Here is a 72,089-nt window from a genome sequence, read left to right on the forward strand (position 1 = left end):
TACTTTTATATTTAGTCACATTTTTCCAATAAATTATGCAACAATGATTTTTAAACATGTAATCCAAATGCAAAGCAATGAAATGTTTATTTGTCTGTGCACTGTGTCACCCCCAGGCAAAGAAACGCAAGTCAACCCTCCCAAGCAATACTGGAGTTTTGGAGCCTGTGGAATTTTACTTGATATTATTTTGCCTGACAAATTTGACAAGCTCATATTAACTCCATCAGTCTCAATACAGTCATAATATTTAAGATTATATTGTATTTTAGATCACAATCTCACATTTGCAGAGAGCCACCATACTTTGATTTGTGCTTATGAATTACTAATTTATAAAAACTAGGTGTATATGACTTAAAGCATCAAGAACTATCATTGATTTTTTTTTTGTTAATTTCCAATGTAAAGCAAATCAAAAGCAGTGGATGAACCTAGAAATTTGTAATCTGCTGATAGCTAGATCTGTGGCATTCAAACCAGTGATCCAGAACTGTATAAAAAATCCGGTATGGCCTACTGAAGGTTATCTTAAGGGGGAAGAAACAATTCCAATTGAGGTTAGAGATGGATTCAGATATACATCAGATCTGGCAGAGCTTGCAAGCTATTAACCTCTTACAAAGAGAAACCTATTATCATGAATGGTTGTGATGCCTCACTTCCTGTTGAACTCAAATGCCTTTTTTACACACTTTGAGAGGGAGAATCAAACTATGTACACTTGTGCAAATCCCTGCAGCATCTCGTGACCCTGTCAGCTTTCTCTCAGAAGCCAATGTCAGAACATTTTTCTAGAGGGTGAACCTTTGTAGGGCATCAGCCCTGATGGTCTACCTGGTGAGGCCTCTGTCAGTTGTGGTTGACCATGGGTACTGCGCCTCTGGTTTGTCGAGGAGCGTCGACTGTGGCTATTGAGGCCGATCCTGGAACGAAAGACTCTGCCACAGTTACTGCATGTGTAGGGCGTCGTGGAATTCTTGTCCACTGTGCTCTCCATTTAGCTCTTCGCTCCTCAAACTGATTCAGGATCACTCTTTTGCCTTGCTCTAGGTGTTGCTGAAGAATACCTCACCATTTCTTTCATTGTGCCTGGTAGGGCTCTGATATCCTGTGCCAACCAAATGGCAGGAGTGCTCTAGGCCACCTTCAATGTCTCACTGCTGCAGTCCCACCTGCCTCAAAAGGGCAACAATCATATAAGTGCCCAAGGAGATCAGGGTGAGCTACATCAACAGCTATCACACAGTAGTACTCACATCTATTGTGATGAAGTCCTTTCAGAGGTTGGTCATGTCTAGAATCAACTCTGGACTAAGCAAAGACCTGGATCTGTTGCAATTTACCTATTGCCACAATAGGTCTACAGCAGATGCAATCTCACTGACTCTCCATTTGACCTTGGGTCACCTGAACAGTAGTAGTACAAGCATCAGGCTGCTGTGAATTCACTTATAGCTCTGTGTTCAACACAGTCATACCCTCAGTTTTAATCAACAAGCTCCAAAACCTGGGCTCTGTAACTCTCTCTACAACTGGATTCTTGACTTGCTCTTCAGGAGACCACAGTTTGTGTGGATTGGAGATAACTCCTCCTCATGCTGACAATCAATACTGGTGCACTTTAAGGATGCAAGCTTAGCCTATAACTCTACTGACTGTAAGCCCACAATTTTGTAGCTAGGCACAGCCCAAATGCCATCTATAAATTTGCCGACAATACAACTATTGCGGGCAGAATTTCATATGGTGAAAAGGAGGGTACAGGAGTGAGTTTCATCAGCTGGTTGAATGGTGTTTCAGCATAAATCTTTGCTCAAAACATCAGTAAGATCAAGGAATTAATTGTGGACTTCAGGAGGGGGAAGTGAAGGGAACACATACCAGCCCTCATTAAAGGATCAGAAGTGGAAAGTGTGAGCAGTTTCAAGTTCCTTGGTGTCAACATCTCTGAGGATTTCTCCTGGGGCCAACATATTGGTGCAGTTACAAAGAAGGCACAGCAGCAGCTATATTTGATTAGGTGTTTGATGAGAATTGGTACATCACCAAAAGCACTTGCAAATTTCTACAGATGTATCATGGAGAACACTCTAACTGGTTGCATCACTATCTGGTATGGAGTGACCACTAAACAGGATCATAAAAAGCTGCAGAAAGTTGTAAGCTCTGCCAGCCCAACCATAGGCTTTAGCCACCTCAGCATCCAGTACACTTTCAAAAGGTGATGCCTTCAAAACGTGGCATCCATCATTAAAGATTTCCATCACCTAGGACATGTCTTTTCTCATTGCTACCAGTAACGAGGAGGTACAGGAGCCCGAAGCCACACACTGAACATTTCAGGATTAGCTTCTTAGAAAACATAAAAAACATAGAAATATAGAAAACATAGAAAAGGAAAAATGCAGGCCCTTCAGCCCACAATACTGTGCTGAACATGTACTTACTTTAGAAATTACCTAGAGTTACCCATAGCCCTCTATTTTTCTAAGCTCCATGTACCTATCCAAGCGTCTCTTAAAAGACCCTATTGTATCTGCCTCCACCACCATTGCTGGCAGCCTATTCCATGTACTCACCACTCTGCATAAAAAAACTCATTCCTGACATCTCCTCTGTACCTACTTCCAAGCACCTTGAAACTCTACCATCTTGTGTTAGCCATTTCAGCCCTAGGAAAAAGCCTCTGACTATCCACATGATCAATGCCTCTCATCATATATACCTCTATCAGGTCACCTTTCATCCTCTGTCTCTCCAAGGAGAAAAGGCCAAGTTCACTCAACCTATTCTCATAAGGCATGCTTCACAATCCAGACAACAGCCTTGTAAATTTCCTCTGTACCCTTTCTACGGCTTCAACGTCCTTCCTGTAGGGGGGTGACCAGAACTGAGCACAGTACTCCAAGTGGACTTGGACCCCAAGATCCCTCTGATCCTTCACACTGCAGAGAGTCTTACCATTAATACTATATTCTGCCATCACAGTTGACCTACCAAATGAACCACCTCACACTTATCTGGGTTGAACTCTATCTGTCACTTCTCAGCCCAGACATCCTATCGATGTCCTGCTGTAATCTCTGACAGCCCTACACACTATCCACAACACCCTCAGCCTTTGTGTCATCAGCAAATTTACTAATCCATTCCTCCACTTCTTTATCCAGGTCATTTATAAAAATCACAAAGAGAAGGGTCCCAGAACAGATCCCTGAGGCACACCACTGGTGACCGACCTCCATGCAAAATATGACCTGTCTACAGCCACTCTTTGCCTTCTGTGGGCAAGCCAACTCTGGATCCACAAAGCAATGTGCCCTTGGATCCCATGCCTCCTTACTTTCTCAATAAGCCTTGCATGGGGGAACTTATCAAATGTCTTGCCGAAATCTGTATACACTACATCTACTGCTCTTCCTTCATCAATGTGTTTAGTCACATCCTCAAACAATTATTCACTAAAACTAGAATTAAAAACATCAGAAATACCAAAATTAACATGTTAAATAAGGCATACAGAATCCTGTACTAAATGTAAAACTGATGAAAGAATTTTCTTCATCATTAAAATACTTGTTTTTCATTCTTAGGATGTAATTTATCATCAAAGTCTAAAGAATTCTATAAACTGTAATGAGGCCATTGACAATCAAGGTGAATTGAAATAGTTACTTATTTCTCTGTAGAGATGCACTTTATACAATTTCACACACACACACACACACACACACACACACACACAGTTAATGTCCTTCATTCTACATTTTACTAGGCATAAATAGCACAAAAATGAAGGAGTCCAAATTGAAGCCAAAATTGCTTAATAGTTTCAGATATACAAACAAATGACCGATTAATCCACCTTGTACGTACTTGGACTGCGGGAGGATAACAGAGCCCCTGGGGAAAACCCAGGCATTCCACAGGGAGAACATACAGAGAAACTCCTTATATAATAGTGCTGGCATTGAGCTTCAAATTTTGGAAATCCCTAAGCTGTAATATCAGCACACTGATCGCTCATGACCATAGCACCTACGTAATATACAGATAATGTGTAAAAGAAATGAGGTTTTTGACTTTTGGAGAACATAACATGATATTTATTCATATTGTATGCCCAGCCCTATTTAATGACTTGGTACCTTGTACAGATAGTTATCTGAGTAGATATCAATACTCTGAAGAACTACTTCCATGTTGTGCAATTTATTATGTGAGAGTACAAACTGACCTGTAATAAAAAGTTCATAATTACAATAAGTGATTGTTGTAATGTGAACAATGTCACCAGGCAGAAATTGAGGCTAGTAAGTATAAAAGTGTTTTATTTAACAAAAACGAGCAGCAGGCATCATATTGAGGCACTTTTGGAGAAAGGAGGCCTGTTCAACCCAATATTACATGACATTTGATATGCTAAAGATCAATGGACAATTCTATATTTACAATGTATCTACAATGCTTCCTTTGAATTACATACACTTTTTCACCACCTCTTTCTTTGCACCCATACTCCAGATAACCAAAATTAATGTTAAACAGCATTTTTATGGTTTTTCAATTATCTGCTGTTCACAGCTCCAGAAATCAGGGCAGCATTTTAAATTTAATCTACAATCCATGTTCAGGGCTAAACTTAGGTTGCTGAAGTTATTGTTTTCTTTATACCCCAATTCCAGAATATTGCCTAACAGTGATTAAGTGAAAAAGGGAGCACCTTATAGGAATTATGCTTCTAAAAATGGTTTAACAACCATAGGGTATCAGTTTATAATAAACATTTAGATTCACATGAAGTATTTGGCACATTAAATTATGAGGCAAGTTTTTGGAGGAAATAAATTAAAACCATTATTAACTTGAACAAAAGACAAGCTGCTGAAGGAACTGAGTGGGCCCTGCAGAGTTTGTGAAAGGAAAAAGCCAGTAAATATTTTAGGTCTGGATTGATAGAGTAGAGGGGCAATAACCAGTATAAAGAGGTGTGGGGGGGGGGGGAAGTTGTATCGAGAGCTGGCAAGCGATATGTGGATCCAGAGAAGGAGAGGTTGAATAGAACAGAGAACATCCAGCATTGCAGCACAGGATAGGACCTTTGGCCGAGTATGTTGTGCCAACCTATTAACCTGATCAAAGATCAATTTAACCCTTCCCTCATATATAGCTTTCCATTTTTCTATCATCAGTGTGCCTATCTAAGAGTTTCTTAAATGTCCCTCATTCATTTCCTCTACCACCACCCCGGCAGGACATTCCAAGCTCGCACTATTCTCTTTTCTCTAACATCCCCCATACTCACCTTCAATCATCTTAAAATTATGTCCCTTCATATTAACCATTTATACCTTGGGAAAATGTTTCTAGCTATATAATCTATCTGTGCCTTTTACTATTTTGAGCACCTCTATCAAATCACCTCTCATCCTCCTTCACTCTAAAGAGAAAAGCCATAGCTTGCTCAACCTATGCTCATAAGACATGCTTTCTAGTCCAGGCAACATCTTGGTAAATATCCTCTGCACCCTCTCTAAAGTTTCTACATCCTTCCTCAAATAAGGTGACCAGAACGGAACATAATATTCCAAGTGTGGTCTAACCAGGGTTTTTTTAGAACTGCAATATTATCTTGTGACTCTTGAACTAAATCCCTCATCTAATAAAGTCCAACATGCCTTCCTAATAACTTTGTCAACTTGCTCTGCAACTTTAAGGGATGTGAACTCTAAGATCCCTTTGTTTCACCATAGTGTTAAGACTCCTGCCATTAACCCTGTATTCTGCTTTCTAATTCAACCATCCAAAGTGAATCACTTCACACTTCTCTGGGTTGAACTCCATCTGCCACTTCTCAGCCCAGCTCTGCTTCCTATTGATGACATTTTGAGAACCACAATGCACTATTCACAACTCGACCAACCTTCATGTCATCTGCAAATGGCTGGTGGATTCTGCCCCTCCCTTCCCATGTGCCCCATATTTCTAGTTCACTGAGAGCTTTCAGAATCTTGTTTTTGCTCCAGATTGTGGCATATCTTCTGTCACCACTATTGACTTTATTGCCATCCTCTTGACACAGGCTAATGAATGGTGGCTCTAAAACTACTAATTCTAGTGAAAGTTTTACAAAAACAGGATTAACATTTTGAACTGCAAATCAGAAAACAAATGTATCCCATCATGCAGCTAAGTAAGATCAATGAGCAGCTATTAATCTTTGAACTAAAAATACAGGGAGTTAAAATGTGCACAATAGTTTCTGATGAACACATCAAAGCACATGCCAGCAATTAAGTGATGGATATGTCATAGTTAGCAAGAAGGTGGAAAGCCAGATAATGTTGAGGTTGCAGATAAGGAACACCAAGAGAATTTGCTCACTGGGAAATATTTCAGGCAAGTAAATTCAGCTACACTGAGTGAACTGACTATATCATCAAGTCCAAAGGGAAATATTATCCATCTTAACAATACTATTATCAGCAGAGATGGTCAATTCCACCCTCCATTTATATACCACAAATCTCTCAGGCAGGACATTGGAGAACTGGGCTATGTAAATATGTCTTTTTCCATTACAGAGCTGATTAATAGCTTGTAATGTCCCACATCCTAAGTTTTATTTCTCAGTAGGAGCAGCATGGATAGCAACTTTACGTACTCTGGAACTCTGAGGGAATTGCTTCATTTATTCATACGTTGCAAAATAAAAAGTGGTACCAAATGTACCATGAAGAATAACATGAATTCACCACTGAAATATTGAAATGTGACTCCTGCCACATCACAATGTATACAAGAATGCAGTCCTTGCAAATATCCTGTATGTACGTAAGTGGCTGATGAGCATAAAAATACCCTAAAATCTGTAAAATCAATCTTTTATCAGTTTTTACTTAATTACTTCTCAATGGGTTCCACAGTATTACATAAATTAAAACAGGTCAGAGAAAATGTAACTTAATGAACCTTTTCCTCCACAGTTATTCCATTTCATTCAAATGAAAGAAGCTTGTTCCTGCACAGTTATAAGCAGGAGTGGTTGGCTGGGGAACAACATCAGCTTTGCCTCCTGCTGATGGGCACCAAGAAGAACCCTTATTAATATGACAGAGATTTTTGATGAAATGACAAGGATGATTGATGTAGGTAGAGTTGTGGATGTTGTCTATGTAGATTTTAGTAAGGTGTTTGATAAGGTCACTCTGTTGTGTTAAATAAGGTTTGCAGGTTGGCTGAATGGAGACAGAAGAAACACACTACCAGTAACTAGTTTAACTATTTATTTATTTACAAGACAAGTCAGACACTGAGCATTCAGCAAACCCTTCAATCTAAGCTCAGTTACAAGTATTTATCTAAACTGAGTGGATGAAGTGGCAGGACAAAACAGTCACTAAACATACACACAGAGGCAATTCCCTATCTAAAGTGTGATTTTGGGCTCTCTACACTGCAGTGCACCTCCACCGTTTACTGTTCATACGACAATGCCGATAAGCCCCTGATGAACTGAAATGTGAAGAGAGACCACATGATTACCACACACTAGATTTAAACTCTACTGGTGCATGACATCATCAACTAAATGGAAGTTAGTAGAAGGGGCTATAATGCTCCTTACATGGGACAATCCCCAGCTCCCATGGGGAGTAACTTTCGATGAGTGGGTAAGTTAAGACATTTACTGCAACATTTCACCCCTCGAAAGACACTGTAATGTTTTGCAACTCCAAAACATGAAACTAATTGGAAGAAAATCAAGGGAGCACACAATGTGAGTCTAACTTCATTGTTATGTTAAGAGAGGTGCATATAACGTGTTGGCTTAATGATGTATACTATTCATATTCTTTACATATAACTTGTAATGAATTATTTAAACAAAGAATACCTAATGAAGCAAAATGTTTACCAGCTTATTGAAATATTACTGAAATATTAAATGCACTATATTAATATACACACTCCTCCCTGCTTACCTATCAACTCAATATAGAATATATTGCAACTATTGTGTGTGTGTATATATATATATATATATTATACTATATAATACAACTACTATATAGTCATCCACAGTGTAGTAAATTTTAAATTGTCCCATGCAGATTTAATCACAGTGGAGGTGTTCTTACTCTTGTGGAAAGCTTTTCCTAACAAAGGGGATCACTCTGCTTTGCAGGTGAGACTTGTGGCTGTGAAACAATCTCGTGTTCTGGGGTGTCCTCCGTGGTGATTGCAGGAGTTGACTCTGGGACTGCAGGAGGTGCTCACAGCATGAGCCTTCTTTCTTCTCTGCTGTCCTCAACTGCTCCTCAACTCTGTTGTCTCCAGATGATATCAGACACAATCTCCACTGTGTGGGAAAATGATCCAGTTCTGTCCTTAATCATTCTGAATACCCACTTTGGATCATCTCTGTAGCCCCTCACCAGGACTGCTTGTCCAGGAGTGAAACGCTGAACCTCTTTGTTTGAGGAGCCTTCAATTTGTCTCTGCTGTTTGCCTTGCATGCTCCTTCTGAGATTGGGTTTGAGCAGATCCAAGTGTGAGTGGAAGGGACAACCCAGGAACAGTGTAGGTTATGAGTTGTTGGTTGTGGAGTGTGCTTCATTATGATTATGCAAGGAGGAAATTGGCAAGCTTCTGATTCAGTGTCAGTGTAGTGTACTCTGCTGACATTGCTCACTGTGTGTTCTTTAGACTCTGAAGAAACCTTCCCACCAAGCCCTTTGTAGCTGGGTGGTATGGTGCAGGTGTGATATGTCTTATACCACCATTCATTTTCAGAAATGATTGAAACTGTGATACTTGACCCACAGGCTAATATAACTCCCACATACACCCCACAATACTACACACAAAATGTGACACAGTAATACCCAGAATTATTAGCCCACCTGTTACTTCCCAGTGTACTACAGTAGCTCATTAGCCTCCCAATGATCCAAAAAGCAACAAATATTCCCCCCCCCCCCAGAGTATAGTAGCTACGGAGTTGCCCCCCTACTTTCCTGATCTTATTTACTGACTGCTGGGTATGATCAGATAGGTGAGTAATGTTCCCAGACTCATTGGGGATGTAGTTGCAGCACACATGACCAATCTGAGCTAAAGGTGCCCTCTTTCTCTGTGAGCTGGTGGTCCAAGGACATCCAATTTTGCAAACCCACCATCTGAATAGCCATCATCTCAATTGACACTTCGATCAGAGCTTCCTCTGTATACTTGAGCGTTTTGGCCATCAAGTTGATCAGCATCTCCATCACAGAGTCCATGCAAGATGGCGCCATGTACGGCAGCCATGTTGTGAGCTCCGTACCAGCTTTACAGTGTACTGCTCAAATCTGCAATTTCTTTCACATTTCTTGTTCAAGAAGCTGATAGACACATCAGATATGATTGAATGACACTCTGAAGATTGTGAAGAGAACATTTACACACAACATGCTGCCTTTTCTACACTGGGAACATCTGCTGACCCGATTCATGGGAGTCTCACCTATTTCACTGCCGCTACCTTGGAGTTGAGGGAGCAGGACTGGTGCCTTGAAGAGGTTGAAACGGCATGCCAATCGGACACTGCTCCATAGCATACTCCTGACTAACATTCAGTCCCGAGGCAATAAGCTGAGCCAGAATTTCCCATCAGCAGAAAACAAAGGAATGTAATATTTTGTGTTTTGTAGAGACCTGGTTGATGGAGGAGATAGTGGATCATGTCATTGAGCCCTTTGGGTGCTCCCTGTTCCAGGTGGACTGGTATAAAATCCTTTCTGGCTGTCTCGGGAGATCACTGCTATTATAATAACAGGTGTGTATATTCCACCACAGGCTGATACTGATCTGGCTCTCAAGGAAATGTACAAGACCTTCAGCACCCTGGAGACGATACCCCCGGAGGCTGCTGTCATTGTCGGTGGAGACTTTAAGCAAGCGATGCTGACTAAAGTCTCTCCGAAGATTCGTCAACACATCCAGGTGAGCACACGGGGAGGTAGCATACTTGAGAATTGCAGCTCTCCCTTCTGCAACGCTTACAAAGCACTCCTCCATCCACACCTGGGAAGTCTAATCACTCCACCATCCACACCTGGGAAGTCTGATCACTCCTCCATCCACACCAGGGAAGACAGATCACTCCTCCATCCACATCTGGGAAGACAGATCACTCCTCCATCCACATCTGGGAAGTCTGATCACTCCTCCATCCACATCTGGGAAGTCTGATCACTCCTCCATCCACAACTGGGAAGTCTGATCACTCCTACATCCACACATGGGAAGTCTGATCACGCCTCCATCCACACCTGGGAAGTCTGATCACTCCTCCATGTCCCACCTGAGAAGTCTGATCACTCCACCATCCACACCTGGGCAGTCTGATCACTCATCCATGTCCCACATGGGAAGTCTGATCACTCCTCCCTCCAAACCTTGGAAGTCTGAACACTCCTCCATCCACACCTGGGAAGTCTGATCACTCCTCCATCCACACCGGGGAAGTCTGATCACTCCTCCATCCAGCACTTGGGAAGTATTATCACACCTCCATCCACCTGGGAAGTCTGATCACTCCTCCATCCACACCTGGGAAGTCTGATCACTCCTCCATCCACACCTGGGAAGACTGATCTCTCCCCCATCCACCAATTGGGAAGTCTGATCACTCCTCCATCCACACCTGGGAAGTCTGATCACTTCTCCATCCATCACCTGGGAAGTCTGATCACCCCTCCATTCACAACTTTGAGTCTGATCTCTCCTCCAACCACACTTGGGAAGTCTGATCACTCCTCCCTCCAAACATGGGACGTCTGATTACTCCTCCATCCACACCTGGGAAGACTGATCACTCCTCCATGTCCCACCTGGGAAGTCTGATCACCCCTCCATTCACAACGTTGAGTCTGAACACTCCTCCATTCACACCTGGGAAGTCTGATCACTCCTCCATCCACACCTGGGAAGTCTGATCACTTCTCCATCCATCACCTGGGAAGTCTGATCACCCCTCCATTCACAACTTTGAGTCTGATCTCTCCTCCATCCACACTTGGGAAGTCTGATCACTCCTCCCTCCAAACATGGGACGTCTGATTACTCCTCCATCCACACCTGGGAAGACTGATCACTCCTCCATGTCCCACCTGGGAAGTCTGATCACCCCTCCATTCACAACGTTGAGTCTGAACACTCCTCCATTCACACCTGGGAAGTCTGATCACTCCTCCATCCACACCTGGGAAGACTGATCTCTCCTCCATCCACCAATAGGGAAGTCTGATCACTCCTCCATCCACCTGGGAAGTCTGATCACTCCTGAATCCACACCTGGGAAGTCTGATCACTCCTCCATCCACACCTGGGAAGACTGATCACTCCTCCATCCACCAATTGGGAAGTCTGATCACTCCTCCATCCATCTGGGAAGTCTGATCACTCCTCCATACACACCTGGGAAGACTGATCACTCCTCCATCCACACCTCGGAAGGCTGATCACTCCTCCATCCACCCCTGGGAAGTCTGATCATTCCTCCATCCACACCTGGGAAGTCTGATCACTCCTCCATCCACACCTGGGAAGTCTGATCATTCCTCCATCCACACCTGGGAAGTCTGATCATTCCTCCATCCACACCTGGGAAGTCTGATCACTCCTCCATCCACACCTGGGAAGTCTGATCATTCCTCCATCCACACCTGGGAAGTCTGATCACTCCTCCATCCACACATGGGAAGTCAGATCACTCCTCCATCCACACTTAAGAAGACTGATCACTCCTCCATCCACACCTGGGAAGTCTGATCATTCCTCCATCCACACCTGGGAAGTCTGATCACTCCTCCATGTACTACTTGGGAAGTCTGATCACTCCTCCCTCCAAACCTGGGAAGTCTGATCAGTCCTCCATCCACACCTGGGAAGTCTGATCATTCCTCCATTCACACCTGGGAAGTCGGTTCACTCCTCCATCCACAACTGGGAAGTCTGATCACCCCTCCATTCACAACTTTGAGTCTGATCACTCCTCCATTAACATTTGGGAAGTCTGATCCCTCCTCCATCCAAACCTAGGAAGTCTGATAACTCCTCCATCCACACCTGGGAAGTCTGATCCCTCCTCCTTCCAAACCTGGGACGTCTGATTACTCCTCCATCCACACCTGTGAAGACCGATCACTCCTCCATCCACTACCGAGAAGTCTGATCACTCCTCCATCCACCACCTTGTATGTCTGATCACTCCTCCATTCACACCTGGGAAGTCTGTTCACTGCTCCATCCACAACTGGGAAGTCTGAACACTCCTCCATCCACAACCTGGGAAGTCTGAACACTCCTCCATCCACAACCTGGTTAGTCTGATCACTCCTCCATCCACACATGGGAAGTCGGTTGACACCTCCATCTACACTTGGGAAGACTGATCTCTCCTCCATCCACACCTGGGAAGTCTGATCATTCCTCCATCCACACCTGGGAAGTCTGATCACTCCTCCATCCACACCTGGGAAGTCTGATCAGTCCTCCATCCACACCTGGGAAGTCTGATCACCCCTCCATTCACAACTTTGAGTCTGATCACTCCTCCATTAACATTTGGGAAGTCTGATCCCTCCTCCATCCACACTTGGGAAGTCTGATCACTCCTCCCTCCAAACATGGGACGTCTGATTACTCCACCATCCACACCTGGGAAGAATGATCACTCCTCCATGTCTCACCTGGGAAGTCTGATCACCCCTCCATTCACAACTTTGAGTCTGATCACTCCTCCATTCACACCTGGGAAGTCTGATCACTCCTCCATCCACCTGGGAAGTCTGATCACTCCTCCATCCAACTGGGAAGTCTGATCACTCCTCCATCAACACCTGGGAAGTCTGATCACTCCTCCCTCCAAACCTGGGACGTCTGATTACTCCTCCATCCACACCTGGGAAGACTGATCACTCCTCCATGTCCCACCTGGGAAGTCTGTACACTCCTCCATCCACACTTGGGAAGTCTGATCACTCCTGCATGTCCCACCTGAGAAGTCTGATCACTCCACCATCCACACCTGGGCAGTCTGATCACTCATCCATGTCCCACCTGGCAAGTCTGATCAATCCTCCCTCCAAACCTTGGAAGTCTGAACACTCCTCCAACCACACCTGGGAAGTCTGATCACTCCTCCATCCACACCGGGGAAGTCTGATCAGTCCTCCATTCACACCTGGGAAGTCTGATCAGTCCTCCTTCCACCACCTGGGAAGTCTGATCACTCCTCCATCAACACCTGTGAAGTCTGATCACTCCTCCATTCACACCTGGGAAGTCTGATCACCCCTCCATTCACAACTTTGAGTCTGATCACTCCTCCATTCACACCTGGGAAGTCTGTACACTCCTCCATCCACAACTGGGAAGTCTGAACACTCCTCCATCCACAACTTGGGAAGACAGATCACTCCTCCATCCACACTTGGGAAGACAGATCACTCCTCCATCCACAACCTGGGAAGTCTGATCCCTCCTCCATCCACTCCTTGGAAGTCTGATCACTCCTCCATCCACACTTGGGAAGACTGATCACTCCTCCATGTCCCACCTGGGAAGTCTGATCACCCCTCCATTCACAACTTAGAGTCTGAGCACTCCTCCATCCACACCTGGGAAGTCTGATCAATCCTCCATTCACACCTGGGAAGTCTGTACACTCCTCCATCCCCAACTGGGAAGTCTGAACACTCCTCCATCCACAACCTGGGAAGTCTGATCACTCCTCCAACCACATCTGGGAAGACTGATCACTCCTCTATCCACATCTGGGAAGTCTGATCACTCCTGCATGTCCCACCTGAGAAGTCTGATCACTCCACCATCCACACCTGGGCAGTCTGATCACTCATCCATCCACACCTGGGAAGACTGATCACTCCACCATCCACACCTGGGCAGTCTGATCACTCATCTATCCACACCTGGGAAGACTGATCACTCCTCCATCCACACCTGGGAAGACTGATCACTCCTCCATGTCCCACCTGGGAAGTCTGATCACCCCTCCATTCACAACTTTGAGTCTGATCACTCCTCCATTCACACCTGGGAAGTCTGATTACTCCTCCATCCACACCTGGGAAGTCTGATCACTCCTCCATCCACACCTGGGAAGACTGATCTCTCCTCCATCCACCAATTGGGAAGTCTGAACATTCCTCCATCCACACCTGGGACGTCTGATCACTCCTCCATCCACACCTGGGAAGACTGATCACTCCTCCATCCACACCTGGGAAGTCTGATCACTCCTCCATCCACACCTGGGAAGACTGATCACTGCTCCATCCACACCTGGGAAGTCTGATCACTCCTCCATCCGCCTGGGAAGTCTGATCACTCCTCCATCCACACCTGGGAAGTCTGATCACTCCTCCATCCACACCTGGGAAGTCTGATCACTCCTCCATCCACCTGGGAAGTCTGATCACTCCTCCATCCACACCTGGGAAGTCTGATCTCTCCTCCATCCACCAATTGGGAAGTCTGATCACTCCTCCATCCACCTGGGAAGTCTGATCACTGCTCCATCCACACCTGGGAAGTCTGATCACTCCGCCATCCACACCTGGGAAGACTGATCAGTCCTCCATCCACACCTGGGAAGACTGATCTCTCCTCCATACACCAATTGGGAAGTCTGATCACTCCTCCATCCACCTGGGATGTCTGATCACTCCTCCATCCACACCTGGGAAGTCTGATCACTCCTCCATCCACACCTGGGAAGTCTGATCACTCCTCCATCCACACCTGGGAAGTCTGATCACTCCTCCATCCACACCTGGGAAGTCTGATCACTCCTGCATCCACACCTGGGAAGACTGATCTCTCCTCCATCCACCAATTGGGAAGTCTGCTCACTCCTCCATCCACCTGGGAAGTCTGATCACTCCTCCATCCACACCTGGGAAGTCTGATCACTCCTCCATCCACACCTGGGAAGACTGATCTCTCCTCCATCCGCCAGTTGGGAAGTCTGATCACTCCTCCATCCACCTGGGAAGTCTAATCACTCCTCCATCCACACCTGGGAAGTCTGATCACTCCTCCATCCACACCTGGGAAGACTGATCACTCCTCCATCCACACCTGGGAAGTCTGATCACTCCTCCATCCACCTGGGAAGTCTGATCACTCCTCCATCCACACCTGGGAAGTCTGATCACTCCTCCATCCAAACCTGGGAAGTCTGATCACTCCTCGATCCACACCTGGGAAGTCTGATCACTCCTCCATCCACACCTGGGAAGTCTGATCACTCCTCCATCCACACCTAGGAAGACTGATCTCTCCTCCATCCACCAATTGGGAAGTCTGATCACTCCTCCATCCACCTGGGAAGTCTGATCACTGCTCCATCCACACCTGGGAAGTCTGATCGCTCCGCCATCCACACCTGGGAAGACTGATCACTCCTCCATCCACACCTGGGAAGTCTGATCACTCCTCCATCCACACCTGGGAAGTCTGATCACTCCTGCATCCACACCTGGGAAGACTGATCTCTCCTCCAACCACCAATTGGGAAGTCTGATCACTCCTCCATCCACCTGGGAAGTCTGATCACTCCTCCATCCACACTTGGGAAGTCTGATCAATCCTCCCTCCAAACCTGGGACGTCTGATTACTCCTCCATCCACACCTGGGAGGACTGATCACTCCTCCATGTCCCACCTGGGAAGTCTGATCACCCCTCCATTCACAACTTTGAGTCTGATCACTCCTCCATTCACACCTGGGAAGTCTGTTCAGTCCTCCTTCCACCACCTGGGAAGTCTGATCACTCCTCCATCAACACCTGGGAAGTCGATCACTCCTCCCTCCAAACCTGGGACGTCTGATTACACCTCCATCCACACCTAGGAAGTGATCACTCCTCCATGTCCCAGCTGGGAAGTCTGATCACCCCTCCATTCACAACTTTGAGTCTGATCACTCCTCCATTCACACCTGGGAAGTCTGTACACTCCTCCATCCACAACTGGGAAGTCTGAACACTCCTCCATCCACAACCTGGGAAGTCTGATCCCTCCTCCATCCACTCCTTGGAAGTCTGATCACTCCTCCATCCACACTTGGGAAGACAGATCACTCCTCCATCCACTACTTGGGAAGTCTGATCACTCCTCCATGTCGCACCTGGGAAGTCTGATCACTCCTCCATCCACAACCTGGGAAGTCTGATCACTCCTCCATCCACTCCTTGGAAGTCTGATCACTCCTCCATCCACGACCTGGGAAGTCTGATCACTCCTCCATCCACCACCTGGGAAGTCTGATCACTCCTCCATCCATCACCTGGGAAGTCTGATCACTCCTCCATCCACACATTGGAAGTCTGATCACTCCTCCATCCACAACAGGGAAGTCTGATCACTCCTCCATCCACACCTGGGACGTCTGATCCCTCCTCCCCCCAAACCCAGGAAGTCTGATCACTCCTCCATCCGCAACCTGGGAAGTCTGATCACTCCTCCATCCAAACCTGGGAAGTCTGATCACTCCTCGATCCACACCTGGGAAGTCTGATCACTCCTCCATCCACACCTGGGAAGTCTGATCACTCCTCCATCCACACCTGGGAAGACTGATCTCTCCTCCATCCACCAATTGGGAAGTCATATCACTCCTCCATCTACCTGGGAAGTCTGATCACTGCTCCATCCACACCTGGGAAGTCTGATCACTCCGCCATCCACACCTGGGAAGACTGATCAGTCCTCCATCCACACCTGGGAAGACTGATCTCTCCTCCATACACCAATTGGGAAGTCTGATCACTCCTCCATCCACCTGGGAAGTCTGATCACTCCTCCATCCACACCTGGGAAGTCTGATCACTCCTCCATCCACACCTGGGAAGTCTGATCACTCCTCCATCCACACCTGGGAAGTCTGATCACTCCTGCATCCACACCTGGGAAGACTGATCTCTCCTCCATCCATCAATTGGGAAGTCTGCTCACTCCTCCATCCACCTGGGAAGTCTGATCACTCCTCCATCCACACCTGGGACGTCTGATCACTCCTCCATCCACACCTGGGAAGACTGATCTCTCCTCCATCCACCAATTGGGAAGTCTGATCACTCCTCCATCCACCTGGGAAGTCTGATCACTCCTCCATCCACACCTGGGAAGTCTGATCACTCCTCCATCCACACCTGGGAAGACAGATCACTCCTCCATCCACACCTGGGAAGTCTGATCACTCCTCCATCCACACCTGGGAAGTCTGATCACTCCTCCATCCAAACCTGGGAAGTCTGATCACTCCTCGATCCACACCTGGGAAGTCTGATCACTCCTCCATCCACACCTGGGAAGTCTGATCACTCCTCCATCCACACCTGGGAAGACTGATCTCTCCTCCATCCACCAATTGGGAAGTCTGATCACTCCTCCATCCACCTGGGAAGTCTGATCACTGCTCCATCCACACCTGGGAAGTCTGATCACTCCGCCATCCACACCTGGGAAGACTGATCTCTCCTCCATACACCAATTGGGAAGTCTGATCACTCCTCCATCCACCTGGGATGTCTGATCACTCCTCCATCCACACCTGGGAAGTCTGATCACTCCTCCATCCACACCTGGGAAGTCTGATCACTCCTCCATCCACACCTGGGAAGTCTGATCACTCCTCCATCCACACCTGGGAAGTCTGATCACTCCTGCATCCACACCTGGGAAGACTGATCTCTCCTCCATCCACCAATTGGGAAGTCTGATCTCTCCTCCATCCACCTGGGAAGTCTGATCACTCCTCCATCCACACTTGGGAAGTCTGATCAATCCTCCCTCCAAACCTGGGACGTCTGATTACTCCTCCATCCACACCTGGGAGGACTGATCACTCCTCCATGTCCCACCTGGGAAGTCTGATCACCCCTCCATTCACAACTTTGAGTCTGATCACTGCTCCATTCACACCTGGGAAGTCTGTTCAGTCCTCCTTCCACCACCTGGGAAGTCTGATCACTCCTCCATCAACACCTGGGAAGTCGATCACTCCTCCCTCCAAACCTGGGACGTCTGATTACACCTCCATCCACACCTAGGAAGTGATCACTCCTCCATGTCCCAGCTGGGAAGTCTGATCACCCCTCCATTCACAACTTTGAGTCTGATCACTCCTCCATTCACACCTGGGAAGTCTGTACACTCCTCCATCCACAACTGGGAAGTCTGAACACTCCTCCATCCACAACCTGGGAAGTCTGATCCCTCCTCCATCCACTCCTTGGAAGTCTGATCACTCCTCCATCCACACTTGGGAAGACAGATCACTCCTCCATCCACTACTTGGGAAGTCTGATCACTCCTCCATGTCGCACCTGGGAAGTCTGATCACTCCTCCATCCACAACCTGGGAAGTCTGATCACTCCTCCATCCACTCCTTGGAAGTCTGATCACTCCTCCATCCACGACCTGGGAAGTCTGATCACTCCTCCATCCACCACCTGGGAAGTCTGATCACTCCTCCATCCATCACCTGGGAAGTCTGATCACTCCTCCATCCACACATTGGAAGTCTGATCACTCCTCCATCCACAACAGGGAAGTCTGATCACTCCTCCATCCACACCTGGGACGTCTGATCCCTCCTCCCCCCAAACCCAGGAAGTCTGATCACTCCTCCATCCGCAACCTGGGAAGTCTGATCACTCCTCCATCCAAACCTGGGAAGTCTGATCACTCCTCGATCCACACCTGGGAAGTCTGATCACTCCTCCATCCACACCTGGGAAGTCTGATCACTCCTCCATCCACACCTGGGAAGACTGATCTCTCCTCCATCCACCAATTGGGAAGTCATATCACTCCTCCATCTACCTGGGAAGTCTGATCACTGCTCCATCCACACCTGGGAAGTCTGATCACTCCGCCATCCACACCTGGGAAGACTGATCAGTCCTCCATCCACACCTGGGAAGACTGATCTCTCCTCCATACACCAATTGGGAAGTCTGATCACTCCTCCATCCACCTGGGAAGTCTGATCACTCCTCCATCCACACCTGGGAAGTCTGATCACTCCTCCATCCACACCTGGGAAGTCTGATCACTCCTCCATCCACACCTGGGAAGTCTGATCACTCCTGCATCCACACCTGGGAAGACTGATCTCTCCTCCATCCATCAATTGGGAAGTCTGCTCACTCCTCCATCCACCTGGGAAGTCTGATCACTCCTCCATCCACACCTGGGACGTCTGATCACTCCTCCATCCACACCTGGGAAGACTGATCTCTCCTCCATCCACCAATTGGGAAGTCTGATCACTCCTCCATCCACCTGGGAAGTCTGATCACTCCTCCATCCACACCTGGGAAGTCTGATCACTCCTCCATCCACACCTGGGAAGACAGATCACTCCTCCATCCACACCTGGGAAGTCTGATCACTCCTCCATCCACACCTGGGAAGTCTGATCACTCCTCCATCCAAACCTGGGAAGTCTGATCACTCCTCGATCCACACCTGGGAAGTCTGATCACTCCTCCATCCACACCTGGGAAGTCTGATCACTCCTCCATCCACACCTGGGAAGACTGATCTCTCCTCCATCCACCAATTGGGAAGTCTGATCACTCCTCCATCCACCTGGGAAGTCTGATCACTGCTCCATCCACACCTGGGAAGTCTGATCACTCCGCCATCCACACCTGGGAAGACTGATCTCTCCTCCATACACCAATTGGGAAGTCTGATCACTCCTCCATCCACCTGGGATGTCTGATCACTCCTCCATCCACACCTGGGAAGTCTGATCACTCCTCCATCCACACCTGGGAAGTCTGATCACTCCTCCATCCACACCTGGGAAGTCTGATCACTCCTCCATCCACACCTGGGAAGTCTGATCACTCCTGCATCCACACCTGGGAAGACTGATCTCTCCTCCATCCACCAATTGGGAAGTCTGATCTCTCCTCCATCCACCTGGGAAGTCTGATCACTCCTCCATCCACACTTGGGAAGTCTGATCAATCCTCCCTCCAAACCTGGGACGTCTGATTACTCCTCCATCCACACCTGGGAGGACTGATCACTCCTCCATGTCCCACCTGGGAAGTCTGATCACCCCTCCATTCACAACTTTGAGTCTGATCACTGCTCCATTCACACCTGGGAAGTCTGTTCAGTCCTCCTTCCACCACCTGGGAAGTCTGATCACTCCTCCATCAACACCTGGGAAGTCTGATCACTCCTCCCTCCAAACCTGGGACGTCTGATTACACCTCCATCCACACCTAGGAAGACTGATCAATCCTCCATGTCCCAGCTGGGAAGTCTGATCACCCCTCCATTCACAACTTTGAGTCTGATCACTCCTCCATTCACACCTGGGAAGTCTGTACACTCCTCCATCCACAACTGGGAAGTCTGAACACTCCTCCATCCACAACCTGGGAAGTCTGATCCCTCCTCCATCCACTCCTTGGAAGTCTGATCACTCCTCCATCCACACTTGGGAAGACAGATCACTACTCCATCCACTACTTGGGAAGTCTGATCACTCCTCCATGTCGCACCTGGGAAGTCTGATCACTCCTCCATCCACAACCTGGGAAGTCTGATCACTCCTCCATCCACTCCTTGGAAGTCTGATCACTCCTCCATCCACGACCTGGGAAGTCTGATCACTCCTCCATCCACCACCTGGGAAGTCTGATCACTCCTCCATCCATCACCTGGGAAGTCTGATCACTCCTCCATCCACACATTGGAAGTCTGATCACTCCTCCATCCACAACAGGGAAGTCTGATCACTCCTCCATCCACACCTGGGACGTCTGATCCCTCCTCCCCCCAAACCCAGGAAGTCTGATCACTCCTCCATCCACACCTGGGAAGACTGATCACACCTCCATCCACCACTTGGGAAGTCAGATCACTCCTCCATCCACAACAGGGAAGTCTGATCACTCCTCCATCCACACTTGGGAAGACAGATCACTCCTCCATCCACTACTTGGGAAGTCCGATCACTCCTCCATGTCGCACCTGGGAAGTCTGATCACTACTCCATCCATCACATGGGAAGTCTGATCACTCCTCCATCCACAACCTGGGAAGGCTGATCACTCCTCCATCCACTCCTTGGAAGTCTGATCTCTCCTCCATCCACTACCGAGAAGTCTGATCACTCCTCCATCCACCACCTTCTAAGTCTGATCACTCCTCCATTCACACCTGGGAAGTCTGTTCACTCCTCCATCCACAACTGGGAAGTCTGATCACTCCTCCATCCACACCTGGGAAGTCTGATCAGTCCTGCATGCAAACCTGGTTAGTCTGATCACTCCTCCATCCACACATGGGAAGTCGGTTGACACCTCCATCTACACTTGGGAAGACTGATCACTCCTCCATCCACACCTGGGACGGCTGATCACTCCTCCATCCACACCTGGGAAGTCTGATCCCTCCTCCCTCCAAACCTAGGAAGTCTGATCACTCCTCCATCCACACCTGGGAAGACTGATCACTCCTCCATCCACCACCTGGGAAGTCTGATGACTCCTCCATCCACCACCTGGGAAGTCTTATCACTCATCCATCCACACCTGGGAAGCCTGATCACTCATCCATCCACCACCTGGGAAGTCTTATCACTCATCCATCGACACCTGGGAAGTCTGATCACTCCTCCATCCACACCTGGGAAGACTGATCACTCCTCCATCCACCACCTGGGAAGTCTGATCACTCCTCCATCCACCACCTGGGAAGTCTTATCACTCATCCATCCACACCTGGGAAGTCTAATCACTCATCCATCCACACCTGGGAAGACTGATCACTCCTCCATGTCCCACCTGGGAAGTCTGATCACCCCTCCATTCACAACTTTGAGTCTGATCACTCCTCCATCCACACCTGTGAAGTCTGTTCACTCCTCCATCCACAACTGGGAAGTCTGATCACTCCTCCATTCACACCTGTGAAGACCGATCACTCCTCCATCCACTACTGAGAAGTCTGATCACTCCTCCATCCAACACCTTGTATGTCTGATCACTCCTCCATTCACACCTGGGAAGTCTGTTCACTCCTCCATCCACAACTGGGAAGTCTGAACACTCCTCCATCCACAACCTGGGAAGTCTGATCACTCCTCCATTCACACCTGGGAAGTCTGATCAGTCCTGCATGCAAACCTGGTTAGTCTGATCACTCCTCCATCCAGACATTGGAAGTCGGTTGACTCCTCCATCTACACTTGGCAAGACTGATCACTCCTCCATCCACACCTGGGACGTCTGATCACTCCTCAATCCACACCTGGGAAGTCTGATCCCTCCTCCCTCCAAACCTAGGAAGTCTGATCACTCCTCCATCCACACCTGGGAAGACTGATCACTCCTCCATCCACCACCTGGGAAGTCTGATCACTCATCCATCCATCACCTGGGAAGTCTGATCACTCCTCCATCCACAAATGGGAAGTCGGTTGACTCCTCCATCCACACTTGGGAAGTCTGATCACTCCTCCATCCACACCTGGGAAGTCTGATCACTCCTCCATCCGCACCTGGGAAGTCAGATCTCTCCTGCATGCACTACATGGGAAGTCTGATCACTCCTCCCTCCAAACCTGGGAAGTCTGATCACTCCTCCATCCACCAGCTGGGAAGTCTGATTATTCCTCCATCCACAACTGGGAAGTGTGATCACTCCTCCCTCCACATCTGGGAAGTCTGATCACTCCTCCATCCACACTTGGGAAGTCTGATCACTCCTCCCTCCAAACATGGGACGTCTGATTACTCCTCCATCCACACCTGGGAAGACTGATCACTCCTCCATGTCCCATCTGGGAAGTCTGATCACCCCTCCATTCACAACTTTGAGTCTGATCACTCCTCCATTCACACCTGGGAAGTCTGATCACTCCTCCATCCACACCTGGGAAGTCTTATCACTCCTCCATTCACATCAGGGAAGTCTGATCACTCCTCCATCCACACATGGGAAGTCTGATCACTCCTCCATGTCCCACCTGGGAAGTCTGATCACTCCTCCCTCCAAACCTTGGAAGTCTGATCAGTCCTCCATCCACACCTGGGAAGACTGATCTCTCCTCCATCCACCAATTGGGAAGTCTGATCACTCCTCCATCCACACCTGGGAAGTCTGATCACTCCTCCATCCACACTTGGGAAGTCTGATCACTCCTCCCTCCAAACATGGGACGTCTGATTACTCCTCCATCCACACCTGGGAAGACTGATCACTCCTCCATGTCCCATCTGGGAAGTCTGATCACCCCTCCATTCACAACTTTGAGTCTGATCACTCCTCCATTCACACCTGGGAAGTCTGATCACTCCTCCATCCACACCTGGGAAGTCTTATCACTCCTCCATTCACATCAGGGAAGTCTGATCACTCCTCCATTCACACCTGGAAAGACTGATCTCTCCTCCATCCACCAATTGGGAAGTCTGATCACTCCTCCATTCACCTGGGAAGTCTGATCACTCCTCCATCCACACCTGGGAAGTCTGATCACTCCTCCATCCACACTTGGGAAGTCTGATCACTCCTCACTCCAAACCTGGGACGTCTGATTACTCCTCCATTCACACCTAGGAAGACTGATCACTCCTCCATCAACACCTGGGAAGACTGATCACTCCTCCATGTCCCACCTGGGAAGTCTGATCACCCCTCCATTCACAACTGGGAAGTCTGAACACTCCTCCATCCACAACCTGGGAAGTCTGATCACTCCTCCATCCACTCCTTGGAAGTCTGATCACTCCTCCATCCACACTTGGGAAGTCTGATCACTCCTCCATCCACATCTGGGAAGACTGATCACTCCTCCATCCACATCTGGGAAGTCTGATCATTCCTCCGTGTCGCACCTGGGAAGTCTGATCACTCCTCCATCCACACCTGGGAAGTCTGATCACTCCTCCATACACACCTGGGAAGACTGATCACTCCTGCATGTCCCACCTGAGAAGTCTGATCACTCCACCATCCACCTGGGAAGTCTGATCACTCCTCCATCCAAACCTTGGAAGTCTGATCACTCCTCCATCCACACCTGGGAAGACTGATCACTCCTCCATACACACCTGGGAAGTCTGATCACTCCTCCATCCGCACCTGGGAAGTCTGATCACTCCTCCATCCACACCTGGGAAGTCTGATCACTCCTCCATCCACACCTGGGAAGTCTGATCACTCCTGCATCCACCAATTGGGAAGTCTGATCACTGCTCCATCCACCTGGGAAGTCTAATCACTCCTCCATCCACACCTGGGAAGTCTGATCACTCCTCCATCTACCTGGGAAGTCTGATCACTCCTCCATCCACACCTTGGAAGTCTGATCACTCCTCCATCCACACCTGGGAAGACTGATCTCTCTTCCATCCACCAATTGGGAAGTCTGATCACTCCTCCATCCACCTGGGAAGTCTGATCACTCCTCCATCCACACTTGGGAAGTCTGATCACTCCTCCCTCCAAACCTGGGACGTCTGATTACTCCTCCATCCACACCTGGGAAGACTGATCACTCCTCCATGTCCCAGCTGGGAAGTCTGATCACCCCTCCATTCACAACTTTGAGTCTGATCACTCCTCCATTCACACCTGGGAAGTCTGATCAGTCCTCCTTCCACCACCTGGGAAGTCTGATCACCCCTCCATCAACACCGGGGAAGTCTGATCACTCCTCCCTCCAAACCTGGGACGTCTGATTACTCCTCCATCCACACCTAGGAAGACTGATCACTCCTCCATGTCCCAGCTGGGAAGTCTGATCACCCCTCCATTCACAACTTTGAGTCTGATCACTCCTCCATTCACACCTGGGAAGTCTGTACACTCCTCCATCCACAACTGGGAAGTCTGAACACTCCTCCATCCACAACCTGGGAAGTCTGATCCCTCCTCCATCCACTCCTTGGAAGTCTGATCACTCCTCCATCCACTACTTGGGAAGTCTGATCACTCCTCCATCCACTACTTGGGAAGTCTGATCACTCCTCCATCCACAACCTGGGAAGTCTGATCACTCCTCCATCCACTCCTTGGAAGTCTGATCACTCCTCCATCCACGACCTGGGAAGTCTGATCACTCCTCCATCCACACCTGGGAAGACTGATCACTCCTCCATCCACAACTGGGAAGTCTGTTCACTCCTCCATCCACACTTGGGAAGACAGATCACTCCTCCATCCACTACTTGGGAAGTCTGATCACTCCTCCATGTCGCACCTCGGAAGTCTGATCACTACTCCATCCATCACATGGGAAGTCTGATCACTCCTCCGTCCACAACCTGGGAAGTCTGATCACTCCTCCACCCACTCCTTGGAAGTCTGATCACTCCTCCATCCACACCTGGGAAGTCTGATCATTCCACCATCCACACCTGGGAAGTCTGATCAGTCCTGCATGCAAACCTGGTTAGTCTGATCACTCCTCCATCTACACTTGGGAAGACTGATCACTCCTCCATCCACACCTGGGACGTCTGATCACTCCTCCATCCACACCTGGGAAGTCTGATCCCTCCTCCCTCCAAACCTAGGAAGTCTGATCACTCCTCCATCCACACCTGGGAAGACTGATCACTCCTCCATCCACCACCTGGGAAGTCTGATCACTCCTCCATCCACAAATGGGAAGTCGGTTGACTCCTCCATCCACACTTGGGAAGTCTGATCACTCCTCCATCCACAACTGGGAAGTGTGATCACTCCTCCCTCCACATCTGGGAAGTCTGATCACTCCTCCATCCGCATCTGGGAAGTCTGATCACTCCTCCATGTCGCACCTGGGAAGTCTGATCACTCCTCCATCCACACATGGGAAGTCTGATCACTCCTCCATGTCCCACCTGGGAAGTCTGATCACTCCTCCCTCCAAACCTTGGAAGTCTAATCAGTCCTCCATCCACACCTGGGAAGACTGATCTCTCCTCCATCCACACTTGGGAAGTCTGATCACTCCTCCCTCCAAACATGGGACGTCTGATTACTCCTCCATCCACACCTGGGAAGACAGATCACTCCTCCATGTCCCACCTGGGAAGTCTGATCACCCCTCCATTCACAACTTTGAGTCTGATCACTCCTCCATTCACACCTGGGAAGTCTGATCACTCCTCCATCCACACCTGGGAAGTCTGATCACTCCTCCATTCACACCTGGGAAGTCTGATCACTCCTCCATTCACACCTGGAAAGACTGATCTCTCCTCCATCCACCAATTGGGAAGTCTGATCACTCCTCCATCCACCTGGGAAGTCTGATCACTCCTCCATCCACACCTGGGAAGTCTGATCACTCCTCCATCCACACTTGGGAAGTCTGATCACTCCTCCCTCCAAACCTGGGACGTCTGATTACTCCTCCATTCACACCTGGGAAGTCTGATCACTCCTCCATTCACACCTGGGAAGTCTGATCACTCCTCCATCCACCTGGGAAGTCTGATCACTCCTCCATCCACACCTGGGAAGTCTGATCACTCCTCCATCAACACCTGGGAAGACTGATCACTCCTCCATGTCCCACCTGGGAAGTCTGATCACCCCTCCATTCACAACTTAGAGTCTGAGCACTCCTCCATCCACACCTGGGAAGTCTGATCACTCCTCCATTCACACCTGGGAAGTCTGTACACTCCTCCATCCCCAACTGGGAAGTCTGAACACTCCTCCATCCACAACCTGGGAAGTCTGATCACTCCTCCATCCACTCCTTGGAAGTCTGATCACTCCTCCATCCACACTTGGGAAGTCTGATCACTCCACCATCCACATCTGGGAAGACTGATCACTCCTCCATCCACATCTGGGAAGTCTGATCATTCCTCCATCCACACCTGGGAAGTCTGATCACTCCTCCATACACACATGGGAAGTCTGATCACTCCTGCATGTCCCACCTGAGAAGTCTGATCACTCCACCATCCACCTGGGAAGTCTGATCACTCCTCCATCCAAACCTTGGAAGTCTGATCACTCCTCCATCCACACCTGGGAAGTCTGATCACTCCTCCATCCACACCTGGGAAGTCTGATCACTCCTCCATCCGCACCTGGGAAGTCTGATCACTCCTCCATCCACACCTGGGAAGTCTGATCACTCCTCCATCCACACCTGGGAAGTCTGATCACTCCTGCATCCACACCTGGGAAGACTGATCTCTCTTCCATCCACCAATTGGGAAGTCTGATCACTCCTCCATCCACACTTGGGAAGTCTGATCACTCCTCCCTCCAAACCTGGGACGTCTGATTACTCCTCCATCCACACCTGGGAAGACTGATCACTCCTCCATGTCCCACCTGGGAAGTCTGATCACCCCTCCATTCACAACTTTGAGTCTGATCACTCCTCCATTCACACCTGGGAAGTCTGATCAGTCCTCCTTCCACCACCTGGGAAGTCTGATCACTCCTCCATCAACACCGGGGAAGTCTGATCACTCCTCCCTCCAAACCTGGGACGTCTGATTACTCCTCCATCCACACCTAGGAAGACTGATCACTCCTCCATGTCCCAGCTGGGAAGTCTGATCACCCCTCCATTCACAACTTTGAGTCTGATCACTCCTCCATTCACACCTGGGAAGTCTGTACACTCCTCCATCCACAACTGGGAAGTCTGAACACTCCTCCATCCACAACCTGGGAAGTCTGATCCCTCCTCCATCCACTACTTGGAAGTCTGATCACTCCTCCATCCACACTTGGGAAGACAGATCACTCCTCCATCCACTACTTGGGAAGTCTGATCACTCCTCCATCCACAACCTGGGAAGTCTGATCACTCCTCCATCCACTCCTTGGAAGTCTGATCACTCCTCCATCCACGACCTGGGAAGTCTGATCACTCCTCCATCCACACCTGGGAAGACTGATCACTCCTCCATCCACAACTGGGAAGTCTGTTCACTCCTCCATCCACACTTGGGAAGACAGATCACTCCTCCATCCACTACTTGGGAAGTCTGATCACTCCTCCATGTCGCACCTGGGAAGTCTGATCACTACTCCATCCATCACATGGGAAGTCTGATCACTCCTCCATCCACAACCTGGGAAGTCTGATCACTCCTCCATCCACTCCTTGGAAGTCTGATCACTCCTCCATCCACACCTGGGAAGTCTGATCATTCCACCATCCACACCTGGGAAGTCTGATCATTCCACCATCCACACCTGGGAAGTCTGATCACTCATCCATCCATCACCTGGGAAGTCTGATCACTCCTCCATCCACAAATGGGAAGTCGGTTGACTCCTCCATCCACACTTGGGAAGTCTGATCACTCCTCCATCCACACCTGGGAAGTCTGATCACTCCTCCATCCGCACCTGGGAAGTCAGATCTCTCCTGCATGCACTACATGGGAAGTCTGATCACTCCTCCCTCCAAACCTGGGAAGTCTGATCACTCCTCCATCCACCAGCTGGGAAGTCTGATTATTCCTCCATCCACAACTGGGAAGTGTGATCACTCCTCCCTCCACATCTGGGAAGTCTGATCACTCCTCCATCCGCATCTGGGAAGTCTGATCACTCCTCCATGTCGCACCTGGGAAGTCTGATCACTCCTCCATCCACACATGGGAAGTCTGATCACTCCTCCATGTCCCACCTGGGAAGTCTGATCACTCCTCCCTCCAAACCTTGGAAGTCTGATCAGTCCTCCATCCACACCTGGGAAGACTGATCTCTCCTCCATCCACCAATTGGGAAGTCTGATCACTCCTCCATCCACACCTGGGAAGTCTGATCACTCCTCCATCCACACTTGGGAAGTCTGATCACTCCTCCCTCCAAACATGGGACGTCTGATTACTCCTCCATCCACACCTGGGAAGACTGATCACTCCTCCATGTCCCATCTGGGAAGTCTGATCACCCCTCCATTCACAACTTTGAGTCTGATCACTCCTCCATTCACACCTGGGAAGTCTGATCACTCCTCCATCCACACCTGGGAAGTCTTATCACTCCTCCATTCACATCAGGGAAGTCTGATCACTCCTCCATTCACACCTGGAAAGACTGATCTCTCCTCCATCCACCAATTGGGAAGTCTGATCACTCCTCCATTCACCTGGGAAGTCTGATCACTCCTCCATCCACACCTGGGAAGTCTGATCACTCCTCCCTCCAAACCTGGGACGTCTGATTACTCCTCCATTCACACCTAGGAAGACTGATCACTCCTCCATCAACACCTGGGAAGACTGATCACTCCTCCATGTCCCACCTGGGAAGTCTGATCACCCCTCCATTCACAACTGGGAAGTCTGAACACTCCTCCATCCACAACCTGGGAAGTCTGATCACTCCTCCATCCACTCCTTGGAAGTCTGATCACTCCTCCATCCACACTTGGGAAGTCTGATCACTCCTCCATCCACATCTGGGAAGACTGATCACTCCTCCATCCACATCTGGGAAGTCTGATCATTCCTCCGTGTCGCACCTGGGAAGTCTGATCACTCCTCCATCCACACCTGGGAAGTCTGATCACTCCTCCATACACACCTGGGAAGACTGATCACTCCTGCATGTCCCACCTGAGAAGTCTGATCACTCCACCATCCACCTGGGAAGTCTGATCACTCCTCCATCCAAACCTTGGAAGTCTGATCACTCCTCCATCCACACCTGGGAAGACTGATCACTCCTCCATCCACACCTGGGAAGTCTGATCACTCCTCCATCCGCACCTGGGAAGTCTGATCACTCCTCCATCCACACCTGGGAAGTCTGATCACTCCTCCATCCACACCTGGGAAGTCTGATCACTCCTGCATCCACCAATTGGGAAGTCTGATCACTGCTCCATCCACCTGGGAAGTCTAATCACTCCTCCATCCACACCTGGGAAGTCTGATCACTCCTCCATCTACCTGGGAAGTCTGATCACTCCTCCATCCACACCTTGGAAGTCTGATCACTCCTCCATCCACACCTGGGAAGACTGATCTCTCTTCCATCCACCAATTGGGAAGTCTGATCACTCCTCCATCCACCTGGGAAGTCTGATCACTCCTCCATCCACACTTGGGAAGTCTGATCACTCCTCCCTCCAAACCTGGGACGTCTGATTACTACTCCATCCACACCTGGGAAGACTGATCACTCCTCCATGTCCCACCTGGGAAGTCTGATCACCCCTCCATTCACAACTTTGAGTCTGATCACTCCTCCATTCACACCTGGGAAGTCTGATCAGTCCTCCTTCCACCACCTGGGAAGTCTGATCACCCCTCCATCAACACCGGGGAAGTCTGATCACTCCTCCCTCCAAACCTGGGACGTCTGATTACTCCTCCATCCACACCTAGGAAGACTGATCACTCCTCCATGTCCCAGCTGGGAAGTCTGATCACCCCTCCATTCACAACTTTGAGTCTGATCACTCCTCCATTCACACCTGGGAAGTCTGTACACTCCTCCATCCACAACTGGGAAGTCTGAACACTCCTCCATCCACAACCTGGGAAGTCTGATCCCTCCTCCATCCACTCCTTGGAAGTCTGATCACTCCTCCATCCACTACTTGGGAAGTCTGATCACTCCTCCATCCACTACTTGGGAAGTCTGATCACTCCTCCATCCACAACCTGGGAAGTCTGATCACTCCTCCATCCACTCCTTGGAAGTCTGATCACTCCTCCATCCACGACCTGGGAAGTCTGATCACTCCTCCATCCACACCTGGGAAGACTGATCACTCCTCCATCCACAACTGGGAAGTCTGTTCACTCCTCCATCCACACTTGGGAAGACAGATCACTCCTCCATCCACTACTTGGGAAGTCTGATCACTCCTCCATGTCGCACCTCGGAAGTCTGATCACTACTCCATCCATCACATGGGAAGTCTGATCACTCCTCCGTCCACAACCTGGGAAGTCTGATCACTCCTCCACCCACTCCTTGGAAGTCTGATCACTCCTCCATCCACACCTGGGAAGTCTGATCATTCCACCATCCACACCTGGGAAGTCTGATCAGTCCTGCATGCAAACCTGGTTAGTCTGATCACTCCTCCATCTACACTTGGGAAGACTGATCACTCCTCCATCCACACCTGGGACGTCTGATCACTCCTCCATCCACACCTGGGAAGTCTGATCCCTCCTCCCTCCAAACCTAGGAAGTCTGATCACTCCTCCATCCACACCTGGGAAGACTGATCACTCCTCCATCCACCACCTGGGAAGTCTGATCACTCCTCCATCCACAAATGGGAAGTCGGTTGACTCCTCCATCCACACTTGGGAAGTCTGATCACTCCTCCATCCACAACTGGGAAGTGTGATCACTCCTCCCTCCACATCTGGGAAGTCTGATCACTCCTCCATCCGCATCTGGGAAGTCTGATCACTCCTCCATGTCGCACCTGGGAAGTCTGATCACTCCTCCATCCACACATGGGAAGTCTGATCACTCCTCCATGTCCCACCTGGGAAGTCTGATCACTCCTCCCTCCAAACCTTGGAAGTCTAATCAGTCCTCCATCCACACCTGGGAAGACTGATCTCTCCTCCATCCACACTTGGGAAGTCTGATCACTCCTCCCTCCAAACATGGGACGTCTGATTACTCCTCCATCCACACCTGGGAAGACAGATCACTCCTCCATGTCCCACCTGGGAAGTCTGATCACCCCTCCATTCACAACTTTGAGTCTGATCACTCCTCCATTCACACCTGGGAAGTCTGATCACTCCTCCATCCACACCTGGGAAGTCTGATCACTCCTCCATTCACACCTGGGAAGTCTGATCACTCCTCCATTCACACCTGGAAAGACTGATCTCTCCTCCATCCACCAATTGGGAAGTCTGATCACTCCTCCATCCACCTGGGAAGTCTGATCACTCCTCCATCCACACCTGGGAAGTCTGATCACTCCTCCATCCACACTTGGGAAGTCTGATCACTCCTCCCTCCAAACCTGGGACGTCTGATTACTCCTCCATTCACACCTGGGAAGTCTGATCACTCCTCCATTCACACCTGGGAAGTCTGATCACTCCTCCATCCACCTGGGAAGTCTGATCACTCCTCCATCCACACCTGGGAAGTCTGATCACTCCTCCATCAACACCTGGGAAGACTGATCACTCCTCCATGTCCCACCTGGGAAGTCTGATCACCCCTCCATTCACAACTTAGAGTCTGAGCACTCCTCCATCCACACCTGGGAAGTCTGATCACTCCTCCATTCACACCTGGGAAGTCTGTACACTCCTCCATCCCCAACTGGGAAGTCTGAACACTCCTCCATCCACAACCTGGGAAGTCTGATCACTCCTCCATCCACTCCTTGGAAGTCTGATCACTCCTCCATCCACACTTGGGAAGTCTGATCACTCCACCATCCACATCTGGGAAGACTGATCACTCCTCCATCCACATCTGGGAAGTCTGATCATTCCTCCATCCACACCTGGGAAGTCTGATCACTCCTCCATACACACATGGGAAGTCTGATCACTCCTGCATGTCCCACCTGAGAAGTCTGATCACTCCACCATCCACCTGGGAAGTCTGATCACTCCTCCATCCAAACCTTGGAAGTCTGATCACTCCTCCATCCACACCTGGGAAGTCTGATCACTCCTCCATCCACACCTGGGAAGTCTGATCACTCCTCCATCCGCACCTGGGAAGTCTGATCACTCCTCCATCCACACCTGGGAAGACTGATCTCTCTTCCATCCACCAATTGGGAAGTCTGATCACTCCTCCATCCACACTTGGGAAGTCTGATCACTCCTCCCTCCAAACCTGGGACGTCTGATTACTCCTCCATCCACACCTGGGAAGACTGATCACTCCTCCATGTCCCACCTGGGAAGTCTGATCACCCCTCCATTCACAACTTTGAGTCTGATCACTCCTCCATTCACACCTGGGAAGTCTGATCAGTCCTCCTTCCACCACCTGGGAAGTCTGATCACTCCTCCATTCACAACTTAGATTCTGAGCACTCCTCCATCCACACCTGGGAAGTCTGATCACTCCTCCATTCACACCTGGGAAGTCTGTACACTCCTCCATCCCCAACTGGGAAGTCTGAACACTCCTCCATCCACAACCTGGGAAGTCTGATCACTCCTCCATCCACTCCTTGGAAGTCTGATCACTCCTCCATCCACACTTGGGAAGTCTGATCACTCCACCATCCACATCTGGGAAGACTGATCACTCCTCCATCCACATCTGGGAAGTCTGATCATTCCTCCATCCACACCTGGGAAGTCTGATCACTCCTCCATACACACATGGGAAGTCTGATCACTCCTGCATGTCCCACCTGAGAAGTCTGATCACTCCACCATCCACCTGGGAAGTCTGATCACTCCTCCATCCAAACCTTGGAAGTCTGATCACTCCTCCATCCACACCTGGGAAGTCTGATCACTCCTCCATCCACACCTGGGAAGTCTGATCACTCCTCCATCCGCACCTGGGAAGTCTGATCACTCCTCCATCCACACCTGGGAAGACTGATCTCTCTTCCATCCACCAATTGGGAAGTCTGATCACTCCTCCATCCACACTTGGGAAGTCTGATCACTCCTCCCTCCAAACCTGGGACGTCTGATTACTCCTCCATCCACACCTGGGAAGACTGATCACTCCTCCATGTCCCACCTGGGAAGTCTGATCACCCCTCCATTCACAACTTTGAGTCTGATCACTCCTCCATTCACACCTGGGAAGTCTGATCAGTCCTCCTTCCACCACCTGGGAAGTCTGATCACTCCTCCATCAACACCGGGGAAGTCTGATCACTCCTCCCTCCAAACCTGGGACGTCTGATTACTCCTCCATCCACACCTAGGAAGACTGATCACTCCTCCATGTCCCAGCTGGGAAGTCTGATCACCCCTCCATTCACAACTTTGAGTCTGATCACTCCTCCATTCACACCTGGGAAGTCTGTACACTCCTCCATCCACAACTGGGAAGTCTGAACACTCCTCCATCCACAACCTGGGAAGTCTGATCCCTCCTCCATCCACTACTTGGAAGTCTGATCACTCCTCCATCCACACTTGGGAAGACAGATCACTCCTCCATCCACTACTTGGGAAGTCTGATCACTCCTCCATCCACAACCTGGGAAGTCTGATCACTCCTCCATCCACTCCTTGGAAGTCTGATCACTCCTCCATCCACGACCTGGGAAGTCTGATCACTCCTCCATCCACACCTGGGAAGACTGATCACTCCTCCATCCACAACTGGGAAGTCTGTTCACTCCTCCATCCACACTTGGGAAGACAGATCACTCCTCCATCCACTACTTGGGAAGTCTGATCACTCCTCCATGTCGCACCTGGGAAGTCTGATCACTACTCCATCCATCACATGGGAAGTCTGATCACTCCTCCATCCACAACCTGGGAAGTCTGATCACTCCTCCATCCACTCCTTGGAAGTCTGATCACTCCTCCATCCACTCCTTGGAAGTCTGATCACTCCTCCATCCACTACTTGGGAAGTCTGATCACTCCTCCATGTCGCACCTCGGAAGTCTGATCACTACTCCATCCATCACATGGGAAGTCTGATCACTCCTCCGTCCACAACCTGGGAAGTCTGATCACTCCTCCACCCACTCCTTGGAAGTCTGATCACTCCTCCATCCACACCTGGGAAGTCTGATCATTCCACCATCCACACCTGGGAAGTCTGATCAGTCCTGCATGCAAACCTGGTTAGTCTGATCACTCCTCCATCTACACTTGGGAAGACTGATCACTCCTCCATCCACACCTGGGACGTCTGATCACTCCTCCATCCACACCTGGGAAGTCTGATCCCTCCTCCCTCCAAACCTAGGAAGTCTGATCACTCCTCCATCCACACCTGGGAAGACTGATCACTCCTCCATCCACCACCTGGGAAGTCTGATCACTCCTCCATCCACAAATGGGAAGTCGGTTGACTCCTCCATCCACACTTGGGAAGTCTGATCACTCCTCCATCCACAACTGGGAAGTGTGATCACTCCTCCCTCCACATCTGGGAAGTCTGATCACTCCTCCATCCGCATCTGGGAAGTCTGATCACTCCTCCATGTCGCACCTGGGAAGTCTGATCACTCCTCCCTCCAAACCTTGGAAGTCTAATCAGTCCTCCATCCACACCTGGGAAGACTGATCTCTCCTCCATCCACACTTGGGAAGTCTGATCACTCCTCCCTCCAAACATGGGACGTCTGATTACTCCTCCATCCACACCTGGGAAGACAGATCACTCCTCCATGTCCCACCTGGGAAGTCTGATCACCCCTCCATTCACAACTTTGAGTCTGATCACTCCTCCATTCACACCTGGGAAGTCTGATCACTCCTCCATCCACACCTGGGAAGTCTGATCACTCCTCCATTCACACCTGGGAAGTCTGATCACTCCTCCATTCACACCTGGAAAGACTGATCTCTCCTCCATCCACCAATTGGGAAGTCTGATCACTCCTCCATCCACCTGGGAAGTCTGATCACTCCTCCATCCACACCTGGGAAGTCTGATCACTCCTCCATCCACACTTGGGAAGTCTGATCACTCCTCCCTCCAAACCTGGGACGTCTGATTACTCCTCCATTCACACCTGGGAAGTCTGATCACTCCTCCATTCACACCTGGGAAGTCTGATCACTCCTCCATCCACCTGGGAAGTCTGATCACTCCTCCATCCACACCTGGGAAGTCTGATCACTCCTCCATCAACACCTGGGAAGACTGATCACTCCTCCATGTCCCACCTGGGAAGTCTGATCACCCCTCCATTCACAACTTAGAGTCTGAGCACTCCTCCATCCACACCTGGGAAGTCTGATCACTCCTCCATTCACACCTGGGAAGTCTGTACACTCCTCCATCCCCAACTGGGAAGTCTGAACACTCCTCCATCCACAACCTGGGAAGTCTGATCACTCCTCCATCCACTCCTTGGAAGTCTGATCACTCCTCCATCCACACTTGGGAAGTCTGATCACTCCACCATCCACATCTGGGAAGACTGATCACTCCTCCATCCACATCTGGGAAGTCTGATCATTCCTCCATCCACACCTGGGAAGTCTGATCACTCCTCCATACACACATGGGAAGTCTGATCACTCCTGCATGTCCCACCTGAGAAGTCTGATCACTCCACCATCCACCTGGGAAGTCTGATCACTCCTCCATCCAAACCTTGGAAGTCTGATCACTCCTCCATCCACACCTGGGAAGTCTGATCACTCCTCCATCCACACCTGGGAAGTCTGATCACTCCTCCATCCGCACCTGGGAAGTCTGATCACTCCTCCATCCACACCTGGGAAGACTGATCTCTCTTCCATCCACCAATTGGGAAGTCTGATCACTCCTCCATCCACACTTGGGAAGTCTGATCACTCCTCCCTCCAAACCTGGGACGTCTGATTACTCCTCCATCCACACCTGGGAAGACTGATCACTCCTCCATGTCCCACCTGGGAAGTCTGATCACCCCTCCATTCACAACTTTGAGTCTGATCACTCCTCCATTCACACCTGGGAAGTCTGTACACTCCTCCATCCACAACTGGGAAGTCTGAACACTCCTCCATCCACAACCTGGGAAGTCTGATCCCTCCTCCATCCACTACTTGGAAGTCTGATCACTCCTCCATCCACACTTGGGAAGACAGATCACTCCTCCATCCACTACTTGGGAAGTCTGATCACTCCTCCATCCACAACCTGGGAAGTCTGATCACTCCTCCATCCACTCCTTGGAAGTCTGATCACTCCTCCATCCACGACCTGGGAAGTCTGATCACTCCTCCATCCACACCTGGGAAGACTGATCACTCCTCCATCCACAACTGGGAAGTCTGTTCACTCCTCCATCCACACTTGGGAAGACAGATCACTCCTCCATCCACTACTTGGGAAGTCTGATCACTCCTCCATGTCGCACCTGGGAAGTCTGATCACTACTCCATCCATCACATGGGAAGTCTGATCACTCCTCCATCCACAACCTGGGAAGTCTGATCACTCCTCCATCCACTCCTTGGAAGTCTGATCACTCCTCCATCCACACCTGGGAAGTCTGATCATTCCACCATCCACACCTGGGAAGTCTGATCAGTCCTGCATGCAAACCTGGTTAGTCTGATCACTCCTCCATCTACACTTGGGAAGACTGATCACTCCTCCATCCACACCTGGGACGTCTGATCACTCCTCCATCCACACCTGGGAAGTCTGATCCCTCCTCCCTCCAAACCTAGGAAGTCTGATCACTCCTCCATCCACACCTGGGAAGACTGATTACTCCTCCATCCACCACCTGGGAAGTCTGATCACTCCTCCATCCACAAATGGGAAGTCAGTTGACTCCTCCATCCACACTTGGGAAGTCTGATCACTCCTCCATCCACACCTGGGAAGTCTGATCTCTCCTCCATCCGCACCTGGGAAGTCAGATCTCTCCTGCATGCACTACTTGGGAAGTCTGATCACTCCTTCCTCCAAACCTGGGAAGTCTGATCACTCCTCCCTCCAAACCTGGGAAGTCTGATCACTCCTCCATCCACCAGCTGGGAAGACTGATTACTCCTCCATCCACACCTGGGAAGTGTGATCACTCCTCCCTCCACATCTGCGAAGTCTGATCACTCCTCCATCCACATCTGGGAAGTCTGATCACTCCTCCATGTCGCACCTGGGAAGTCTGATTACTCCTCTATCCACACATGGGAAGTCTGATCACTCCTCCATGTCCCACCTGAGAAGTCTGATCACTCCACCATCCACACCTGGGCAGGCTGATCACTCATCCATGTCCCACCTGGGAAGTCTGATCACTCCTCCCTCCAAAAATTGGAAGTCTGATCACTCCACCATCCACACCTGGGAAGTCTGATCACTCCACCATCCACACCTGGGCAGGCTGATCACTCATCCATGTCCCACCTGGGAAGTCTGATCACTCCTCCCTCCAAAAATTGGAAGTCTGATCACTCCTCCATCCACACATGGGAAGTCGGTTGACACCTCCATCTACACTTGGGAAGACTGATCACTCCTCCATCCACACCTGGGAAGTCTGTTCACTCCTCCATCCACAACTGGGAAGTCTGATCACTCCTCCATCCACACCTGGGAAGTCTGATCAGTCCTGCATGCAAACCTGGTTAGTCTGATCACTCCTCCATCCACACATGGGAAGTCGGTTGACACCTCCATCTACACTTGGGAAGACTGATCACTCCTCCATCCACACCTGGGACGGCTGATCACTCCTCCATCCACACCTGGGAAGTCTGATCCCTCCTCCCTCCAAACCTAGGAAGTCTGATCACTCCTCCATCCACACCTGGGAAGACTGATCACTCCTCCATCCACCACCTGGGAAGTCTGATGACTCCTCCATCCACCACCTGGGAAGTCTTATCACTCATCCATCCACACCTGGGAAGCCTGATCACTCATCCATCCACCACCTGGGAAGTCTTATCACTCATCCATCGACACCTGGGAAGTCTGATCACTCCTCCATCCACACCTGGGAAGACTGATTACTCCTCCATCCACCACCTGGGAAGTCTGATCACTCCTCCATCCACCACCTGGGAAGTCTTATCACTCATCCATCCACACCTGGGAAGTCTAATCACTCATCCATCCACACCTGGGAAGACTGATCACTCCTCCATGTCCCACCTGGGAAGTCTGATCACCCCTCCATTCACAACTTTGAGTCTGATCACTCCTCCATCCACACCTGTGAAGTCTGTTCACTCCTCCATCCACAACTGGGAAGTCTGATCACTCCTCCATTCACACCTGTGAAGACCGATCACTCCTCCATCCACTACTGAGAAGTCTGATCACTCCTCCATCCAACACCTTGTATGTCTGATCACTCCTCCATTCACACCTGGGAAGTCTGTTCACTCCTCCATCCACAACTGGGAAGTCTGAACACTCCTCCATCCACAACCTGGGAAGTCTGATCACTCCTCCATCCACACCTGGGAAGTCTGATCATTCCACCATCCACACCTGGGAAGTCTGATCAGTCCTGCATGCAAACCTGGTTAGTCTGATCACTCCTCCATCCACACATGGGAAGTCGGTTGACTCCTCCATCCACACTTGGGAAGTCTGATCACTCCTCCATCCAGACATTGGAAGTCGGTTGACTCCTCCATCTACACTTGGCAAGACTGATCACTCCTCCATCCACACCTGGGACGTCTGATCACTCCTCAATCCACACCTGGGAAGTCCGATCCCTCCTCCCTCCAAACCTAGGAAGTCTGATCACTCCTCCATCCACACCTGGGAAGACTGATCACTCCTCCATCCACCACCTGGGAAGTCTGATCACTCATCCATCCATCACCTGGGAAGTCTGATCACTCCTCCATCCACAAATGGGAAGTCGGTTGACTCCTCCATCCACACTTGGGAAGTCTGATCACTCCTCCATCCACACCTGGGAAGTCTGATCACTCCTCCATCCGCACCTGGGAAGTCAGATCTCTCCTGCATGCACTACATGGGAAGTCTGATCACTCCTCCCTCCAAACCTGGGAAGTCTGATCACTCCTCCATCCACCAGCTGGGAAGTCTGATTATTCCTCCATCCACAACTGGGAAGTGTGATCACTCCTCCCTCCACATCTGGGAAGTCTGATCACTCCTCCATCCGCATCTGGGAAGTCTGATCACTCCTCCATGTCGCACCTGGGAAGTCTGATCACTCCTCCATCCACACATGGGAAGTCTGATCACTCCTCCATGTCCCACCTGGGAAGTCTGATCACTCCTCCCTCCAAACCTTGGAAGTCTGATCAGTCCTCCAACCACACCTGGGAAGACTGATCTCTCCTCCATCCACCAATTGGGAAGTCTGATCACTCCTCCATCCACACCTGGGAAGTCTGATCACTCCTCCATCCACACTTGGGAAGTCTGATCACTCCTCCCTCCAAACATGGGACGTCTGATTACTCCTCCATCCACACCTGGGAAGACTGATCACTCCTCCATGTCCCATCTGGGAAGTCTGATCACCCCTCCATTCACAACTTTGAGTCTGATCACTCCTCCATTCACACCTGGGAAGTCTGATCACTCCTCCATCCACACCTGGGAAGTCTTATCACTCCTCCATTCACATCAGGGAAGTCTGATCACTCCTCCATTCACACCTGGAAAGACTGATCTCTCCTCCATCCACCAATTGGGAAGTCTGATCACTCCTCCATTCACCTGGGAAGTCTGATCACTCCTCCATCCACACCTGGGAAGTCTGATCACTCCTCCATCCACACTTGGGAAGTCTGATCACTCCTCCCTCCAAACCTGGGACGTCTGATTACTCCTCCATTCACACCTAGGAAGACTGATCACTCCTCCATCAACACCTGGGAAGACTGATCACTCCTCCATGTCCCACCTGGGAAGTCTGATCACCCCTCCATTCACAACTTAGAGTCTGAGCACTCCTCCATCCACACCTGGGAAGTCTGATCACTCCTCCATTCACACCTGGGAAGTCTGTACACTCCTCCATCCCCAACTGGGAAGTCTGATCACTCCTCCATCCACACCTGGGAAGTCTGATCACTCCTCCATTCACACCTGGGAAGTCTGTACACTCCTCCATCCCCAACTGGGAAGACTGATCTCTCCTCCATCCACATCTGGGAAGACTGATCACTCCTCCATCCACATCTGGGAAGTCTGATCATTCCTCCGTGTCGCACCTGGGAAGTCTGATCACTCCTCCATCCACACCTGGGAAGTCTGATCACTCCTCCATACACACCTGGGAAGTCTGATCACTCCACTATCCACCTGCGAAGTCTGATCACTCCTCCATCCAAACCTTGGAAGTCTGATCACTCCTCCATCCACACCTGGGAAGACTGATCACTCCTCCATCCACACCTGGGAAGTCTGATCACTCCTCCATCCACACCTGGGAAGTCTGATCACTCCTCCATCCGCACCTGGGAAGTCTGATCACTCCTCCATCCACACCTGGGAAGTCTGATCACTCCTCCATCTACTCCTGGGAAGACTGATCACTCCTCCATCCACACCTGGGAAGTCTGATCACTCCTGCATCCACCAATTGGGAAGTCTGATCACTGCTCCATCCACCTGGGAAGTCTAATCACTCCTCCATCCACACCTGGGAAGTCTGATCACTCCTCCATCCACACCTGGGAAGACTGATCACTCCTCCATCCACACCTGGGAAGTCTGATCACTCCTCCATCTACCTGGGAAGTCTGATCACTCCTCCATCCACACCTTGGAAGTCTGATCACTCCTCCATCCACACCTGGGAAGACTGATCTCTCCTCCATCCCCAACTGGGAAGTCTGAACTCTCCTCCATCCACAACCTGGGAAGTCTGATCACTCCTCCATCCACTCCTTGGAAGTCTGATCACTCCTCCATCCACACTTGGGAAGTCTGATCACTCCACCATCCACATCTGGGAAGACTGATCACTCCTCCATCCACATCTGGGAAGTCTGATCATTCCTCCATCCACACCTGGGAAGTCTGATCACTCCTCCATACACACATGGGAAGTCTGATCACTCCTGCATGTCCCACCTGAGAAGTCTGATCACTCCACCATCCACCTGGGAAGTCTGATCACTCCACCATCCACATCTGGGAAGACTGATCACTCCACCATCCACATCTGGGAAGACTGATCACTCCTCCATCCACATCTGGGAAGTCTGATCACTCCTCCATCCACACCTGGGAAGTCTGATCACTCCTCCATCCACACCTGGGAAGTCTGATCACTCCTCCATCCGCACCTGGGAAGTCTGATCACTCCTCCATCCACACCTGGGAAGTCTGATCACTCCTCCATCCACACCTGGGAAGTCTGATCACTCCTGCATCCACACCTGGGAAGACTGATCTCTCTTCCATCCACCAATTGGGAAGTCTGATCACTCCTCCATCCACCTGGGAAGTCTGATCACTCCTCCATCCACACTTGGGCAGTCTGATCACTCCTCCCTCCAAACCTGGGACGTCTGATTACTCCTCCATCCACACCTGGGAAGACTGATCACTCCTCCATGTCCCACCTGGGAAGTCTGATCACCCCTCCATTCACAACTTTGAGTCTGATCACTCCTCCATTCATACCTGGGAAGTCTGATCAGTCCTCCTTCCACCACCTGGGAAGTCTGATCACTCCTCCATCAACACCGGGGAAGTCTGATCACTCCTCCCTCCAAACCTGGGACGTCTGATTACTCCTCCATCCACACCTGGGAAGACTGATCACTCCTCCATGTCCCAGCTGGGAAGTCTGATCACCCCTCCATTCACAACTTTGAGTCTGATCACTCCTCCATTCACACCTGGGAAGTCTGTACACTCCTCCATCCACAACTGGGAAGTCTGAACACTCCTCCATCCACAACCTGGGAAGTCTGATCCCTCCTCCATCCACTCCTTGGAAGTCTGATCACTCCTCCATCCACACTTGGGAAGACAGATCACTCCTCCATCCACTACTTGGGAAGTCTGATCACTCCTCCATCCACAACCTGGGAAGTCTGATCACTCCTCCATCCACTCCTTGGAAGTCTGATCACTCCTCCATCCACGACCTGGGAAGTCTGATCACTCCTCCATCCACACCTGGGAAGACTGATCACTCCTCCATCCACAACTGGGAAGTCTGTTCACTCCTCCATCCACACTTGGGAAGACAGATCACTCCTCCATCCACTACTTGGGAAGTCTGATCACTCCTCCATGTCGCACCTGGGAAGTCTGATCACTACTCCATCCATCACATGGGAAGTCTGATCACTCCTCCATCCACACCTGGGAAGACTGATCACTCCTCCATCCACACCTGGGAAGTCTGATCCCTCCTCCCTCCAAACCTAGGAAGTCTGATCACTACTCCATCCACACCTGGGAAGACTGATTACTCCTCCATCCACCACCTGGGAAGTCTGATCACTCCTCCATCCACAAACGGGAAGTCAGTTGACTCCTCCATCCACACTTGGGAAGTCTGATCACTCCTCCATCCACACCTGGGAAGTCTGATCTCTCCTCCATCCGCACCTGGGAAGTCAGATCTCTCCTGCATGCACTACTTGGGAAGTCTGATCACTCCTTCCTCCAAACCTGGGAAGTCTGATCACTCCTCCCTCCAAACCTGGGAAGTCTGATCACTCCTGCATCCACCAGCTGGGAAGACTGATTACTCCTCCATCCACACCTGGGAAGTGTGATCACTCCTCCCTCCACATCTGCGAAGTCTGATCACTCCTCCATCCACATCTGGGAAGTCTGATCACTCCTCCATGTCGCACCTGGGAAGTCTGATTACTCCTCTATCCACACATGGGAAGTCTGATCACTCCTCCATGTCCCACCTGAGAAGTCTGATCACTCCACCATCCACACCTGGGCAGGCTGATCACTCATCCATGTCCCACCTGGGAAGTCTGATCACTCCTCCCTCCAAAAATTGGAAGTCTGATCACTCCACCATCCACACATGGGAAGTCGGTTGACACCTCCATCTACACTTGGGAAGACTGATCACTCCTCCATCCACACCTGGGACGGCTGATCACTGCTCCATCCACACCTGGGAAGTCTGATCCCTCCTCCCTCCAAACCTAGGAAGTCTGATCACTCCTCCATCCACACCTGGGAAGACTGATCACTCCTCCATCCACCACCTGGGAAGTCTTATCACTCATCCATCCACACCTGGGAAGCCTGATCACTCATCCATCCACCACCTGGGAAGTCTTATCACTCATCCATCCACACCTGGGAAGTCTGATCACTCCTCCATCCACACCTGGGAAGACTGATCACTCCTCCATCCACCACCTGGGAAGTCTGATCACTCCTCCATCCACCACCTGGGAAGTCTTATCACTCATCCATCCACACCTGGGAAGTCTGATCACTCATCCATCCACACCTGGGAAGACTGATCACTCCTCCATGTCCCACCTGTGAAGTCTGATCACCCCTCCATTCACAACTTTGAGTCTGATCACTCCTCCATCCACACCTGTGAAGTCTGTTCACTCCTCCATCCACAACTGGGAAGTCTGATCACTCCTCCATTTACACCTGTGAAGACCGATCACTCCTCCATCCACTACTGAGAAGTCTGATCACTCCTCCATCCAACACCTTGTATGTCTGATCACTCCTCCATTCACACCTGGGAAGTCTGATCACTCCTCCATTCACACCTGGAAAGACTGATCTCTCCTCCATCCACCAATTGGGAAGTCTGATCACTCCTCCATTCACCTGGGAAGTCTGATCACTCCTCCATCCACACCTGGGAAGTCTGATCACTCCTCCATCCACACTTGGGAAGTCTGATCACTCCTCCCTCCAAACCTGGGACGTCTGATTACTCCTCCATTCACACCTGGGAAGTCTGATCACTCCTCCATTCACACCTGGGAAGTCTGATCACTCCTCCATCCACCTGGGAAGTCTGATCACTCCTCCATCCACACCTGGGAAGTCTGATCACACCTCCATCAACACCTGGGAAGACTGATCACTCCTCCATGTCCCACCTGGGAAGTCTGATCACCCCTCCATTCACAACCTAGAGTCTGAGCACTCCTCCATCCACACCTGGGAAGTCTGATCACTCCTCCATTCACTCCTGGGAAGTCTGTACACTCCTCCATCCCCAACTGGGAAGTCTGAACACTCCTCCATCCACAACCTGGGAAGTCTGATCACTCCTCCATCCACTCCTTGGAAGTCTGATCACTCCTCCATCCACACTTGGGAAGTCTGATCACTCCTCCATCCACATCTGGGAAGACTGATCACTCCTCCATCCACATCTGGGAAGTCTGATCATTCCTCCATGTCGCACCTGGGAAGTCTGATCACTCCTCCATCCACACCTGGGAAGTCTGATCACTCCTCCATACACACATGGGAAGTCTGATCACTCCTGCATGTCCCACCTGAGAAGTCTGATCACTCCACCATCCACACCTGGGCAGTCTGATCACTCATCCGTGTCCCACCTGGGAAGTCTGATCACTCCTCCCTCCAAAGCTTGGAAGTCTGAACACTCCTCCATCCACACCTGGGAAGTCTGATCACTCCTCCATCCACACCGGGGAAGTCTGATCAGTCCTCCATCCACACCTGGGAAGACTGATCTCTCCTCCATCCACCAATTGGGAAGTCTGCTCACTCCTCCATCCACCTGGGAAGTCTGATCACTCCTCCAACCACACCTGGGAAGTCTGATCACTCCTCCAACCACACCTGGGAAGTCTGATCACTCCTCCATCCACCTGGGAAGTCTGATCACTCCTCCATCCACACCTGGGAAGACTGATCACTCCTCCATCCACACCTGGGAAGTCTGATCACTCCTCCATCCGCACCTGGGAAGTCTGATCACTCCTCCATCCACACCTGGGAAGTCTGATCACTCCTCCATCCACACCTGGGAAGTCTGATCACTCCTGCATCCACACCTGGGAAGACTGATCTCTCTTCCATCCACCAATTGGGAAGTCTGATCACTCCTCCATCCACCTGGGAAGTCTGATCACTCCTCCATCCACACTTGGGAAGTCTGATCACTCCTCCCTCCAAACCTGGGACGTCTGATTACTCCTCCATCCACACCTGGGAAGAGTGATCACTCCTCCATGTCCCACCTGGGAAGTCTGATCACCCCTCCATTCACAACTTTGAGTCTGATCACTCCTCCATTCACACCTGAGAAGTCTGATCACTCCTCCTTCCACCACCTGGGAAGTCTGATCACTCCTCCATCAACACCGGGGAAGTCTGATCACTCCTCCCTCCAAACCTGGGACGTCTGATTACTCCTCCATCCACACCTAGGAAGACTGATCACTCCTCCATGTCCCAGCTGGGAAGTCTGATCACCCCTCCATTCACAACTTTGAGTCTGATCACTCCTCCATTCACACCTGGGAAGTCTGTACACTCCTCCATCCACAACTGGGAAGTCTGAACACTCCTCCATCCACAACCTGGGAAGTCTGATCCCTCCTCCATCCACTCCTTGGAAGTCTGATCACTCCTCCATCCACACTTGGGAAGACAGATCACTCCTCCATCCACTACTTGGGAAGTCTGATCACTCCTCCATCCACAACCTGGGAAGTCTGATCACTCCTCCATCCACTCCTTGGAAGTCTGATCACTCCTCCATCCACGACCTGGGAAGTCTGATCACTCCTCCATCCACACCTGGGAAGACTGATCACTCCTCCATCCACAACTGGGAAGTCTGTTCACTCCTCCATCCATCACCTGGGAAGTCTGATCACTCCTCCTTCCACGACCTGGGAAGTCTGATCACTCCTCCATCCACGACCTGGGAAGTCTGATCACTCCTCCATCCACGACCTGGGAAGTCTGATCACTCCTCCATCCACGACCTGGGAAGTCTGATCACTCCTCCATCCACACTTGGGAAGACAGATCACTCCTCCATCCACTACTTGGGAAGTCTGATCACTCCTCCATGTCGCACCTGGGAAGTATGATCACTACTCCATCCATAACATGGGAAGTCTGATCACTCCTCCATCCACAACCTGGGAAGTCTGATCACTCCTCCATCCACTCCTAGGAAGTCTGATCACTCCTCCATCCACACCTGGGAAGTCTGATCATTCCACCATCCACACCTGGGAAGTCTGATCAGTCCTGCATGCAAACCTGGCTAGTCTGATCACTCCTACATCTACACTTGGGAAGACTGATCACTCCTCCATCCACACATGGGACGTCTGATCACTCCTCCATCCACACCTGGGAAGTCTGATCCCTCCTCCCTCCAAACCTAGGAAGTCTGATCACTCCTCCATCCACACCTGGGAAGACTGATCACTCCTCCATCCACACCTGGGAAGTGTGATCACTTCTCCATCCACACCTGGGAAGTCTGATCACTCCTCCATCCACATCTGAGAAGTCTGATCACTCCTCCATGTCGCACCTGGGAAGTCTGATTACTCCTCCCTCCAAACCTGGGAAGTCTGATCACTCCTCCATCCACATCTGGGAAGTCTGATCACTCCTCCATGTCGCACCTGGGAAGTCTGATTACTCCTCTATCCACACATGGGAAGTCTGATCACTCCTCCATGTCCCACCTGAGAAGTCTGATCAGTCCACCATCCACACCTGGGCAGGCTGATCACTCATCCATGTCCCACCTGGGAAGTCTGATCACTCCTCCCTCCAAAAATTGGAAGTCTGATCACTCCTCCATCCACACCTGGGAAGTCTGATCACTCCTCCATCCACACCGGGGAAGTCTGATCACTCCTCCATCCACACATGGGAAGTCGGTTGACACCTCCATCTACACTTGGGAAGACTGATCACTCCTCCATCCACACCTGGGACGGCTGATCACTCCTCCATCCACACCTGGGAAGTCTGATCCCTCCTCCCTCCAAACCTAGGAAGTCTGATTACTCCTCCATCCACCACCTGGGAAGTCTGATCACTCCTCCATCGACCACCTGGGAAGTCTTATCACTCATCCATCCACACCTGGGAAGTCTGATCACTCATCCATCCACACCTGGGAAGACTGATCACTCCTCCATGTCCCACCTGGGAAGTCTGATCACCCCTCCATTCACAACTTTGAGTCTGATCACTCCTCCATCCACACCTGTGAAGTCTGTTCACTCCTCCATCCACAACTGGGAAGTCTGATCACTCCTCCATTCACACCTGTGAAGACCGATCACTCCTCCATCCACTACTGAGAAGTCTGATCACTCCTCCATCCAACACCTTGTATGTCTGATCACTCCTCCATCCACACCTGGGAAGTCTGATCACTCCTCCATTCACACCTGGAAAGACTGATCTCTCCTCCATCCACCAATTGGGAAGTCTGATCACTCCTCCATTCACCTGGGAAGTCTGATCACTCCTCCATCCACACCTGGGAAGTCTGATCACTCCTCCATCCACACTTGGGAAGTCTGATCACTCCTCCCTCCAAACCTGGGAAGACTGATCACTCCTCCATGTCCCACCTGGGAAGTCTGATCACCCATCCATTCACAACTTAGAGTCTGAGCACTCCTCCATCAACACCTGGGAAGTCTGATCACTCCTCCATTCACACCTGGGAAGTCTGTACACTCCTCCATCCCCAACTGGGAAGTCTGAACACTCCTCCATCCACAACCTGGGAAGTCTGATCACTCCTCCATCCACTCCTTGGAAGTCTGATCACTCCTCCATCCACACTTGGGAAGTCTGATCACTCCTCCATCCACACTTGGGAAGTCTGATCACTCCTCCATCCACATCTGGGAAGTCTGATCATTCCTCCGTGTCGCACCTGGGAAGTCTGATCACTCCTCCATCCACACCTGGGAAGTCTGATCACTCCTCCATATACACATGGGAAGTCTGATCACTCCTGCATGTCCCACCTGAGAAGTCTGATCACTCCACCATCCACACCTGGGCAGTCTGATCACTCATCCATGTCCCACCTGGGAAGTCTGATCACTCCTCCCTCCAAAGCTTGGAAGTCTGAACACTCCTCCATCCACACCTGGGAAGTCTGATCACTCCTCCATCCACACCGGGGAAGTCTGATCAGTCCTCCATCCACACCTGGGAAGACTGATCTCTCCTCCATCCACCAATTGGGAAGTCTGCTCACTCCTCCATCCACCTGGGAAGTCTGATCACTCCTCCATCCACCTGGGAAGTCTGATCACTCCTCCATCCACACCTGGGAAGTCTGATCACTCCTCCATCCACACCTGGGAAGACTGATCACTCCTCCATCCACACCTGGGAAGTCTGATCACTCCTCCATCCACCACCTGGGAAGTCCGATCACTCCTCCATCCACAAATGGGAAGTCGGTTGACTCCTCCATCCACACTTGGGAAGTCTGATCACTCCTCCATCCACACCTGGGAAGTCTGATCTCTCCTCGATCCGCACCTGGGAAGTCAGATCTCTCCTGCATGCACTACTTGGGAAGTCTGATCACTCCTACCTCCAAACCTGGGAAGTCTGATCACTCCTCCCTCCAAACCTGGGAAGTCTGATCACTCCTCCATCCACCAGCTGGGAAGACTGATTACTCCTCCATCCACACCTGGGAAGTGTGATCACTCCTCCCTCCACATCTGCGAAGTCTGATCACTCCTCCATCCACATCTGGGAAGTCTGATCACTCCTCCATGTCGCACCTGGGAAGTCTGATTACTCCTCTATCCACACATGGGAAGTCTGATCACTCCTCCATGTCCCACCTGAGAAGTCTGATCACTCCACCATCCACACCTGGGCAGGCTGATCACTCATCCATGTCCCACCTGGGAAGTCTGATCACTCCTCCCTCCAAAAATTGGAAGTCTGATCACTCCTCCATCCACACCTGGGAAGTCTGATCACTCCTCCATCCACACCGGGGAAGTCTGATCACTCCTCCATGTCCCACCTGAGAAGTCTGATCACTCCACCATCCACACCTGGGCAGGCTGATCACTCATCCATGTCCCACCTGGGAAGTCTGATCACTCCTCCCTCCAAAAATTGGAAGTCTGATCACTCCTCCATCCACACCTGGGAAGTCTGATCACTCCTCCATCCACACATGGGAAGTCTGATCACTCCTCCATCCACACCTGGGAAGACTGATCACTCCTACAGGTCCCTCCTGGGAAGTCTGATCACCCCTCCATTCACAACTTTGAGTCTGATCACTCCTCCATTCACACCTGGGAAGTCTGTTCACTCCTCCATCCACAGCTGGGAAGTCTGAACACTCCTCCATCCACAACCTGGGAAGTCTGATGACTCCTCCATCCACACCTGGGAAGTCTGATCAGTCCTGCATGCAAACCTGGTCAGTCTGATCACTCCTCCATCCACACATGTGAAGTCGGTTGACACCTCCATCTACACTTGGGAAGACTGATCACTCCTCCATCCACACCTGGGACGGCTGATCACTCCTCCATCCACACCTGGGAAGTCTTATCCCTCCTCCCTCCAAACCTAGGAAGTCTGATCACTCCTCCATCCACACCTGGGAAGACTGATCACTCCTCCATCCACCACCTGGGAAGTCTGATGACTCCTCCATCCACCACCTGGGAAGTCTTATCACTCATCCATCCACACCTGGGAAGCCTGATCACTCATCCATCCACCACCTGGAAAGTCTTATCACTCATCCATCCACACCTGGGAAGTCTGATCCCTCCTCCATCCACACCTGGGAAGACTGATCACTCCTCCATCCACCACCTGGGAAGTCTGATCACTCCTCCATCCACCACCTGGGAAGTCTTATCACTCATCCATCCACACCTGGGAAGTCTGATCACTCATCCATGCACACCTGGGAAGACTGATCACTCCTCCATGTCCCACCTGGGAAGTCTGATCACCCCTCCATTCACAACTTTGAGTCTGATCACTCCTCCATCCACACCTGTGAAGTCTGTTCACTCCTCCATCCACAACTGGGAAGTCTGATCACTCCTCCATTCACACCTGTGAAGACCGATCACTCCTCCATCCACTACTGAGAAGTCTGATCACTCCTCCATCCAACACCTTGTATGTCTGATCACTCCTCCATTCACACCTGGGAAGTCTGTTCACTCCTCCATCCACACCTGGGAAGTCTGATCATTCCACCATCCACACCTGGGACGTCTGATCAGTCCTGCATGCAAACCTGGTTAGTCTGATCACTCCTCCATCCAGACATGGGAAGTCGGTTGACTCCTCCATCTACACTTGGGAAGACTGATCACTCCTCCATCCACACCTGGGACGTCTGATCACTCCTCAATCCACACCTGGGAAGTCTGATCCCTCCTCCCTCCAAACCTAGGAAGTCTGATCACTCCTCCATCCACACCTGGGAAGACTGATCACTCCTCCATCCACCACCTGGGAAGTCTGATCACTCATCCATCCATCACCTGGGAAGTCTGATCACTCCTCCATCCACAAATGGGAAGTCGGTTGACTCCTCCATCCACACTTGGGAAGTCTGATCACTCCTCCATCCACACCTGGGAAGTCTGATCACTCCTCCATCCGCACCTGGGAAGTCAGATCTCTCCTGCATGTCGCACCTGGGAAGTCTGATCACTCCTCCATCCACACATGGGAAGTCTGATCACTCCTCCATGTCCCACCTGGGAAGTCTGATCACTCCTCCCTCCAAACCTTGGAAGTCTGATCAGTCCTCCATCCACACCTGGGAAGACTGATCTCTCCTCCATCCACCAATTGGGAAGTCTGATCACTCCTCCACCCACCTGGGAAGTCTGATCACTCCTCCATCCACACCTGGGAAGTCTGATCACTCCTCCATCCACACTTGGGAAGTCTGATCACTCCTCCCTCCAAACATGGGACGTCTGATTACTCCTCCATCCACACCTGGGAAGACTGATCACTCCTCCATGTCCCACCTGGGAAGCCTGATCACTCCTCCATTCACAACTTTGAGTCTGATCACTCCTCCATTCACACCTGGGAAGTCTGATCACTCCTCCATCCACACCTGGGAAGTCTGATCACTCCTCCATTCACACCTGGGAAGTCTGATCACTCCTCCATTCACACCTGGAAAGACTGATCTCTCCTCCATCCACCAATTGGGAAGTCTGATCACTCCTCCATTCACCTGGGAAGTCTGATCACTCCTCCATCCACACTTGGGAAGTCTGATCACTCCTCCCTCCAAACTTGGGACGTCTGATTACTCCTCCATTCACACCTGGGAAGTCTGATCACTCCTCCATTCACACCTGGGAAGTCTGATCACTCCTCCATCCACCTGGGAAGTCTGATCACTCCTCCATCCACACCTGGGAAGTCTGATCACTCCTCCATCAACACCTGGGAAGACTGATCACTCCTCCATGTCCCACCTGGGAAGTCTGATCACCCCTCCATTCACACCTGGGAAGACCGATCACTCCTCCATCCACTACTGAGAAGTCTGATCACTCCTCCATCCAACACCTTGTATGTCTGATCACTCCTCCATTCACACCTGGGAAGTCTGATCACTCCTCCATTCACACCTGGAAAGACTGATCTCTCCTCCATCCACCAATTGGGAAGTCTGATCACTCCTCCATTCACCTGGGAAGTCTGATCACTCCTCCATCCACACCTGGGAAGTCTGATCACTCCTCCATCCACACTTGGGAAGTCTGATCACTCCTCCCTCCAAACCTGGGAAGACTGATCACTCCTCCATGTCCCACCTGGGAAGTCTGATCACCCATCCATTCACAACTTAGAGTCTGAGCACTCCTCCATCAACACCTGGGAAGTCTGATCACTCCTCCATTCACACCTGGGAAGTCTGTACACTCCTCCATCCCCAACTGGGAAGTCTGAACACTCCTCCATCCACAACCTGGGAAGTCTGATCACTCCTCCATCCACTCCTTGGAAGTCTGATCACTCCTCCATCCACACTTGGGAAGTCTGATCACTCCTCCATCCACACTTGGGAAGTCTGATCACTCCTCCATCCACATCTGGGAAGTCTGATCATTCCTCCGTGTCGCACCTGGGAAGTCTGATTACTCCTCCATCCACACCTGGGAAGTCTGATCACTCCTCCATATACACATGGGAAGTCTGATCACTCCTGCATGTCCCACCTGAGAAGTCTGATCACTCCACCATCCACACCTGGGCAGTCTGATCACTCATCCATGTCCCACCTGGGAAGTCTGATCACTCCTCCCTCCAAAGCTTGGAAGTCTGAACACTCCTCCATCCACACCTGGGAAGTCTGATCACTCCTCCATCCACACCGGGGAAGTCTGATCAGTCCTCCATCCACACCTGGGAAGACTGATCTCTCCTCCATCCACCAATTGGGAAGTCTGCTCACTCCTCCATCCACCTGGGAAGTCTGATCACTCCTCCATCCACCTGGGAAGTCTGATCACTCCTCCATCCACACCTGGGAAGTCTGATCACTCCTCCATCCACACCTGGGAAGACTGATCACTCCTCCATCCACACCTGGGAAGTCTGATCACTCCTCCATCCACCACCTGGGAAGTCCGATCACTCCTCCATCCACAAATGGGAAGTCGGTTGACTCCTCCATCCACACTTGGGAAGTCTGATCACTCCTCCATCCACACCTGGGAAGTCTGATCTCTCCTCGATCCGCACCTGGGAAGTCAGATCTCTCCTGCATGCACTACTTGGGAAGTCTGATCACTCCTACCTCCAAACCTGGGAAGTCTGATCACTCCTCCCTCCAAACCTGGGAAGTCTGATCACTCCTCCATCCACCAGCTGGGAAGACTGATTACTCCTCCATCCACACCTGGGAAGTGTGATCACTCCTCCATCCACACATGGGAAGTCGGTTGACACCTCCATCTACACTTGGGAAGACTGATCACTCCTCCATCCACACCTGGGACGGCTGATCACTCCTCCATCCACACCTGGGAAGTCTGATCCCTCCTCCCTCCAAACCTAGGAAGTCTGATTACTCCTCCATCCACCACCTGGGAAGTCTGATCACTCCTCCATCGACCACCTGGGAAGTCTTATCACTCATCCATCCACACCTGGGAAGTCTGATCACTCATCCATCCACACCTGGGAAGACTGATCACTCCTCCATGTCCCACCTGGGAAGTCTGATCACCCCTCCATTCACAACTTTGAGTCTGATCACTCCTCCATCCACACCTGTGAAGTCTGTTCACTCCTCCATCCACAACTGGGAAGTCTGATCACCTCTCCATTCACAACTTTGAGTCTGATCACTCCTCCATCCAACACCTTGTATGTCTGATCACTCCTCCATTCACACCTGGGAAGTCTGATCACTCCTCCATTCACACCTGGAAAGACTGATCTCTCCTCCATCCACCAATTGGGAAGTCTGATCACTCCTCCATTCACCTGGGAAGTCTGATCACTCCTCCATCCACACCTGGGAAGTCTGATCACTCCTCCATCCACACTTGGGAAGTCTGATCACTCCTCCCTCCAAACCTGGGAAGACTGATCACTCCTCCATGTCCCACCTGGGAAGTCTGATCACCCATCCATTCACAACTTAGAGTCTGAGCACTCCTCCATCAACACCTGGGAAGTCTGATCACTCCTCCATTCACACCTGGGAAGTCTGTACACTCCTCCATCCCCAACTGGGAAGTCTGAACACTCCTCCATCCACAACCTGGGAAGTCTGATCACTCCTCCATCCACTCCTTGGAAGTCTGATCACTCCTCCATCCACACTTGGGAAGTCTGATCACTCCTCCATCCACACTTGGGAAGTCTGATCACTCCTCCATCCACATCTGGGAAGTCTGATCATTCCTCCGTGTCGCACCTGGGAAGTCTGATCACTCCTCCATCCACACCTGGGAAGTCTGATCACTCCTCCATATACACATGGGAAGTCTGATCACTCCTGCATGTCCCACCTGAGAAGTCTGATCACTCCACCATCCACACCTGGGCAGTCTGATCACTCATCCATGTCCCACCTGGGAAGTCTGATCACTCCTCCCTCCAAAGCTTGGAAGTCTGAACACTCCTCCATCCACACCTGGGAAGTCTGATCACTCCTCCATCCACACCGGGGAAGTCTGATCAGTCCTCCATCCACACCTGGGAAGACTGATCTCTCCTCCATCCACCAATTGGGAAGTCTGCTCACTCCTCCATCCACCTGGGAAGTCTGATCACTCCTCCATCCACCTGGGAAGTCTGATCACTCCTCCATCCACACCTGGGAAGTCTGATCACTCCTCCATCCACACCTGGGAAGACTGATCACTCCTCCATCCACACCTGGGAAGTCTGTCACTCCTCCATCCACCACCTGGGAAGTCCGATCACTCCTCCATCCACAAATGGGAAGTCGGTTGACTCCTCCATCCACACTTGGGAAGTCTGATCACTCCTCCATCCACACCTGGGAAGTCTGATCTCTCCTCGATCCGCACCTGGGAAGTCAGATCTCTCCTGCATGCACTACTTGGGAAGTCTGATCACTCCTACCTCCAAACCTGGGAAGTCTGATCACTCCTCCCTCCAAACCTGGGAAGTCTGATCACTCCTCCATCCACCAGCTGGGAAGACTGATTACTCCTCCATCCACACCTGGGAAGTGTGATCACTCCTCCCTCCACATCTGCGAAGTCTGATCACTCCTCCATCCACATCTGGGAAGTCTGATCACTCCTCCATGTCGCACCTGGGAAGTCTGATTACTCCTCTATCCACACATGGGAAGTCTGATCACTCCTCCATGTCCCACCTGAGAAGTCTGATCACTCCACCATCCACACCTGGGCAGGCTGATCACTCATCCATGTCCCACCTGGGAAGTCTGATCACTCCTCCCTCCAAAAATTGGAAGTCTGATCACTCCTCCATCCACACCTGGGAAGTCTGATCACTCCTCCATCCACACCGGGGAAGTCTGATCACTCCTCCATGTCCCACCTGAGAAGTCTGATCACTCCACCATCCACACCTGGGCAGGCTGATCACTCATCCATGTCCCACCTGGGAAGTCTGATCACTCCTCCCTCCAAAAATTGGAAGTCTGATCACTCCTCCATCCACACCTGGGAAGTCTGATCACTCCTCCATCCACACATGGGAAGTCTGATCACTCCTCCATCCACACCTGGGAAGACTGATCACTCCTACAGGTCCCTCCTGGGAAGTCTGATCACCCCTCCATTCACAACTTTGAGTCTGATCACTCCTCCATTCACACCTGGGAAGTCTGTTCACTCCTCCATCCACAGCTGGGAAGTCTGAACACTCCTCCATCCACAACCTGGGAAGTCTGATGACTCCTCCATCCACACCTGGGAAGTCTGATCAGTCCTGCATGCAAACCTGGTCAGTCTGATCACTCCCATCCACACATGGGAAGTCGGTTGACACCTCCATCTACACTTGGGAAGACTGATCACTCCTCCATCCACACCTGGGACGGCTGATCACTCCTCCATCCACACCTGGGAAGTCTTATCCCTCCTCCCTCCAAACCTAGGAAGTCTGATCACTCCTCCATCCACACCTGGGAAGACTGATCACTCCTCCATCCACCACCTGGGAAGTCTGATGACTCCTCCATCCACCACCTGGGAAGTCTTATCACTCATCCATCCACACCTGGGAAGCCTGATCACTCATCCATCCACCACCTGGGAAGTCTTATCACTCATCCATCCACACCTGGGAAGTCTGATCCCTCCTCCATCCACACCTGGGAAGACTGATCACTCCTCCATCCACCACCTGGGAAGTCTGATCACTCCTCCATCCACCACCTGGGAAGTCTTATCACTCATCCATCCACACCTGGGAAGTCTGATCACTCATCCATCCACACCTGGGAAGACTGATCACTCCTCCATGTCCCACCTGGGAAGTCTGATCACCCCTCCATTCACAACTTTGAGTCTGATCACTCCTCCATCCACACCTGTGAAGTCTGTTCACTCCTCCATCCACAACTGGGAAGTCTGATCACTCCTTCATTCACACCTGTGAAGACCGATCACTCCTCCATCCACTACTGAGAAGTCTGATCACTCCTCCATCCAACACCTTGTATGTCTGATCACTCCTCCATTCACACCTGGGAAGTCTGTTCACTCCTCCATCCACACCTGGGAAGTCTGATCATTCCACCATCCACACCTGGGACGTCTGATCAGTCCTGCATGCAAACCTGGTTAGTCTGATCACTCCTCCATCCAGACATGGGAAGTCGGTTGACTCCTCCATCTACACTTGGGAAGACTGATCACTCCTCCATCCACACCTGGGACGTCTGATCACTCCTCAATCCACACCTGGGAAGTCTGATCCCTCCTCCCTCCAAACCTAGGAAGTCTGATCACTCCTCCATCCACACCTGGGAAGACTGATCACTCCTCCATCCACCACCTGGGAAGTCTGATCACTCATCCATCCATCACCTGGGAAGTCTGATCACTCCTCCATCCACAAATGGGAAGTCGGTTGACTCCTCCATCCACACTTGGGAAGTCTGATCACTCCTCCATCCACACCTGGGAAGTCTGATCACTCCTCCATCCGCACCTGGGAAGTCAGATCTCTCCTGCATGTCGCACCTGGGAAGTCTGATCACTCCTCCATCCACACATGGGAAGTCTGATCACTCCTCCATGTCCCACCTGGGAAGTCTGATCACTCCTTCCTCCAAACCTTGGAAGTCTGATCAGTCCTCCATCCACACCTGGGAAGACTGATCTCTCCTCCATCCACCAATTGGGAAGTCTGATCACTCCTCCACCCACCTGGGAAGTCTGATCACTCCTCCATCCACACCTGGGAAGTCTGATCACTCCTCCATCCACACTTGGGAAGTCTGATCACTCCTCCCTCCAAACATGGGACGTCTGATTACTCCTCCATCCACACCTGGGAAGACTGATCACTCCTCCATGTCCCACCTGGGAAGCCTGATCACTCCTCCATTCACAACTTTGAGTCTGATCACTCCTCCATTCACACCTGGGAAGTCTGATCACTCCTCCATCCACACCTGGGAAGTCTGATCACTCCTCCATTCACACCTGGGAAGTCTGATCACTCCTCCATTCACACCTGGAAAGACTGATCTCTCCTCCATCCACCAATTGGGAAGTCTGATCACTCCTCCATTCACCTGGGAAGTCTGATCACTCCTCCATCCACACTTGGGAAGTCTGATCACTCCTCCCTCCAAACTTGGGACATCTGATTACTCCTCCATTCACACCTGGGAAGTCTGATCACTCCTCCATTCACACCTGGGAAGTCTGATCACTCCTCCATCCACCTGGGAAGTCTGATCACTCCTCCATCCACACCTGGGAAGTCTGATCACTCCTCCATCAACACCTGGGAAGACTGATCACTCCTCCATGTCCCACCTGGGAAGTCTGATCACCCCTCCATTCACACCTGGGAAGACCGATCACTCCTCCATCCACTACTGAGAAGTCTGATCACTCCTCCATCCACACTTGGGAAGTCTGATCACTCCTCCCTCCAAACTTGGGACATCTGATTACTCCTCCATTCACACCTGGGAAGTCTGATCACTCCTCCATTCACACCTGGGAAGTCTGATCACTCCTCCATCCACCTGGGAAGTCTGATCACTCCTCCATCCACACCTGGGAAGTCTGATCACTCCTCCATCAACACCTGGGAAGACTGATCACTCCTCCATGTCCCACCTGGGAAGTCTGATCACCCCTCCATTCACACCTGGGAAGACCGATCACTCCTCCATCCACTACTGAGAAGTCTGATCACTCCTCCATCCAACACCTTGTATGTCTGATCACTCCTCCATTCACACCTGGGAAGTCTGATCACTCCTCCATTCACACCTGGAAAGAATGATCTCTCCTCCATCCACCAATTGGGAAGTCTGATCACTCCTCCATTCACCTGGGAAGTCTGATCACTCCTCCATCCACACCTGGGAAGTCTGATCACTCCTCCATCCACACTTGGGAAGTCTGATCACTCCTCCCTCCAAACCTGGGAAGACTGATCACTCCTCCATGTCCCACCTGGGAAGTCTGATCACCCATCCATTCACAACTTAGAGTCTGAGCACTCCTCCATCAACACCTGGGATGTCTGATCACTCCTCCATTCACACCTGGGAAGTCTGTACACTCCTCCATCCCCAACTGGGAAGTCTGAACACTCCTCCATCCACAACCTGGGAAGTCTGATCACTCCTCCATCCACTCCTTGGAAGTCTGATCACTCCTCCATCCACACTTGGGAAGTCTGATCACTCCTCCATCCACACTTGGGAAGTCTGATCACTCCTCCATCCACATCTGGGAAGTCTGATCATTCCTCCGTGTCGCACCTGGGAAGTCTGATCACTCCTCCATCCACACCTGGGAAGTCTGATCACTCCTCCATATACACATGGGAAGTCTGATCACTCCTGCATGTCCCACCTGAGAAGTCTGATCACTCCACCATCCACACCTGGGCAGTCTGATCACTCATCCATGTCCCACCTGGGAAGTCTGATCACTCCTCCCTCCAAAGCTTGGAAGTCTGAACACTCCTCCATCCACACCTGGGAAGTCTGATCACTCCTCCATCCACACCGGGGAAGTCTGATCAGTCCTCCATCCACACCTGGGAAGACTGATCTCTCCTCCATCCACCAATTGGGAAGTCTGCTCACTCCTCCATCCACCTGGGAAGTCTGATCACTCCTCCATCCACCTGGGAAGTCTGATCACTCCTCCATCCACACCTGGGAAGTCTGATCACTCCTCCATCCACACCTGGGAAGACTGATCACTCCTCCATCCACACCTGGGAAGTCTGATCACTCCTCCATCCACCACCTGGGAAGTCCGATCACTCCTCCATCCACAAATGGGAAGTCGGTTGACTCCTCCATCCACACTTGGGAAGTCTGATCACTCCTCCATCCACACCTGGGAAGTCTGATCTCTCCTCGATCCGCACCTGGGAAGTCAGATCTCTCCTGCATGCACTACTTGGGAAGTCTGATCACTCCTACCTCCAAACCTGGGAAGTCTGATCACTCCTCCCTCCAAACCTGGGAAGTCTGATCACTCCTCCATCCACCAGCTGGGAAGACTGATTACTCCTCCATCCACACCTGGGAAGTGTGATCACTCCTCCCTCCACATCTGCGAAGTCTGATCACTCCTCCATCCACATCTGGGAAGTCTGATCACTCCTCCATGTCGCACCAGGGAAGTCTGATTACTCCTCTATCCACACATGGGAAGTCTGATCACTCCTCCATGTCCCACCTGAGAAGTCTGATCACTCCACCATCCACACCTGGGCAGGCTGATCACTCATCCATGTCCCACCTGGGAAGTCTGAACACTCCTCCCTCCAAAAATTGGAAGTCTGATCACTCCTCCATCCACACCTGGGAAGTCTGATCACTCCTCCATCCACACCGGGGAAGTCTGATCACTCCTCCATGTCCCACCTGAGAAGTCTGATCACTCCACCATCCACACCTGGGCTGGCTGATCACTCATCCATGTCCCACCTGGGAAGTCTGATCACTCCTCCCTCCAAAAATTGGAAGTCTGATCACTCCTCCATCCACACCTGGGAAGTCTGATCACTCCTCCATCCACACATGGGAAGTCTGATCACTCCTCCATCCACACCTGGGAAGACTGATCACTCCTACAGGTCCCTCCTGGGAAGTCTGATCACCCCTCCATTCACAACTTTGAGTCTGATCACTCCTCCATTCACACCTGGGAAGTCTGTTCACTCCTCCATCCACAGCTGGGAAGTCTGAACACTCCTCCATTCACAACCTGGGAAGTCTGATGACTCCTCCATCCACACCTGGGAAGTCTGATCAGTCCTGCATGCAAACCTGGTCAGTCTGATCACTCCTCCATCCACACATGGGAAGTCGGTTGACACCTCCATCTACACTTGGGAAGACTGATCACTCCTCCATCCACACCTGGGACGGCTGATCACTCCTTCATCCACACCTGGGAAGTCTTATCCCTCCTCCCTCCAAACCTAGGAAGTCTGATCACTCCTCCATCCACACCTGGGAAGACTGATCACTCCTCCATCCACCACCTGGGAAGTCTGATGACTCCTCCATCCACCACCTGGGAAGTCTTATCACTCATCCATCCACACCTGGGAAGCCTGATCACTCATCCATCCACCACCTGGGAAGTCTTATCACTCATCCATCCACACCTGGGAAGTCTGATCCCTCCTCCATCCACACCTGGGAAGACTGATCACTCCTCCATCCACCACCTGGGAAGTCTGATCACTCCTCCATCCACCACCTGGGAAGTCTTATCACTCATCCATCCACACCTGGGAAGTCTGATCACTCATCCATCCACACCTGGGAAGACTGATCACTCCTCCATGTCCCACCTGGGAAGTCTGATCACCCCTCCATTCACAACTTTGAGTCTGATCACTCCTCCATCCACACCTGTGAAGTCTGTTCACTCCTCCATCCACAACTGGGAAGTCTGATCACTCCTCCATTCACACCTGTGAAGACCGATCACTCCTCCATCCACTACTGAGAAGTCTGATCACTCCTCCATCCAACACCTTGTATGTCTGATCACTCCTCCATTCACACCTGGGAAGTCTGTTCACTCCTCCATCCACACCTGGGAAGTCTGATCATTCCACCATCCACACCTGGGACGTCTGATCAGTCCAGCATGCAAACTTGGTTAGTCTGATCACTCCTCCATCCAGACATGGGAAGTCGGTTGACTCCTCCATCTACACTTGGGAAGACTGATCACTCCTCCATCCACACCTGGGACGTCTGATCACTCCTCAATCCACACCTGGGAAGTCTGATCCCTCCTCCCTCCAAACCTAGGAAGTCTGATCACTCCTCCATCCACACCTGGGAAGACTGATCACTCCTCCATCCACCACCTGGGAAGTCTGATCACTCATCCATCCATCACCTGGGAAGTCTGATCACTCCTCCATCCACAAATGGGAAGTCGGTTGACTCCTCCATCCACACTTGGGAAGTCTGATCACTCCTCCATCCACACCTGGGAAGTCTGATCACTCCTCCATCCGCACCTGGGAAGTCAGATCTCTCCTGCATGTCGCACCTGGGAAGTCTGATCACTCCTCCATCCACACATGGGAAGTCTGATCACTCCTCCATGTCCCACCTGGGAAGTCTGATCACTCCTCCCTCCAAACCTTGGAAGTCTGATCAGTCCTCCATCCACACCTGGGAAGACTGATCTCTCCTCCATCCACCAATTGGGAAGTCTGATCACTCCTCCACCCACCTGGGAAGTCTGATCACTCCTCCATCCACACCTGGGAAGTCTGATCACTCCTCCATCCACACTTGGGAAGTCTGATCACTCCTCCCTCCGAACATGGGACGTCTGATTACTCCTCCATCCACACCTGGGAAGACTGATCACTCCTCCATGTCCCACCTGGGAAGCCTGATCACTCCTCCATTCACAACTTTGAGTCTGATCACTCCTCCATTCACACCTGGGAAGTCTGATCACTCCTCCATCCACACCTGGGAAGTCTGATCACTCCTCCATTCACACCTGGGAAGTCTGATCACTCCTCCATTCACACCTGGAAAGACTGATCTCTCCTCCATCCACCAATTGGGAAGTCTGATCACTCCTCCATTCACCTGGGAAGTCTGATCACTCCTCCACCCACACCTGGGAAGTCTGATCACTCCTCCATCCACACTTGGGAAGTCTGATCACTCCTCCCTCCAAACCTGGGACGTCTGATTACTCCTCCATTCACACCTGGGAAGTCTGATCACTCCTCCATTCACACCTGGGAAGTCTGATCACTCCTCCATCCACCTGGGAAGTCTGATCACTCCTCCATCCACACCTGGGAAGTCTGATCACTCCTCCATCAACACCTGGGAAGACTGATCACTCCTCCATGTCCCACCTGGGAAGTCTGATCACCCCTCCATTCACACCTGGGAAGTCTGAGCACTCCTCCATCCACACCTGGGAAGTCTGATCACTCCTCCATTCACACCTGGGAAGTCTGTACACTCCTCCATCCCCAACTGGGAAGTCTGAACACTCCTCCATGTCGCACCTGGGAAGTCTGATCACTCCTCCATCCACACCTGGGACGTCTGATCACTCCTCAATACACACATGGGAAGTCTGATCACTCCTGCATGTCCCACCTGAGAAGTCTGATCACTCCACCATCCACACCTGGGCAGTCTGATCACTCATCCATGTCCCACCTGGGAAGTCTGATCACTCCTCCCTCCAAACCTTGGAAGTCTGAACACTCCTCCATCCACACCTGGGAAGTCTGATCACTCCTCCATCCACACCGGGGAAGTCTGATCAGTCCTCCATCCACACCTGGGAAGACTGATCTCTCCTCCATACACCAATTGGGAAGTCTGCTCACTCCTCCATCCACCTGGGAAGTCTGATCACTCCTCCATCCACCTGGGAAGTCTGAACACTCCTCCATCCACAACCTGGGAAGACTGATCACTCCTCCATCCACACCTGGGAAGTCTGATCAGTCCTGCATGCAAACCTGGTTAGTCTGATCACTCCTCCATCCACACATGTGAAGTCGGTTGACACCTCCATCTACACTTGGGAAGACTGATCACTCCTCCATCCACACCTGGGACGGCTGATCACTCCTCCATCCACACTCTGGAAGTCTGATCCCTCCTCCCTCCAAACATAGGAAGTCTGATCACTCCTCCATCCACACCTGGGAAGACTGATCACTCCTCCATCCACCACCTGGGAAGTCTGATGACTCCTCCATCCACCACCTGGGAAGTCTTATCACTCATCCATCCACCACCTGGGAAGTCTGATCACTCCTCCATCCACCACCTGGGAAGTCTTATCACTCATCCATCCACACCTGGGAAGTCTGATCACTCATCCATCCACACCTGGGAAGACTGATCACTCCTCCATGTCCCACCTGGGAAGCCTGATCACCCCTCCATTCACAACTTTGAGTCTGATCACTCCTCCATTCACACCTGGAATGTCTGATCTCTCCTCCATCCACACCTGGGAAATCTGATCACTCCTCCATTCACACCTGGGAAGTCTGATCACTCCTCCATTCACACCTGGAAAGACTGATCTCTCCTCCATCCACCAATTGGGAGGTCTGATCACTCCTCCATTCACCTGGGAAGTCTGATCATTCCTCCGTGTCGCACCTGGGAAGTCTGATCACTCCTCCATCCACACCTGGGAAGTCTGATCACTCCTCCATATTCACATGGGAAGTCTGATCACTCCTGCATGTCCCACCTGAGAAGTCTGATCACTCCACCATCCACACCTGGGCAGTCTGATCACTCATCCATGTCCCACCTGGGAAGTCTGATCACTCCTCCCTCCAAAGCTTGGAAGTCTGAACACTCCTCCATCCACACCTGGGAAGTCTGATCACTCCTCCATCCACACCGGGGAAGTCTGATCAGTCCTCCATCCACACCTGGGAAGACTGATCTCTCCTCCATCCACCAATTGGGAAGTCTGCTCACTCCTCCATCCACCTGGGAAGTCTGATCACTCCTCCATCCACCTGGGAAGTCTGATCACTCCTCCATCCACACCTGGGAAGTCTGATCACTCCTCCATCCACACCTGGGAAGACTGATCACTCCTCCATCCACACCTGGGAAGTCTGATCACTCCTCCATCCACCACCTGGGAAGTCCGATCACTCCTCCATCCACAAATGGGAAGTCGGTTGACTCCTCCATCCACACTTGGGAAGTCTGATCACTCCTCCATCCACACCTGGGAAGTCTGATCTCTCCTCGATCCGCACCTGGGAAGTCAGATCTCTCCTGCATGCACTACTTGGGAAGTCTGATCACTCCTACCTCCAAACCTGGGAAGTCTGATCACTCCTCCCTCCAAACCTGGGAAGTCTGATCACTCCTCCATCCACCAGCTGGGAAGACTGATTACTCCTCCATCCACACCTGGGAAGTGTGATCACTCCTCCCTCCACATCTGCGAAGTCTGATCACTCCTCCATCCACATCTGGGAAGTCTGATCACTCCTCCATGTCGCACCTGGGAAGTCTGATTACTCCTCTATCCACACATGGGAAGTCTGATCACTCCTCCATGTCCCACCTGAGAAGTCTGATCACTCCACCATCCACACCTGGGCAGGCTGATCACTCATCCATGTCCCACCTGGGAAGTCTGATCACTCCTCCCTCCAAAAATTGGAAGTCTGATCACTCCTCCATCAACACCTGGGAAGACTGATCACTCCTCCATGTCCCACCTGGGAAGTCTGATCACCCCTCCATTCACACCTGGGAAGTCTGAGCACTCCTCCATCCACACCTGGGAAGTCTGATCACTCCTCCATTCACACCTGGGAAGTCTGTACACTCCTCCATCCCCAACTGGGAAGTCTGAACACTCCTCCATGTCGCACCTGGGAAGTCTGATCACTCCTCCATCCACACCTGGGAAGTCTGATCACTCCTCAATACACACATGGGAAGTCTGATCACTCCTGCATGTCCCACCTGAGAAGTCTGATCACTCCACCATCCACACCTGGGCAGTCTGATCACTCATCCATGTCCCACCTGGGAAGTCTGATCACTCCTCCCTCCAAACCTTGGAAGTCTGAACACTCCTCCATCCACACCTGGGAAGTCTGATCACTCCTCCATCCACACCGGGGAAGTCTGATCAGTCCTCCATCCACACCTGGGAAGACTGATCTCTCCTCCATACACCAATTGGGAAGTCTGCTCACTCCTCCATCCACCTGGGAAGTCTGATCACTCCTCCATCCACCTGGGAAGTCTGAACACTCCTCCATCCACAACCTGGGAAGACTGATCACTCCTCCATCCACACCTGGGAAGTCTGATCAGTCCTGCATGCAAACCTGGTTAGTCTGATCACTCCTCCATCCACACATGTGAAGTCGGTTGACACCTCCATCTACACTTGGGAAGACTGATCACTCCTCCATCCACACCTGGGACGGCTGATCACTCCTCCATCCACACTCTGGAAGTCTGATCCCTCCTCCCTCCAAACATAGGAAGTCTGATCACTCCTCCATCCACACCTGGGAAGACTGATCACTCCTCCATCCACCACCTGGGAAGTCTGATGACTCCTCCATCCACCACCTGGGAAGTCTTATCACTCATCCATCCACACCTGGGAAGCCTGATCACTCATCCATCCACCACCTGGGAAGTCTTATCACTCATCCATCCACACTAGGAAGTCTGATCACTCCTCCATCCACACCTTGGAAGACTGATCACTCCTCCATCCACCACCTGGGAAGTCTGATCACTCCTCCATCCACCACCTGGGAAGTCTTATCACTCATCCATCCACACCTGGGAAGTCTGATCACTCATCCATCCACACCTGGGAAGACTGATCACTCCTCCATGTCCCACCTGGGAAGCCTGATCACCCCTCCATTCACAACTTTGAGTCTGATCACTCCTCCATTCACACCTGGAATGTCTGATCTCTCCTCCATCCACACCTGGGAAATCTGATCACTCCTCCATTCACACCTGGGAAGTCTGATCACTCCTCCATTCACACCTGGAAAGACTGATCTCTCCTCCATCCACCAATTGGGAGGTCTGATCACTCCTCCATTCACCTGGGAAGTCTGATCATTCCTCCGTGTCGCACCTGGGAAGTCTGATCACTCCTCCATCCACACCTGGGAAGTCTGATCACTCCTCCATATTCACATGGGAAGTCTGATCACTCCTGCATGTCCCACCTGAGAAGTCTGATCACTCCACCATCCACACCTGGGCAGTCTGATCACTCATCCATGTCCCACCTGGGAAGTCTGATCACTCCTCCCTCCAAAGCTTGGAAGTCTGAACACTCCTCCATCCACACCTGGGAAGTCTGATCACTCCTCCATCCACACCGGGGAAGTCTGATCAGTCCTCCATCCACACCTGGGAAGACTGATCTCTCCTCCATCCACCAATTGGGAAGTCTGCTCACTCCTCCATCCACCTGGGAAGTCTGATCACTCCTCCATCCACCTGGGAAGTCTGATCACTCCTCCATCCACACCTGGGAAGTCTGATCACTCCTCCATCCACACCTGGGAAGACTGATCACTCCTCCATCCACACCTGGGAAGTCTGATCACTCCTCCATCCACCACCTGGGAAGTCCGATCACTCCTCCATCCACAAATGGGAAGTCGGTTGACTCCTCCATCCACACTTGGGAAGTCTGATCACTCCTCCATCCACACCTGGGAAGTCTGATCTCTCCTCGATCCGCACCTGGGAAGTCAGATCTCTCCTGCATGCACTACTTGGGAAGTCTGATCACTCCTACCTCCAAACCTGGGAAGTCTGATCACTCCTCCCTCCAAACCTGGGAAGTCTGATCACTCCTCCATCCACCAGCTGGGAAGACTGATTACTCCTCCATCCACACCTGGGAAGTGTGATCACTCCTCCCTCCACATCTGCGAAGTCTGATCACTCCTCCATCCACATCTGGGAAGTCTGATCACTCCTCCATGTCGCACCTGGGAAGTCTGATTACTCCTCTATCCACACATGGGAAGTCTGATCACTCCTCCATGTCCCACCTGAGAAGTCTGATCACTCCACCATCCACACCTGGGCAGGCTGATCACTCATCCATGTCCCACCTGGGAAGTCTGATCACTCCTCCCTCCAAAAATTGGAAGTCTGATCACTCCTCCATCCACACCTGGGAAGTCTGATCACTCCTCCATCCACACCGGGGAAGTCTGATCACTCCTCCATGTCCCACCTGAGAAGTCTGATCACTCCACCATCCACACCTGGGCAGGCTGATCACTCATCCATGTCCCACCTGGGAAGTCTGATCACTCCTCCCTCCAAAAATTGGAAGTCTGATCACTCCTCCATCCACACCTGGGAAGTCTGATTACTCCTCCATCCACACATGGGAAGTCTGATCACTCCTCCATTCACACCTGGGAAGTCTGTTCACTCCTCCATCCACAGCTGGGAAGTCTGAACACTCCTCCATTCACAACCTGGGAAGTCTGATGACTCCTCCATCCACACCTGGGAAGTCTGATCAGTCCTGCATGCAAACCTGGTCAGTCTGATCACTCCTCCATCCACACATGGGAAGTCGGTTGACACCTCCATCTACACTTGGGAAGACTGATCACTCCTCCATCCACACCTGGGACGGCTGATCACTCCTCCATCCACACCTGGGAAGTCTTATCCCTCCTCCCTCCAAACCTAGGAAGTCTGATCACTCCTCCATCCACACCTGGGAAGACTGATCACTCCTCCATCCACCACCTGGGAAGTCTGATGACTCCTCCATCCACCACCTGGGAAGTCTTATCACTCATCCATCCACACCTGGGAAGCCTGATCACTCATCCATCCACCACCTGGGAAGTCTTATCACTCATCCATCCACACCTGGGAAGTCTGATCCCTCCTCCATCCACACCTGGGAAGACTGATCACTCCTCCATCCACCACCTGGGAAGTCTGATCACTCCTCCATCCACCACCTGGGAAGTCTTATCACTCATCCATCCACACCTGGGAAGTCTGATCACTCATCCATCCACACCTGGGAAGACTGATCACTCCTCCATGTCCCACCTGGGAAGTCTGATCACCCCTCCATTCACAACTTTGAGTCTGATCACTCCTCCATCCACACCTGTGAAGTCTGTTCACTCCTCCATCCACAACTGGGAAGTCTGATCACTCCTCCATTCACACCTGTGAAGACCGATCACTCCTCCATCCACTACTGAGAAGTCTGATCACTCCTCCATCCAACACCTTGTATGTCTGATCACTCCTCCATTCACACCTGGGAAGTCTGTTCACTCCTCCATCCACACCTGGGAAGTCTGATCATTCCACCATCCACACCTGGGACGTCTGATCAGTCCTGCATGCAAACCTGGTTAGTCTGAACACTCCTCCATCCAGACATGGGAAGTCGGTTGACTCCTCCATCTACACTTGGGAAGACTGATCACTCCTCCATCCACACCTGGGACGTCTGATCACTCCTCAATCCACACCTGGGAAGTCTGATCCCTCCTCCCTCCAAACCTAGGAAGTCTGATCACTCCTCCATCCACACCTGGGAAGACTGATCACTCCTCCATCCACCACCTGGGAAGTCTGATCACTCATCCATCCATCACCTGGGAAGTCTGATCACTCCTCCATCCACAAATGGGAAGTCGGTTGACTCCTCCATCCACACTTGGGAAGTCTGATCACTCCTCCATCCACACCTGGGAAGTCTGATCACTCCTCCATCCGCACCTGGGAAGTCAGATCTCTCCTGCATGTCGCACCTGGGAAGTCTGATCACTCCTCCATCCACACATGGGAAGTCTGATCAGTCCTCCATGTCCCACCTGGGAAGTCTGATCACTCCTCCCTCAAAACCTTGGAAGTCTGATCAGTCCTCCATCCACACCTGGGAAGACTGATCTCTCCTCCATCCACCAATTGGGAAGTCTGATCACTCCTCCACCCACCTGGGAAGTCTGATCACTCCTCCATCCACACCTGGGAAGTCTGATCACTCCTCCATCCACACATGGGAAGTCTGATCACTCCTCCCTCCAAACATGGGACGTCTGATTACTCCTCCATCCACACCTGGGAAGACTGATCACTCCTCCATGTCCCACCTGGGAAGCCTGATCACTCCTCCATTCACAACTTTGAGTCTGATCACTCCTCCATTCACACCTGGGAAGTCTGATCACTCCTCCATCCACACCTGGGAAGTCTGATCACTCCTCCATTCACACCTGGGAAGTCTGATCACTCCTCCATTCACACCTGGAAAGACTGATCTCTCCTCCATCCACCAATTGGGAAGTCTGATCACTCCTCCATTCACCTGGGAAGTCTGATCACTCCTCCATATACACATGGGAAGTCTGATCACTCCTGCATGTCCCACCTGAGAAGTCTGATCACTCCACCATCCACACCTGGGCAGTCTGATCACTCATCCATGTCCCACCTGGGAAGTCTGATCACTCCTCCCTCCAAAGCTTGGAAGTCTGAACACTCCTCCATCCACACCTGGGAAGTCTGATCACTCCTCCATCCACACCGGGGAAGTCTGATCAGTCCTCCATCCACACCTGGGAAGACTGATCTCTCCTCCATCCACCAATTGGGAAGTCTGCTCACTCCTCCATCCACCTGGGAAGTCTGATCACTCCTCCATCCACCTGGGAAGTCTGATCACTCCTCCATCCACACCTGGGAAGTCTGATCACTCCTCCATCCACACCTGGGAAGACTGATCACTCCTCCATCCACACCTGGGAAGTCTGATCACTCCTCCATCCACCACCTGGGAAGTCCGATCACTCCTCCATCCACAAATGGGAAGTCGGTTGACTCCTCCATCCACACTTGGGAAGTCTGATCACTCCTCCATCCACACCTGGGAAGTCTGATCTCTCCTCGATCCGCACCTGGGAAGTCAGATCTCTCCTGCATGCACTACTTGGGAAGTCTGATCACTCCTACCTCCAAACCTGGGAAGTCTGATCACTCCTCCCTCCAAACCTGGGAAGTCTGATCACTCCTCCATCCACCAGCTGGGAAGACTGATTACTCCTCCATCCACACCTGGGAAGTGTGATCACTCCTCCCTCCACATCTGCGAAGTCTGATCACTCCTCCATCCACATCTGGGAAGTCTGATCACTCCTCCATGTCGCACCTGGGAAGTCTGATTACTCCTCTATCCACACATGGGAAGTCTGATCACTCCTCCATGTCCCACCTGAGAAGTCTGATCACTCCACCATCCACACCTGGGCAGGCTGATCACTCATCCATGTCCCACCTGGGAAGTCTGATCACTCCTCCCTCCAAAAATTGGAAGTCTGATCACTCCTCCATCCACACCTGGGAAGTCTGATCACTCCTCCATCCACACCGGGGAAGTCTGATCACTCCTCCATGTCCCACCTGAGAAGTCTGATCACTCCACCATCCACACCTGGGCAGGCTGATCACTCATCCATGTCCCACCTGGGAAGTCTGATCACTCCTCCCTCCAAAAATTGGAAGTCTGATCACTCCTCCATCCACACCTGGGAAGTCTGATCACTCCTCCATCCACACATGGGAAGTCTGATCACTCCTCCATCCACACCTGGGAAGACTGATCACTCCTACAGGTCCCTCCTGGGAAGTCTGATCACCCCTCCATTCACAACTTTGAGTCTGATCACTCCTCCATTCACACCTGGGAAGTCTGTTCACTCCTCCATCCACAGCTGGGAAGTCTGAACACTCCTCCATTCACAACCTGGGAAGTCTGATGACTCCTCCATCCACACCTGGGAAGTCTGATCAGTCCTGCATGCAAACCTGGTCAGTCTGATCACTCCTCCATCCACACATGGGAAGTCGGTTGACACCTCCATCTACACTTGGGAAGACTGATCACTCCTCCATCCACACCTGGGACGGCTGATCACTCCTCCATTCACACCTGGGAAGTCTTATCCCTCCTCCCTCCAAACCTAGGAAGTCTGATCACTCCTCCATCCACACCTGGGAAGACTGATCACTCCTCCATCCACCACCTGGGAAGTCTGATGACTCCTCCATCCACCACCTGGGAAGTCTTATCACTCATCCATCCACACCTGGGAAGCCTGATCACTCATCCATCCACCACCTGGGAAGTCTTATCACTCATCCATCCACACCTGGGAAGTCTGATCCCTCCTCCATCCACACCTGGGAAGACTGATCACTCCTCCATCCACCACCTGGGAAGTCTGATCACTCCTCCATCCACCACCTGGGAAGTCTTATCACTCATCCATCCACACCTGGGAAGTCTGATCACTCATCCATCCACACCTGGGAAGACTGATCACTCCTCCATGTCCCACCTGGGAAGTCTGATCACCCCTCCATTCACAACTTTGAGTCTGATCACTCCTCCATCCACACCTGTGAAGTCTGTTCACTCCTCCATCCACAACTGGGAAGTCTGATCACTCCTCCATTCACACCTGTGAAGACCGATCACTCCTCCATCCACTACTGAGAAGTCTGATCACTCCTCCATCCAACACCTTGTATGTCTGATCACTCCTCCATTCACACCTGGGAAGTCTGTTCACTCCTCCATCCACACCTGGGAAGTCTGATCATTCCACCATCCACACCTGGGACGTCTGATCAGTCCTGCATGCAAACCTGGTTAGTCTGATCACTCCTCCATCCAGACATGGGAAGTCGGTT

The sequence above is a fragment of the Hypanus sabinus genome, chromosome 2 (genome assembly GCF_030144855.1).
Source record: "Hypanus sabinus isolate sHypSab1 chromosome 2, sHypSab1.hap1, whole genome shotgun sequence".
Classification (NCBI taxonomy): Eukaryota; Metazoa; Chordata; class Chondrichthyes; order Myliobatiformes; family Dasyatidae; genus Hypanus; species Hypanus sabinus.